This window comes from Malus sylvestris, chromosome 6 (genome assembly GCF_916048215.2).
Source record: "Malus sylvestris chromosome 6, drMalSylv7.2, whole genome shotgun sequence".
NCBI classification, from domain to species: domain Eukaryota; kingdom Viridiplantae; phylum Streptophyta; class Magnoliopsida; order Rosales; family Rosaceae; genus Malus; species Malus sylvestris.
The window spans coordinates 24,002,834-24,060,790 of NC_062265.1; the positions used below are offsets into that span (position 1 = coordinate 24,002,834).

The window sequence follows — 57,957 nt, forward strand, 5'->3', positions numbered from 1 at the left end:
GTAACATGTGTATGTATCCTAAGCCTGATTAGGTATGTAAATAAATTTATTTTGAAATTCGTAGTAACATCTTTGAATAATTTTTTTGTTAAATGCTAAGATCATAATTTTTGCACCACACCAACTTGTATGACAGTGTGTGAACATGCCCGTTGACTATACAAATTTAATAAGGGAGTCTTAACGAAACATTCTTGGTACTGTTCACTTTTAACGTTAAAGACATTTTTACTCTAAAAAATCACTTATTGTACTACTCACTTACAACACTTTTTTGTCCTTTTGGTTAAAACTCAAGGTTTTTAAGTCATTTTTATTAGTTTTCCTATTTAATAAACCACTTGTTGTGATATATACAGGACAGTAATCAGTAACATTTGTCTAGGGTTTTTAGAAACAATATTGGTTTAGATTTAGTTTTAAGTCATTTAATTTCTCCATGTTTTATTGATAGTTAGGAAGATGAGTTTCAAAAAGAGGACCTCACAATGAACTAGTAATAATGTGATTCAAATTCACGTTTGGCGAGAATCGAACTTATAATCTCTCACTTAAAGTGAAGAAAAATATTATTAAACCGTAGTAGCGAAAAAAATGAATTTTTTTTTTTGAGTTGAAACGATAGCAACTTTATTAGAATTAAGAAGATGTCATACAATCACCCAAGAGGGTACCCTGAATTAAATCCGGAGGGTCCTCGAACCAATGAAAATTAGAAGGAAAATTTAAGGCCAACTTGGCCATTCTATGGGCTGCACCATTGGCGGAACGACTAATATGTTAAATTTAGAAGACCCAAAACACCTCAGGTACTCCTGAACATCCTCCAACAATAAATCCGAAGAGGAGGACCCTCGTTTCAAACTCCCCACCCCCTGAACAACCTGCAAGGCGTCACACTCTAAAATAATGCACTGCACATTTCGTTGGAGAGCCCAGTGAAGACCTTCTCTAGCCGCCATTAATTCAACCGTATAGGGGTTATTGACATGGGTAATTCGACGAACGAACCTCCAGCATAGCTACCGACTTCGTCCCGAAATACCACACCAATTCCCCCCACCTCAGAAGCAGCACGAAAAGCACCATCCACGTTTACTTTAACCTAACCTGCAGGAGGAGGAAACCAACGGGACTGCAAAGGCATAACTTGATTATGAGATAAACGCTGAAACCCTGCCATCCCACAAAAGAGCATTCCTGGCACCAAGTAATTAGTTAATGTTTATTTAATTTTTTTTTTTTCAAACAATTGATTATGTGAGATTAGATGTTAGGTTAGCTACTGACGGAGTTTGAATCCACGTTATTTAATTTAATTCACCAATTATAATAACCAAAAATAATATCAAAAGAATCACCTGGTATTGTTCAAGATGTACTTTTGGATAGGGTTGGCCATAAAAAGAGGTGAACCGAGCAACGCATCTTCCAATGGCCATAACAAAGCGATGAAGGATCGGGATGAGAATGATAACCACGAGAAAGGGCTGAAGAATGCAAAGGATATCGACCTACGGAAGCAAAGCGAAAAGATAGTGAACGGGTATAAGTCACAGACCCGTGCCGAACTTGCCTTGGAAGCATATTGAAAGGTATTTGTAAGCCGCCATTTATTGATGACATTCTGAAAGCTAAGAAACCTACCAAGTTCACTCAACCAAAGTTCAAACTGTTTGAAGGAACGACTGACCCTGTCGAGCACATTTACCACTTCCAGCAACAAATGGTTTTCGAAGGGGATCTTGAAGCTGTCCTATGCTAAGTTGTTCGTCTCAAGCCTTTCGGGACCGGTCCTAATTTGGTTCATGCAGTTGAAACAGAAGTGCATCGGCAATTTCAAAGAACTTTACAAGGGTGTTAATATCTCAATATGGCGAAAGAAGGATGTCACAGTTTTGTTCAGCACAACACAGAATATGTAAACTTTTGCATGTGAAAGTTGGACCGTTGGGGCCAATTATTTATTTTAGGCTCAAATTTTAGTTGATCCAAGGCAAAGGAATAGAATAAGAGTTTGATTCGTGGAGTTAAAATAATAGTATGATACACGGAAGAAGAAGAGAAGACTGGCTTCAAAAATTGAATGGTAAGGGATTTGTATTTGCCTGCAACTGTTAGGTGTTTGATATATATAGTCCACATATCTTAAGCAAATAGGCATCTGTTTGGATCTTCAATTTGGCAAAATGTTCGATTTATTAGTATCACAGGGAAAATAGTGAGAAAATAATACATATTTTAGTCATTCAACGTGGAGTTTTGACTTAACACTAGTACAAATAACATTTTGCACGACGAAATGAATGCTAATAATCAATTTAAGTTCAAGCACTTTTATATAGAAGAGATTGAGGCTAGTTTGGTGTTGCCGTGCTTTTTTTTCAAAACTGTTTTTTCTGTGAGATAAACAACAGTTAAAAAATAGGTAAGTGTTTGATTAACTATACTGCTAAAAGTGCTTTTAGCAAGAAAAAAAATAGGGGTAGGACTGTCAATATGAAAGTTTCATTAATTGGTATTGTTTACTTTTGCCTCCATTAAAAAAAGAATGCTACTACATCCATCCCAATGTCTTATCTTCCCACCCCACTTTTTATTAAATTTTTAATGACTAATATATCCTCTCATAAAATGACATATAAGGACAGTAAAAAAGGAAGCGCCATTCCCTCGTCCCTAGCAATTTAGCACACTGCTCGCATCCCATTTTATCGTCTCCTCCGATTTTTTCCAAAACTCCAACCCCCAGAATAGACAACACGATTAAGCATGCTATTGTGATCATAACTGAGACGGACTGGATCTCGTGGACATGTGACACAAATGAGGGTCATGTTTCTGTTACTTTGTGTTGGTGAACGGTGAGGAGAGAGAGGAAGGGGATGAGGTATTTGGAGGGAAGACGACTATTGCGGATTGAGATGTCACTGCCGCTGCCATACCCGCTAGCCAGGCATAGGTAGAGTGTGCAAATTGCAATGGAAGTGCAGAGTATGTGTATGATTGTACCAAGTGACTGACGAGCTCGGCATTTTCCCTTCTATTTTGTTTCAAAATTGTTAAACAAAAGCCCCATGTTGATTAGAAGTATATTGTAATCTATCAAAGGATGTGATAATTGTAATCTTGTATTCGATACAGATGGGAACTCAGGATTTCAGTACGACTCTTGTAACTCAAACTAATTATTTATACCGATGAATGCAATAATGAAAGCCAACTCTTCCAGTGGCGGAGCCACATGGAGACCAAGATGGGCATGGGCTTATCCTGAAATATTAGTTTATATACCTTATTTGTTGGTTTTGTAACTAAAGAATCTACGGCTCGATGGTTGAAGGGGTTTTTGTGTTCCTGCACGTTGAAATTTGTTGGTGAACCTCCTTCAAGTTCTTTATCAGCAATTATTTTTTTGGTTAGTTGATACAGAACAAGGTTAATTTATGTTGAAGAAAAATCTCATAATAATAGTATTGAGCCATGATTTTAAATTTTTGTTAGAAATTAATTTTAACTTTATTGTTAATCTCGTAACAAGTTTTGTTTGTATGATATAATTATTTTAATACTAAATTTTTCATACATGTTAAAGATCTACCAGCCTTTTTGATTAAAATTTTTCATGCCAATACAAAAAAAGAACCTTTAATTTTCTCTCATTAGTTATATTGCTATATTTTTGTCTCATTTTGTTTATATGATTTAAAGGCCCCTCCTAGTCTGAATTTCTGGCTCCGCCACTGAACTCTTCCATCATATTTGAAAATATTATTTAAAGAATTGAAAATAGAATGCATAAAATGTTACAGGAGAAGGAAATCAAGCATTGATATGATAGGATATGGGCTTTAATTAAGCCACCAGTAATGATCGGAATAGGAGGCCAATGAGCAGAGTGTTGGGGGTAAGGGTGCCTTGGGAATAATAGTGGGCAGGAAAATAGTATGGGTTTCATTTTACTTTTTATGATGGTGGAAATATAAGGTAGGTGAGAAGGTAGGACATTGAAATGAGTATATAAACACTCTAAAAAACTTTTTTTTAGAAGTATGTGTAGAAGCTACTTCTATAAAAAAAATTAAAAAATTAAAAGTGATCAGAACCTAATCATTGCGATCCAAAGAAAGTAAAAAACACATAAAAAAAAGGTTGATAATTTATTAAACTGTAATCGCTGGACTTATTTGAATGCAACTACATCATAAAATTTGTTGATCCATTGAACTCACGATAATATTACGATGTCTGCAATATTAGTTAGGAATTCCAGCAATCCTGTGTATATATGGGACATCTAGTAAAGGTGTTCGATATTGCAGTATTTGCTTGAGCAGTGATCCACGCACCTTTCCATTTTCGTTTTGTCTGCTGGCCATGGAAAAACATAAACATATTCATCTATATGGTGGAGGTAAAGATATAAACATAAACATATTCATTTATAGCTCATCTGTCCGAGTTTCAGGAAATTTTAACCATTTGAGGTCTTCTTCGAGCACTGCTCGAGTATTCTCGATGAAAGTTTGAGCATTAATTATAATTATTGCTCAATAGGTTTCGAGAAGATTCGATCAATGCTTAGGAGGCATTTTTGTTTCAAAATTTAGAATCGTATAAAAACGAGCAAGGCATGCATGCAAAGAGGGTAGTCCGTACCAAAGTTGTATTTGGCACAGTGGTGAAGTGAGCAACCAAGTTTGCAGTAGTGAATAGTCTGATCCACAACAGTTGGAGCCTCAGCCGCTGCACACTTATTGTAACATCGTTCGATGCATTCTTTAGTTGGAGGCAAACCACAACCGCCAAGGCATATGTGGAGACATTTGCGGTCCTCGGAGATTGCATGTACGGTGATTGAGAGGAAGACCATCATCATAATCAACACAGAGCTTGTATGGACGACCCCATTCAACTTCATTTTGAAAATTTTGTAATTAGCAGTCGATATTTGACACTATATATTCTAATTTTGAAACAGTTTGTGTGCCAATCCAGGAGCCCAAGGACACTTTTATATGGGTTCATGGTCTTGATAATTTGTAACTTAATCCCATTGAAGTATGTAAATAAGGAAACTACATAAAAATTAAATATTAACAGACATAGTTTATTCATGTAACCTGTGTTGGAAATTTTGAGTAGAAATTTCATTGTCCCACATTGGTCATTCCCAAAATGTTTCCTCACTTTATAAGGCTTTGTCCCTTATAGATAGTGATTGGAGTGATGGACCATGGAGAACGAAATTAGGCTTTGGAGTGTACTAATTAATTGATAATTAATTAATAATTAAAGATATAATTAATTATCAAAAGATGGGCCTTGGGGGGCCTTTAGGCTCTTGGGCTTTGAAGTTAAGTTCTTTAATTATTTATTTTTAATTAATTTCGAATTTAATTAATTAATTAATTTTTTATCAACAAACTCATATTTTCAGATGAAGTCTGTTAAGATGAAAGAACGCAGAGCAAAGCACCCCTTTGTGAAAGATGACTTCCAACAGATGCACCCCATTCTCATACCTGTTGTGCTCAGGTATAAACCTATTATATATACATTCATCTGCATGACATTTAGCACACAGAGAATATCAAATTCTTTTTCTACAATCCTAAACCTTTTTACTAAGAGAACCACATAGAAATTCACCAGAAGTCAGTTTTTCGGTGCTGGAATTCTAACTTAGATCGTTGAATCCTGGTGAGGCAGACGTCCGTAGAACTACAAACATAGAGTAGGGATGAAATATCTATTTCAAGGATACTTCTTTAGGTCTTGGAAAGCTCTTTTGCATTCATCATCCCATTTGTCTCATTATGCCCCTCTTGATGACCTTGAAAAAGGGTTTGCATTGATCGGTGGACCGTGAGAAAAAAAGGTTGAGGACGATTGCTTATCCGGTCAAGCTTTAGATCTCCTTCAAGGTAGTTAGAGACTTCATCTCTAGGATTGCTCGGATTTGCTTGGGATGTGCTTCAATTCCTCGTTGGGTTACTAAGTCCCCTAGGAATCGGCCTGAAGATACTCTAAACGTGCACTTGGTGGGATTGAACTTCATCTTGTACTTTTTAAGGATGTCGAAAGTTTCCGCCAAGTTGCCGATGTGGTATGACCGCTGCTTGCCTTACACTATGATATCATCGACATAGACCTCTATGGTTACCCCAATTTGCTTCTTAAACATCATGTTTACTAACCTTTGGTAAGTGGCTTCCATGTTCTTGAGGCCAATGGGAATGACCTTGTAGCAGTAGGTGTCTCGCTCGATCACGAACGCGGTTTTCTCCTTGTCGAGCTCGTACATGGCTATTTGGTTGTAGCTGGAGTATGCGTCCAAGAAGCTGAGCAGCTAGTTCCCATAAGTTGAATCTACTAGTAAATCGATTCGGGGAAGCGGATAAGGATCTTTTGGGCATGCTTTGTTGAGGTCGATGTAGTCTACAAAAACCCTCCATTTGCCCTTCTTTTTCTTCACAACTAGCATGACGTTGGCAAGCCATGATGAATGTGCTACCTCTTTTATGAATTTGGCCTCCAATAACTTGTCAATTTCTGATTCGATGATTGCTACTCGCTCAGGTGTGAAATGTCTTCTCTTTTGGATCATTAGTTTGGCAGCGAGGTCGACGTGTAGCTTGTGGCAAGCTATCATGGGGTCGATGTCGGGCATGTCAGAAGGTGACCATACAAAGATGTCTTGGTTTTTCCTAAGGAAAGCTGTGAGTTTTTCCTTCTTGGCTGGGCTTAGACATGAGCCGATTCTAACCATATTTTCGACTGCTGGGGATCAAGAATGATGTCTTCAGCTTCCTCTTCGGGTTTCCATCTCGTCTGCTTGGGTGCCATATTCTTGATCTTCTTACTGTAATTGTTATTTGATAGCTTCTTCGTCCATTTGGACCTCGGTAACTTCTACAAGGATGAAGGTTCTCTTCGTTGATTCCTTCAATACTTGCATAGTGCATTATTAAGATGTGGCTTGGTCAGACTTGATCTCTCTAACTCCTCTTCCTGGGATGAGGAATTAGATCTTTTAATACTTGACAGAAGTGACAATATCCAGCTTGATCAACCAAGATCTCCCAAGAATCTCATTGTAAGGAGATGGGTTGCTTACGATTGTGAACGTTTGCTTTGAGACAACTGGTGGTGTTTTCATGTCAAGTGTGATGTGGCCGATGGCAATCGAGGTGTGCTCGTTGAACCCGGTGAGTACCTCTACCCGACTAATGATTGTGTGTTCCAAGCCCATTTTCTAAATGACTAAGAGTTGAAGTAGATTGATTGCACTTCCCTTGTCGACCATCTTTCTGTCGACTATAGCATAGGCTAGTTGGACAGATATTACTAGTGCATCGTCGTGTGGAAAATTAACGTATTCTACATCCTACTCGATAAAGCCAATGATGGGTCCGGGTTGAGTGTCGACTGCTTGAACCTGTGAGACTAGCAGAGCTTGCTGGATCTTCCTCTTTTTGGAGTTGTTGGTGGCCCCCAATTGCTCAGATTCGATGAAAATGTCGTTAATTCAAATCGTCTTGGTTGGCAGCTCTTCATTGTCATCTGCGTTCCTTCTAGGCTGCATAGCTAGCGTTTCTAAGTATTTGTCGACCTTGCCTTCTTTCACGAGCTTTTCTAGGTAGTTCTTCTAAGTGTAGCAGTCGTCGGTTCTGTGATCGAGACCTCGATGGAATGCGCAGTATTTGGTGTGATCCAACTTAGAAGTATATCATTTTGATTATTTCGGCAGCTTGAACCATGGCTCGCTCTTGATGTCTCGAAGGATTTGGTGGATTGGAATTGAGAACTTAGAGTAGTTCTTGGTTGTCGAGCCTTCTTTGGTTGTGGGTCGGTCCCTATGTTTGGCCGTTTGCCTATTTTTGCATAACTGCTTCCCATCCTCATTCTTTTGAGCCACTACCGACTTTCTTCGAGGTTGCTCAGGCACCTTGTATGCTCTTCGAGCCTCGTCCCAAAGTGCATGCTTCTCTGCCATAGCAAAATAGTCTGCCAGAGTTAGATCTTCTTTTATGATCAGTTCTCTGAATAGTGGGTGGTCTGCTGAGAGTCCCTTTTTGAAGGCTACACTTACTATCGAGTTGTTGTATCCGACAATCTTCGTTTTCTCTGCTTTGAACCTCTTCACGTAGTCGCGAAGCAACTCCTTTGGGTTTTTCTTCACTTTGAACAAGTGGTCAGACTTTTTCTTGATTGAGCGGTAGGATGAGTATTCTTAGGTGAAAACCAAGGAAATATCATCAAAACTTCAGATGGATCATGGTGGCAAGGTGTGAAACCAATCTTGTGCCTCGCTTTATAAAGTGGTGGCGAATATTTTACACATAAGGGCATCGTTGTTCCGATAAAGGACCATCGTGCTTCGGTAGTGCTTCAAGTGCCTCTCCGAATCTCCATCTCCTTTGAAAGATGTGAAATGTGGCATGCTAAACTTGCATGAAGGCTCTGCCTACTTGATCTCATCCGTGAAAGATGACCTGCTCATGTTGGTCATGTCCTATCGAAGTGCTTCATCAGCCACTTCGTTGCGTTGGAAATCACGCAATCGCTCGTTGATGAGCTTTTTTACCTCTTCTTGAATTTGCCTTTGTTAGGGGTAGTGGAGCTCTCGGCTGCCCCCAGTCTTGACCTACTGGTCTATGATGCTCTTCTACATGCTTAACTCGTCTATGCCGTGGCTGCAGTGCATGAGTTAAATTCCTAGTAGGCGAGGGATTTCTTCGCATATTGCTAGTTGAACTTGAGCCGGATTGAGTGACTACTTCTCTTCGTCCATCGTGCTTCCTACTTCGATATGATTTGGAGGATACTCCTTGCGGGCCTAGCCGCGAATGAACGTTTTTCCTAGAAGGCTACTTATGTTAATTATCGGAGTGTGACCCTAACTATGAGTGTATACTCGTCTGCAGGCCTAGTCAAGAGTACACACTCCTCCGTGCGCTAAGACAGGAGTATATGTTATCTTAGGGGCCCAATCGAGAATGTACACTGCCCGAACGCTCGGTTCATGGCTGGTCGAGTGCCTGCTTACCAGGACGCTGCTGGAGAGGTTCTTTGTCTGCCCTTGTCCTACTTCGGGACACCTAGTCTGGAGCATGTTAGATCTCGATGCGCTGCAAGAGTTGATTCACCAAAGTCGTTTATTGTACAAGGATGCTCATCAACTCTATGACTTGTCGGGACAAGTGTTGTTTGCCATTCGGATTGGAAGAGCTTGGAAGGAATGTGCCTCCTTAAGCAGTGAAAGAATAGTAGACTCCAGTGTGAGATTTGAGTTGGAAAATGTCAAATCCGCGGAGAAATGTGGTCAAAATGCCCCCGGTTTGATCGTAAGTCCTGAAAATTGAAGCCAGGATGGTTGACCTAATCTTGGGCCGACTTGGGCTGCTTAGGAAGCCACGGGAGTAGGCTGGGCTGCGGAAGTGGGTTGCTCGGTGTGTGGTGCACGCGGGTGCAAGGCTTGGGCTCGGCTTAGCACGTTGGGTATGGGTGGCACAGGCCGGCTCGACTAGGACTTAGGCCCTTAAAGGTTGAAGTGGCATGGCTTGGGCCGTGGCCTTGTAGCCACCGTGGTGCCCCGTGGGGGTGGTGCCGCTCTACTCACCATTACGTTGAGCCTTGCAAATTTCTTCCTCCTTGTTTTTGGACAAAATTGCAGCTACAAAACAAACAAAACCTTAAGTCAAGGCCAAGAGTTTCACGTGCCCACGATGAATGTGGGGGCTTTGGCCGAAGAACCTCCGATGCCAAAGTTAGAATTTTGAGGGAAAAATGTTTGGAGAATTTTAAGAATTTAGCAAGAGAATTGGAATTGAGTGTTGGAGAAAATGAGGGTGTTTATATAGGGGTGTGGCCGGTCCCTTTGGGAGGAGATGGACTGGCCACTTGGATGGTTTTTTGGGTAAGATTCATGATTTGTAGCTAATTAATTGAATAATAAATCAATTAATTAGCTAATTAATATAATTGTAAGGAATGATTTGGGAGTTACCTTGTGGAGAAGATTTGATGAGGATAGATGAAATAGGTTTTAAATAAATACCTATTTTGGGCATTTTTGACTTGATTGAGGAATGGTTGTCCACTGCTCAAGCGTAGGAGTTCCGGTGTTCCTCGAGGGTAATTTTATCATTTTTACCCTAAAATCTACTTGTCACTTCCATATCCTTCTTGATTATTTTTGGCTCCACAAATGCTAATAACAAATTTGAGTTCATGCACTTTTGTATGGAAAAGATTGATTACTATCAAACCTTAATGAGCTTATTTTTATAGTATCCTTCTTTGTAGTTTTAATTAATTTACGATCGGATATCTTTTGTATAAAAAATAAAAATAAAAAGTGGTTAGAACATCATGCTCATCAAAGCAACTCCACCCTTAGAGTCTACCCCAGGCAATCCACTATTCAATCCACCATGTGAACAGTAACTGGTCTAATGAACAGTAACTATCTTTTGCATCTCCACCCATGTACTTGAATAGCCTGGCAATAGACAATAGAATATTATTAATTTTTTGGAAGCAGAGAAACACATATTGGGCGCCGTAAAAAACTCACTGGTCCTCCACAGACCGCAACCACTCCGCCGCCTCCTCCGCCACTTCACCACCTCCCTCAATGCCGCCCCTCCAAACGGCGTCGTCCCGACAAAAGACGACTACTTCTCAGCCATCCATCACATCTCCAACATCGTCCGTCGCGACCACTACCTGGAGCGGACACTCAACAAGCTTCGAATCGCTGTTGACTCGGACCTCGTCTACCGCATCCTCCGCGCCTGCTCCGCCCACAGCATCGAGTCGCTCCGATTCTTCAACTAGGCCCAGACCCACCACCCCACCTACCACCCAACGACCCTAGAGCTCGAAGAACTTGCCAAGATCCTTGCTTGCGCCAAAAAGTACGAATCGATGTGGAAGCTTATCGAATCGATGCAGACCCACCACGGATTAACCCTCTCGGAAGAAACCCTCTGCTTCGTAATCGAAGAGTACAGCCGCCACGGCCTGGTGGATCAGGCAGTGGAGCTTTTCAATCGAGCGCCGAAGACCTTCCGGTGCTCCCAAAAAAAATTATAAAAAAAAAGGACAGACGCCAGGCATGGCGTCAGCCTGACGTCACACCCATTGGGCTGAAGGGCTGGCAATCCCTCACGGGCCTGGCCCTCGGACTCCCACCCTCACTCGTGCTGCCCAACATTGGAGCCGAACCCACCGGCCCTCGGGCGCTTTCCTCTCGCCTGTACCCCGAGCAAGGTCCAACGGTGGACTTGCTATCAAAGAAAGAAATGGAACGCTCATAAGAAAAGATCAATAATTGATTAAACTTTAATAGCTGGACTTATTATTTGAATGCAACTACGTCATAAAAATTGTTGATCCATTGAACCCACGTACATAGAGATATTATTACGACGTTTGCAATATTATCTAGGAATTCCAGCAATCCTGTGTATATATGGGACCTCTAGTAGAGTTTCGATATTGCAGTATTTGCTTGAGCAGTGATCCACGCACCTTCCCATTTTTGTTGTGTCTGCATGCCATGAATAAACATAAACATATTCATTTATATGGTGGAGGTAAAGATATAAAACAAAAAAGAAACAAGTGAGAGAATTTAAAGAAGAATTAATTATGAAAATAGCCAAAATTTTATTCCTGCATTGAAGATTTATAACTCATCTGTCCAAGTTTCAGAAAATTTTAACCATTTGAGAGGTCTTCGAGCACTGCTCGAGCATTCTCGATGGAAGTTTGAGCATTAATTATTGCTCAATAGGTCACGAAAGGATTCGATCAATGCTTAAGAGGGTATCACCTAAAATGGGGAGTTATAAATTTTTTAATCTGTAACTTCCATAAACAAAGTTAATATAGAAATACATTACAATAATATTAATATGTTGAGGTGTATAATGTCAAAGGACTTTGATAAAAACTGAAAACCAATAAAGCTTCGGTCAAAGAACATTGGTAGATATAAGGATCGCATTCAAAGTCTCTCTAATCTTTAAAATATGATGGGGAGGAAAATTCAAACAGAAATACGATAGTTGTAAGAGTTTTGGATGCAAAAAACGAGTTTGAGGCCAGGACTACTAGTCAACAAATAATATAAAGAGCTTGTACCGATATATTACGATGAATTGTGTAACCATTACCATGTTATGTTTAATGAGTAATGTAAGGGAGACAGCAATTACGTGTTAATTGTGTCATGACTCCCTAATATTGGCACAATGTGGTAAACAAAATATGCCTATTTTTAAGTCGTTTAAGTTGTTCGATCTTATCACTAATTATGGTATGGATGCATGGAGATGCCAAGAAAAAATCGAAAGACAAAATCTCTCGTACGGAATATTGATAACGTATTAAACCCTAATAACCAGATTTATTTGAATGCTATTACATCATAGATATTGATGCTGATCGCTATAGATACATAAATTATTATGAAAGGCTAGCTAGGATTTTTTTTGTTCCAGCAATCATGTAGACATGGGACGTCTAATTAAGATGTTTGATGTTGCAGTATTTGTTGGAGCAGCGACCCACGCAGTTTTCCAGTTTTGATTCGTCTGCCATGAAAAAACACAAGCATATTTATCTATATGATGGATGGATAAACAGAGAGCCAAAAGCACAAAAAATGGAAAATTTGAAAAGGAAACTGAATTCCGCATACTAGTTTCCTCCCTATGCACATTTCTATTTATTTATGATCTCTAAATTAAATAAATTAAAAGAGAATCAAGATACAAGAAACGGAAACAAACAAAAGTGTGCATAAGGAGAAAAAAAAAACATATGCGAAAATCATTTCCCATTTTAAAAAATAGCCAAATTGTAGTCGTGTGATGTATAGCTCATATTTTTGAACTTTCAGAATTTCAACCACTCCAAGGGGCTTTCAGCACTCTAAACAAGTATGCATGAGAAGAGATTGGTATATACCATTTTTGTATTTGGAACATCGGTGAAGTGAGCAACCCAGTTTGCAGTACTGAGTAACCTGATCCGCAAGACTTTGAGGCTGAGCATTATTTCCACACTTTTTTTGACATTCTTCGATACATTCTGCAGTTGGAGGCAAACCACAGCCGCCGTAGGATCGTTGGCGACATTTTTCATTTGCCATCGCACTCCCAGTGATTAGCAGAAAAATCATCACCATCATCACCGCAGAGCTTGTGCCGACGACACCAATATTCGACTTCATTTTTTTAAACTTTAACCTAATTACTATGGTAAAAAATAGTTTTTGAAATCCAGGATCCCTAGGATACCTTTATATAGGGTCCCATTGTTCTTGAGTCGTTGTAATTCTTATCCCATTCAATTATATAAGGAAACTTCATAAATTTAGAAATGGACAGATTTCAACTACATAAATTTAGAATGGACTGATTTCAATTTAGAAATGAGAGCGTGCAGTTGTGTTTTTTTTTCTTCTGCTTATTCACAACAAAGGTGTGCGACGAAACTTATTCCTGTTGCAAATAACAGAGCGCCAAAGTTTAGTGCGCATAAAATAATAAAATTTAATAGTTATTGCGAGGGCCGCACCACACGTCGTAAAAATGGTGTTGCATTTACCATATTTTCTTGTAGTGATGTAGACATGGGACGTCTAATTATTAGGATGTTTGATGTTGCAGTATTTGTTGGAGCAGCGACCCACCCAGCTTTCCATTTTTTATTCGTCCGCCATGAAAAAACACAAGCATATTTATCTATATGATGGATGGAAAAAAAGAGAGAGCCAAAAGCACAAAAAATGGAAATTTTGAAAAGGAAACTGAATTCCGCATACTAGTTTCCTCCTTATGCACATTTCTATCTATTTATGATCTATAAATTGAATAAATAAAAAAAGAATCAAGATACAAGAATCGGAAACAAACAAAAGCGTGCATAAAGAGAAAAACAAAAACGTATGCGAAAATAATTTCCTGCTTTTAAAAATAGCCAAATTGTAGTCGTGTGATGTATAGCTCATATTTGAACTTTGAGAATTTCAACCACTCCAAGGGGCTTCCAGCACTCTAAACAAGTATGCATGAGAAGAGATTGGTACATACCATTTTTGTATTTGGAACATCGGTGAAGTGAGCAACCTAGTTTGCAGTACTGAGTAACCTGATCCACAAGACTCTGAGGCTGAGCATTATTTCCACACTTTTTTGACATTCTTCGATACGTTCTGCAGTTGGAGGCAAACCACAGCCGCCGTAGCATCGTTGGCGACATTTTTCAGTTGCCATGGCACTCCCAGTGATTAACAGAAAAACCATCACCATCATCACCGCAGAGCTTGTGCCGACGACACCAATATTCGACTTCATTTTTTTTAACTTTAACCTAATTACTATGGTAAAAATGTTGGAATTTAGGGTTATTTTATTATTTTGAATTTGGGCTTAGCCCGTTAGTATTAGAGTTTCGTTTTCTTGTTTATTAGGATTATGTCAGTTCTCTATATATATGATGTTTTGTAGCTCGTAGAATACAAGTTGTTCACAATGTAGCCTCTTGGAGTTTTGTAGCCGTTTCGGCATTCTCGTTTGTTTAATAATATTCTTATTATTTGTTAGTCTTGTTCGTTGCACACTTTGATATTCAACTTGCTATCAGAGCCAATCCATGGCCGAATGTGTGCGGATGAGGACGTCGGGCCCCTAATGGGGCTGGATTGTAACATCCCACATTGCCCAGGGGAGTGGATCATGTAAGCCTTATATGTATATTATCATCTCTACCTAGCATGAGGCCTTTTGGGAGCTCACTGGTTTCGGGTTCCATTGGAACTTCGAAGTTAAGCGAGTTTGCAGCGAGAGCAATCCCAGGATGGATGACCCATTGGGAAATTCTCATGTGAGTTCCCAGAAACAAAATCACGGCGGAGTCGAGCCCGGGATGTGGTGGGGGCTCGAGGCGAGATGTGACAATTTGGTATCAGAGCAGGTTAAATCCTTCAGGAATTAATCTGTGTTTCATACTGTTTGTTTTCATCAGTTTGTCATAGTTAGGGTTTTGTTGCTTAAAAAAAAATTTAAAAAAAAAGATAGAATCAGTTTGCTGCATCTTATCATCGTCCTCTGCTACACTCGAAACCACCGCTATGAACCCATATCCGCAGCGTGCTTGTTCCATAAGAACAGCACCGCATCCCGCCGACCCAAATCTTTTGCACTTGCAACAACGATCGCCATTGGTTTTGACAAAGCTCAGACCCGAGAACCACAAACTCGGATCCAATTTGTCTCCTCCTTGGATCACATAGAGTCCAACATGCACTACCATCTCTGCTGCTACATCCACTGCTCCACAATCAACCTGCCCTTCCCGCACCAGACCTGATCCCACTACCACCATCTGCCTGCTACCTACCCGCACTAGTGAAATTGCTCGTGCTCCAGCCACTGCACTCATCTCAGCCAAGTTCGATGAATTGGACCACAATCGCACCACTTCGCCGCCCTGCACCTGAACCGAACCCACTTGCACCTGCACCTAGATCCCTTGTCATCGTCTTGCACCACTCTTAAGCACAAAAGAGACGAAAAAGAAAAAAAAAGAAAAAATAATAATTGGCTTGGTTTGAGGCCCACGGGTTGTAGGGCCTGTTAAGTTCTTACTGATTGTTTTTAAGAAAGGTTACACCATATGGAGTTTGTTGTTGCCCACCACAACAATCGTTCGAGTGCTTGAACTTGTGACCACCCGAATTTGCTTATTCGCCTGAATTGTTCGTTTGCTCGCCAGCTTGCCTTGTCGTGTCCGGCTAACGGAACTTGTCTTGTCGTGTCCGCCTAACGGAGCTTGTCTTGTCTGCCTAACAGAGCTTGCATCCGCATCTGCTTGTTGGCAAACTCATGACGTGTACCGCCATGAGTTTGACGCGGGGGGGGGGGGTGTTGGAATTTAGGGTTATTTTATTGTTTTGAATTTGGGCTTAGCCCGTTAGTATTAGGGTTTCGTTTTCTTACTTATTAGGGTTAGGTTAGTTCTCTATATATATGATGCTTTGTAACTCGTAGAATACAAGTTATTCACAATGTAGCCTCTTGAAGTTTTGTAGAGCATTCTCGTCCATAGGATACTTTTATATAGGGTCATTGTAATTCGTATCCCATTCAATTATATAAGGAAACTACATAAATTTAGAAATGGACAGATTTCAATTTCATTCATGTACCTGCATATCTGTTTGTTTGTTATTCGCCTGATTAGGTATAAATAACAAACTTTATAATGTCTTATTTTGTATTGAATTCTTTTTTTAGTGAATGTATTAAAATGTTCAAAATTTGCTGGTATTGCAAAAGTAGATCGAGAAAGGGGTAGAATTTTAACTAAACCACACAAGTTAAAGGAATGACCATAATAATTAGGTATTAAACTTAATTATAAATGTGAATCAAATTTGAAATCTCTCATTGGTTGTTTGTTGGAAAAGAAACTAATTTCCTAGAAATTTTAACAATTTTGTTCCCAATCAACAACAAAGAAAAACTTAGATGAAAGCAAAACAGTGTCTATAAATTTTTTCTATATTTCTCATCACGTAAAACATAACGATAACTAATGACTTCACTTCAACTTTAATCACAAATATGTCTAGTTTTCCTTTGAGCACGGTGTCACTCTAGTGAGAAATTTCCTTGTCTCGATGAAAAAATTTGTGGTATAGGCCGAGTATCATCGCATAATACAAAGATTTTCATAACAAATCACATTCCAGCCACTAACATATCTTAAGACAACATGAACCAATAAAACCACACTAACAAATCACATCCCACGTGGCAGAAACCAAGAGGTGCACCTTGTTTATCCAAACACCACATATCAAAAGCCACACAAAATACATCCCTCCTCCTCCCCCGACGTATATCATTCAAGTTTGAGTTCATCCCGTACAAAAAAGAGAAAACCATACTCTTAGCTCAAATAAAATACATATACAATCCGGCATTCGAAGCAACTAACTCCGTCTTTGATAAAATGGGATGTGCCTCCTCGAAACGAATAGAGGCAGCAGCCGTAGATTACAAGCCGGCACCAGCCAGCTACGCCGTCTTTGATATCAACTCCGTCCAAGAGCCCTGGCTCGTATTCGACAATACAACGTCGCAGGAGCAGGAGCAGGAGCAGGAGCAGCAGCAAAGCCACGAAAAGCCCGCGCACATGCCCGCCCAAATCCTCGATAAGCTCAACTCGTTCGAAAACGAAGCGGGGGTTGCCGCCCCTTACACATGGGACGAAGTCAGCAAGGCCTTAGAGGACTTGAAGCCCAATATCAAGCCCAAACCCAAGTCCGAGCCCGATACCCAGCCCGAACAGAGCCCATCACCAGCCCAGAACGAACCGGCTAGCAGGAAGCCGCGCAAGAGCGCGTCCTTCCACACGCTCGAAGAGCTCGACGCGAGACACACGGCGAAGCCGACTCCGTTGAAAAAGAGCGAGTCGATGCGGTCCGCGTGGAAGAAACCCGTCCCCGCTGAGCCGGCCCGGTTCGAGTCACGAGCTGACACGGCGGGGACTGAGTCGACGACGACGGTCATAAAGTCGGTGAGGGATAATATGTTTATAATGAGGGACAGGATGGAGAGAGAGAAAGAGGGAAAGTTGGCGGCTTACGATAGGATGATGAAGACCAGGCGGGACCCACTGAGCGAGTACCCGGAGAAGTGCCCGCCGGGCGGGGCGGAATCTGTGGTGGTGTACACGACGTCGTTGAGGGGCGTGCGGCGGACGTTCGAGGACTGCAGTAAGGTGAAGGGGATTATGGAGGGGCACAGGATCGTGTACGACGAGCGTGACGTGGCGCTGCACGGGGAGTTTCTGGGTGAGCTGAAGGGATTGCTGGGTGGGGGGAGTAGTGGCAGTGATGGTAATAACGTGAGCGTACCGAGGGTTTTTGTGAAGGGGAGGTATATTGGGGGAGTGGATGAGATGGTGGAGTTGAATGAGTCGGGCGTATTGGGCAGGATGGTGAAGCTGGCACGTGTGGAGAGGGGGGTGGGGTGGAAAGTGTGCGAGGGGTGTGGTGGGGCCAGGTTTGTGCCGTGTATGGAGTGCGGAGGGAGCTGTAAAGTGGTGGTTGGGGAAAAGAGGGAGAGGTGCCCCAAGTGTAACGAGAATGGACTAGTGCACTGCGTGGCTTGTTGGTCATCGTAGTCCAACTCTCAATGGGAATTTGCGGTGATTGATCCATATGCGATTTCGAGAATTTATGTGGTACTGCCGTAATGTTTGATTGGAAGATATAATTACAGGGATAATTTTGTTGCAGTACTCGTCCGTATGGGGATGTTTATTAGGGTTTTAATTATCTTTTTGCTTCTAATCATGTCTTTTAAGTTTTTAATGGTGTTGAGAAATGTACGGTTTGTCCCAAAATTTATTTGTAAACCATGGCAAAACAGAAAAGGGAAGTGATTTGTAGGTAGATAGATTGAAGAATGTATAGAAAGTTCCAAGTAGAAAAAAAAACTACAAAAATGTATAAAATAAGAGAGGGCCCAACCGGGTTCGAACCGGTGACCTCTTGATCTGCAGTCAAATGCTCTACCACTGAGCTATGGACCCGTATTGTGCTATCTGTTCCAAATATTTGTATTGTTGTCTCTCACGTCGACACATGAAGAGATAAGATAGTGACCAGTGCGACCATGAGCGCCAAAGAAATCTGTAACCTTGTTGCTCATGGGGCATATCTCACTAGCTTTCTTTAGTTTGTGGTTGTTGTTTCTGTCACATCCCGATCCAGGCTCTATCACATCCTGATCTCGACTCCACCGTAGCACAATATTGTTCGCTTTGGGCCCCGACCACGTTTTCACGGTTTTGTTTCTAGAAAATCACACGAGAACTTCACAGTGGATCACCCATCATAGGATTGCTCTCGCGCGAACTCGCTTAACCATCCTGGGATTGCTCTCGCGCGAACTCGCTTAACCATCCTGGGATTGCTCTCGCGCGAACTCGCTTAACTTCGGAGTTCCAATGGAACCCGAAACCAGTGAGCTCCCAAAAAGCATCATACTATATGAGGTTGGCATGTACATATAAAGCATATCACCCCCTCTCCATTGGTCGATATGGGATATTACAATCCACCCTCCTTAGGGGCTCGACGTCCTCTTCGGTACACTCGCACCACACAACAAAGTGGTTCTGATACCATTTTGTCACATCCCAACCGGGACTCCACCACATCCCAGGCTCGACTCCACCGTAGCACTATATTGTCCGCTTTGGGCCCCGACCACGCCCTCACGGTATTGTTTCTAGGAACTCACAAGAGAACTTCCCAGTGGGTCATCCATCCTGGGATTGCTCTCGCACGAACTCGCTTAACTTCGGAGTTCGGATAGAACCCGAAGCCAGTGAGCTCCCAAAAAGCCTCGTGCTATATGAGGTGGGCATGTACATATAAGGCACATCACCCCCTCTCTGTTAGTCGATGTGGGATGTTACAATTTCAATCTATCTGGTCTTTGTGGAAGTTGTTGGAGTCATCTTTCCATCGTTTTTGCAAATTTGGATGACTGAATCTCTATGTTTTCGCGATACTTTGCCAGTGGTAGCTCAAGTAAGGTTGTAGGGTTTCTCTGTTTCTTTGGGGGTTCCATATCATCTTTGTGCTTTCCATGTAATTGGACCTGTTCTTTGGTAATTATGGTTTGCTGGTAATAAATTCACCTTTTGGACAAAAAAAATTAAAAAGAAATACAGACTTCCAATTTGTAGCGATCTGCTCCAAATATCCATGACAAAAATCATAGTCTTGAACGTGAAGTAGTGGGTAAGAATTGAATATGTTAAAAATTACCAATAATAATTGATATGATTCGATGATAATTAACAAGTGACTAAGATAAAGTTTTCTTTAATGACCGACTCTTGTAATATAATGTTTAATAAAGCATTTTATTCAATAAAAAATAACCACCTCGATCTCGTGACAATCAAACATTCTGGAGGGTCAACTTCAGCCCACCCCTTTGGACTCTGGAATTTGGATTATCAACTATCAAGATTATTCAAGCCAATTCAATCGTTTCTGTCACGTTTTGGGGTCAATATTTATGCGTTTTCAGAGCAGAGAGTAGAGAGCCAGTCAATATTTCATGAATTAAGGGCCAAAAAATTCTTAACTAACCATTTTTTTATTTCAGTTGTTGTTACAGTAACGTTAACGTTACCGACTAAAAAAAAGTAAGGAAACGAATAGAGAAAGTGGAAAAAATGGGGAGAGAAAACCAGCCCTTTTGAGATGCAGATTGCCTAACTAGCAACCACCCGTTACGTTTTTCTTGTCAATCTTTTATTACAAGTAATCCATTAATGGGAGAACGACTTTTTCTAACTCAGTCACAAATGTTTTTTTTTTCAATCTTTTATTACAAGCAATCCATTAATGGGAGAACGACTTTTTTTGACTCAGTCACAAGATGAGCGACACACATATACTTTTTTATGCACAACCAGTAATAGGTCTTCTTCGTAAATGTGTTAGTACTTGGTCATATGAGAGAATTGTCAAACTAAATCATGATGATGAGAGGGATACAAACACTTGTTTATACACAACTGGTAATAGATAGTCGTCTTCATTGATTGTGTTGCATACTTAGGTCATACGAAAGAATCGTCGTGAAACCATAGATATATTTTCCGTTTACACAGGCCCGCGGTAAGTTCCACATAATCTAGCGTCCCTAATAACCATCATCAGTAGTCCCTGACGCGTCAATAATAGTGCCAGATAGTCGACTTCCAAGGCGCCGGTGAACGGAGGTCACAACTATAACGGTCTCTAACCATATATTTTGATCTTGTTCACAAAAAGAAGGCGGCTTAAGGATTAAACAATGCAGCAACACAAGTATTTTGATAATCCAAGTTCTTTGCATCCGCCATATATTATCGTAATCTTAGACACCTCATATTCCATAATAAATATTCGGTTCTCATCCTCTGTACTTATACATTACAAAAGACAAGAAGAACAAAAAAGCCAAAAGCATAACATTATATATAGGCTTTCTTGCAAACATAGGATTATACATGTTTACATATTATACACTACCTATATATATATATATATATATATATATATATATATATTCACCGTCTTCTGATTGATTCTTCTCATACTCTTCTCAGATTCTCGACGCACCATATAGATATATATATATATGTGTATATATATGTAATTGGTGCCAAGTAAGCCCTATGTTCTCTCTCTTCACTAATTAGTATCTTGTATGTTCTGTACGGCCTCTATTTTGTTGCTATTCAAGGGTTTTGGTCTGCAAATATATCTAACAGAGACAGTGCCTGCAAAATTGTACAAACATTCATTAATACATAGAACTCCCTGTATAATCCGACGACAGTGAATGTGCAGCATTCTACAGTCGGACGAAGTGTTACTAATCCAGACACGTGTACAAAAGTGCAAAACGTAAAATTTGTTGTCATGAATTAGTAACACCAGTGCTATGATCACACTAATGTGCCAAGAGCGTAGTGAGCTTTGGTCATGTGGGCATTACCTCAGGTACGCTAAGCTCAAGTCGGAATTTAGGGCCATCGTAGTGGTGAAGAATTGGCCTGAATGAGTCCTCTTCAAGTGGCTCACAGACTTTACGAGTAAAAACTCGAACCTGAGCCGGGAAACGTGACTCGCCGGGACACTTCTTGTCCTCCCAGGCCGATGGATCAAAGTTGGTACCTCCAAAACTTGCAGCCTAAGCATTCATTCACACACAAGAAAGGTTGTTAGGTTTTAGAAATATTAGGTAAACTACCAGTTGGTATTTTTTCCAAATAAACAATACCCCTAGAAGTTTGGCCAAAAGTTGAATAGAACAAGTAAATTCCACTCCTACTACTTCAAAAATAAAATATAATAATATAAAGTCTAATGGTCAGATCAAGATGGGGAGGAACACAAACCTCAAAAATTCCATGGAGTTGATGGGTAGAGTAGTTGTAGAGGAAAAGGGGCAACCCCGGAGTTATCGCCCTCACTGAATCACGATAACGTGGAGGCAAACCTGCAAAATCACAATATTTAATATCAATTAATCAAATTAACAACTCAATCCTACCAACAAAACTAAAAACAAATGCAGACGAAGATTTATCATGGTAAAAGATAATAATACCTATGCAGTTTAGTACGAGTTTAATTTTCATCGAGTCGTTCCTCTTCATTTTTAAGAATTTAACCCAGTCCACATACATAAGTGCTTAAAAAAAAACCCTTTCAAGCCCCAAAAAAACTTTATTTTTATTTTTATTTTTATCACTTAATTCTTCAAGTATTTCTCACTACTGAGATATGTTCCGACTAACTGATAATCTAAACCATCCTAATTTATAAAAAACATTCGACCTATGTGCAAAATATGGTCAGCTGTCCTGGCTAACCCTAGCTAACACCAATTTTTGGATACAAACCCTAACTAATAATAATTTAGAAAATAAAAAAATACTGGGAGAAATAATAAAAGAACACCAAATATTTGTTATGCTACAAAGAAAAATTAATTGGAAGAAAAAAATGATGGAAGGGCATACCGAAAAGCTGCCTCTTGAGATTCTCTTGCATGGTATCATTGTTGCAGACAAAGATATATCCACCAATGGTTTCATTTCTCGGCAGAGACTCGGCCGGCGGAAGCGTCTTAAACCTCTTATCCACGCTACTCTTTCCATCCTTGTTATTATCATCGCCGCCGCTGCCGGATTTCTTCTTGCCGGGATTGCTGTTATTGTTGTTCTTCTTCCCAATTTTCCCCCCATGCATCTGATCATCCTCGTGAGCCTTGTTCTTGTAAGGCTTCAAGTTCATAGCATTGTTGTTGTTGTTGTTGTTATTGTTGTGAATTGCAGGCTTGGAGTAAATCCCCTTGTTGAAACCGCCATTGAGACCAACGGTGGTATTCTGCGACACGGCGGCGCCGCCGAGTTTCCACCCGTCGTTAAAACCGTTGTTGAAGTCCGAAGCTTTTGGCTTGAAGCTGTTCCACCTGTTGTCGTTGAATCCACTGTTCAATTCGGAAGCTTTCGGCTTGAAGCTGTTCCAGCCGTCGTTGGAACTGCCGTTCGCGTCGGAAAACGCGGCTTTCGGCTTCAGATTATCGACCCACGAGTCGTTGAACCCGTTGAAATCGGACCCCTTCGGGGTCAAATTAACGATCGGACTCACTTCGCCACCGACCTTTATATCGAAATTCCTCCTCTCATCGGGCCTCTTGCTGTACGAATTGCTCCAAATCGAATCGTTGATGTTCAGATTTGCGAAATTGGAACCTTGAACTCGAAGCTGGTCGCTGAACTGCCAAAACGACTGGTTGTTGTTCTCCATTTTTGTATCAATATTCGATTGAAAAACTACAAATCGCGATCTGGGTTTTTGAGAGAACTGAAAAATATGATCTGGGCTTCTGAAAGATTTGTATTTTATGCAGAGTGCGTGGAGAATCAGAAGACTGAGTAGATAGAACAACAGAGAAAAAAACAGGGGAGGTGAGAAACTATGAGAGGAGAAGTGAGGAGTGGATGGTTAAATAAAGGGGATAACTCATTTACTATTTGGATCGTGAGAGGAGGAAATTTCTGGGAAAGGGACAAAAGGGGTTTGAAGATTGCTAAGATTGCGTGTTCATTTGTCAAAAGGAAGAAATATACAAAGATTTTTTTTTTTTTGTTAACTTTTTTGGAGGGAAATTGGAAGAAAATACTAAAAAAAAAAAAAATTCTTGAGATTATTAAGTTTGAGCTAAAAAGGAGGGATGGATGATGATGTGATGACAGCATAAACGCGTCGAGACGTGGGAGGTGAGGTGGCAGATGGAGAAGAGGAGAGAGAAAGTGAGGAGTGAGAGAGAAGAGGAGAGAGAGGGGTAGTTGTTTGAGAGTGGAGGGGGTCGGATTTGGTGGCGGTTTCTAGAAGGTGTAGGAGGTTCGGTGGAGGTTGGGGAGGGTTCACACTTATGAAGTTGTAATTTTTGCTTAGGAGCTAAGACTTGTCAAAAGGGAAAATAGACAAGTATGTATGTGACTTGGCCAAGAGGCTTACACGTCTAAGTCAAGTCTCTACACGTGAAGGGTTTCAATTTGAGCTAATGTATGGTGCATTGTCATCCCACACCATATTCTTACTATGTGTATTATATACTTATTTTGAATTTTTTATAGGAGTAAATTGTAGTAATGGTTTCTTAATTTTAATCAAATTAGAGCAATGGTCCCTTAACTAAAAATCCATTACCATTGGTTCCTCAACTTATTAAAATGTGTAGTTATAATCATTTTCATCAATTTCGTCAAAATTTTGTCAAACTAAGTTATGTTGGAATGACCATTTATACAATTAGGGTCCCTCAACTCATTAAATTGTGTAATTATGGTCATTTTCGTCAACTACGTCAAAATTTTTGTCAAAACAAGTTATGTTGGAATGACCATTGCTACAATTGGGTTAAAGGTAAGGGACCATTTCTCCAGTTGAATTAAAGTTGAGGGACTAATGGTAATAAATTTTTAGTTGAGAGACTATTACTCCAATTGAATTAAAGTTAAGGATCATAGATACAATTTACTCTTTTTTATAGTATAGAATTGTCGAAGTTTTTTAACGATTGGTTCTTTAGTCAAATGTATAAAAATAAAAAGTCCAACGGTTTAAAAGTTCTGAACATATCTACTTGGAAGAACCTTCCAATTTTTATACTTCCCTAATGAATATTTATAGTTCATTTACCATTCACCAAATTAAGAGCATCCACTTTACATATATTAGAGGTTTAGTGATTTCAACGTATTTTATTAAGAACAAATCCTACTACTTTTATGGTAAAACTGATTGCAAAAGAGAAAAACCGACCTATTAAAGTTACTTTTCGGGGAGATTCATTTGATATTAAAAAACTGCTCAGCAACAATCCAACAACTCAAGTATTCTTTGTTTTGAGAGGAAAAAAAAAAAAAAACTAATGAAAATAACTTGAAAACTTTGAGTTTTAACGATAAGAATAAAATAAAGAATAAAATAAATAGTACCATAATTAACTTTTTAGTGTAAAAATATGATTTTTCATTAAAATATACAGTATCAAAAACTTTTCGATAAATTTCTAACAAAAAAAATGAAATGGAAAGAGAGGAGAATCGAGATGAGACCGTGTGGGCCTGGAGTGTGGGTCTTGTGACCCAGATTAGGGTCATGATTCTGTCTAAAGCTAATTAGTGAAAAAGGCCACTACTCCACAATTACTAAGTCGGTCAGCCTTCTTTTAAAAAAGAAAATTAATTAATTTTAAATGAAAAAAAGAATTTTTTTTTTAAAAAAAAAAAAAAGGAGGATCGTAAATACGTGTCCAAATTGGCAAATAATTAAACTCAAATTAGGTGACATTAGTATAACAACATTCACCCAGAATATCTATAGTTTGATGGGCATACGAAGTCCGATGATCCTCGTCAGTCGTCACTTCACACGAGCCTTTGATTAGCAACCGAATATTCTTGCGTTATTTTTTTTTCTAACATTTCTTGCTAGATAAAATGTCTTAAACTTTAGTTTATACACACACAATATATTTTTTTATAAAAATTAATAGATAAAATTTTGTCGACCATGTAACATCTAACATCCTACTTTTTCAAGCTTCAAATTATTAATATCATGACATTTTTTTGTATAGAATGTCCGTTCTTTATTAATAAATGTACGCACAATTGATGTTGTATTAGTATTTCAATGTGCATGTATGCATAATAAGTTGATATGTTTTGTTGGCTACTAATGATGATATGGATACATTGTCGATGACACATTCAGAGTCCGTCCTTCTTTAAAAAACGACTTACTTTAATTTATAAAGCCCATAGATCATGGTTTTTCCTAAGTTATCTCTAATACAAACATAAATAAGATTTGGGATAAAAAGAATTAGGTTTCTTCTCCTTAATAGGTCTCTACTCACAAATTAGTCATAATTAGGATAGCAACTTACATAAAAGGAATTCGCTGCCACAATGAATGGCGTTCCGATCCAAGAAGGTATTGTCATGTGAATAAAAGTCACATATAACAATACATTATTGAACTAGGAACGTCACATAACAATAAATTTGTATTTCAATAAATCGTTTTCCGCATTTAGGGTTAAAATTTTGAGTTTGGAGATGGCCTTATGTTTTTTAACCTATAAATATGGAGACCTACGCAATGACCCACCAATAAGATTGCATATGGTGATGTGTCCTTTCTTTTTGGTTGAAGTTTTGATGATGATGGTAACAGATGTTTTTATCAACTAAACTAAGAAGTCGGTAGATAAAAACAAAGTAGTGAAATAGTAGCTGATCCAACCGCCAACAACATTCTGGCCCTTAATTTTGGTCCAAAATCTGCATATGTGGAAAAAACATGGGTCCAGTGATATTTTTATTTGGATATGCATTAGACCGGGCTCGGCTCAGTGAAGTCGACCTAGGGTCCGCTCGAAAAGAAAAAAAAGTAAAAAGTAAATTACACAAAAATACCTTAATTATAGATAGCACCACAATCTTATTAATCATGTTTTAAACATAACAATGTTATACCTCTTCTTATGAATTTATCGTAATGTCAAACATTTGTTAAATATTTTGTTAATTTGATTTTTAAATGATAGGCACGAGACCCACACTCCTCTCAACTGAATTAAAATTTGATTAAATATTAATAATTTAATAATTATTTTTCTTCTTTTTCTCCTGTAAAAGATAAATTTCTCATTGTGACGGAAACATAATGGTATACCATGTGTATTTATGTAAGTAGTAAGAAATTTTATTTTTTAAATTATTAATATTTTAATACATATATCTCACTATTTATATAGTAACACGTGGTGTAACGTGTGCCGATCACACTGAGATTTTGTCCACCGATTCCCCCGTGGCGGCAACAAAGAGTCCCAAAGCATCTTCATTTCCCTTCAATTCCCCTTGTCTTTTCCTCTCAAGGAAAATGAAGAAAAAACAAAGGATCGGGAAATGCCCAACCCGCCACTGCTTCTCCACACCTCTATCGACAGTACGCAATCAAACAACCCAACCCTTAATAGGGGGCGTTGTTTTGGTGGCTGAGTTCTTTTTGTTTGGACGGTGGGGAGGAAGACGATCTGGGCTCGCTCTAGCGGCGCGTGATGATCTGAGTGGCTGAGAATCCATGGCTGGGTTTGGAATCGATAAGAGAGCTGCGGCTAAGGTTTGGGTTACTAAAATGAAATGTAGATATGAAGGCATGGCTAGGGTCTGAGATGGGGTGAATGAGAGGAGATGATGGCTGGATGAAGGTTCGGGAGAGTTAAGGAGCGGTGTTTTCTATGGAGTGTTACGAGGAGGCTGTGGGAGAGAGTTCTAAGGCCATCTCCAACCGAAGGCTGGCCAGATGGCTCGTTTGAGCCCTCTGGTCCTCCAAGATTCCCCAAGATATTAATATTTTAATAAACAGTACAGGACCATATTTGCCTCCGTCTCCAACCGAGGGCCAGAGGGCCAAAGGGCTCGTTTTAGCCCTGTCACAAAAAACCTTCTCCAACCGAGGGCCAAAGGGCCATAGGGCCAAACATAATTTATTATTTAAATTTAAAAACTACAACAACTTAAATTTAAAAACAACAACTTATATTTAAACACTACAAATTAAATTTAAAAACAACATTAACTTAAATTTAAAAATTACAACGACTTAAATTTAATATCCATAATCAATATTATCTTCATCATCCGCCATTGTAGGAGTATAGTCAGAGATAAACAATTGCCGCCGAGCCATAATTTCTTTTTTTTTCCTATCAAAATATGCCTTACTCATTGGAGTGTAATTCAAAGTGTTCCTTTCCATATTCTTATCATCCATCTCTTCTTGTATTTGTTTGGCTCGCTCTTCATGTCTACACTTCCTTTCTTTCGCCTCACGGGCATTTTGCTCCGCCAGTAATCGAAATGAGGCCGCCACTTCATGTTGAGCGGCGTAATCAGCATTTGCCTTGCCCTTTTCCCTCAACCTTCGGGCCTTGTTTCGTCCCATAGGCCTAGGTAAAGAAATTTCGGACGGAGTCGGATTTTCTACCCTTGTTTGTTGAATGGTAGGAGATCCATCTTCATTCATATCTACATATGGGGATGCAGCTTCCAAAGGATCCACTCTATGTTGAGGTGGATCTTCAAATAACACCCACCCTTTACAAATTTCCCAACAACCGTGAAACTGAAAGGGTTTTGAGCTGCCCTCCATATACAATTCCTCCGCTTGGCGTACCTAGAAAATATAATTAAAAAATTTTTAGGAAATTAATTCACGAAATTAATGTAATATAATTAAACATTTAAAATAAACTGTAAAAACACTAACTTCGTCATAGTAATTGGCGCCGCTTTCATGTCTACTTGCTGCTGCTAATAGTGCTTGATGCCATTTATTCAAACTTGGATGAAGATGTTTCTTCCATCTTGAAGAACAACTTTCGTGGTTTGGGGTATTCGGTGGAATGGTGCCTTCGTAGAACTCTAAGTATTTTTTGGACACACGAGTCCAAACACCTTCACTTGTTTGAGAAATCCCCCTCACACTATCTTCTGAGATCCATCTATAAGCCTTGCAAAGAGCTTCATCTTCTTTTCGGGTCCAAGCCCTACCTTTCATTGCAGATGAGGCCATTTTTTTTTGAAAAAAAATGAAGGAAATATTGAAGGAAATATTGCAAATGAAATGAAGAAATATTATAGATGAAGGAAATATTGAAAAATTGAAACAAATATTATAGATGAAGGAAATATTGGAAAATATATTGAAGGAAATATTGAAAAATTGAAACAAATATTATAGATGAAGGAAATATTAGAAAATATATTGAAGGAAATATTGAAGGAAATATTGAGAAATATATTGAAGGAAATATTGAAAAATATTGAAGAAGGAAATATTGCAAATGAAGTGCAGAATTGAAAGAACGTCACCATATTTATAGAAGAAAAAAATGTTTAAAATAAATTTAAAAAAAAAAAAACCAACTGCTAGTTCAACGGCTAGCTGACTCAGCTAGCCGTTACATTCAAAAATATTTCAAACTATTAGTGTCGGTTATAGTAGAACTATTAAAAAAAAAAAAGCTCTTCAATGCTGTCGGTTAAAACCGACAGCAATAGGAAACATTAAAAAAAAAATAGCCAGCCCGGGGCTGGCTGGTTGGCCGAAAGCAGCCAGCCCTCTCCGATCCCGTGGGCCCTCCCAGATTCCAGAGCCCTCTGGCCTAGCCCTCGGTTGGAGACGGTTTTAGGGCTATTTTCGGCCCTCTGGCTCTCTGGACCCTTCGGTTGGAGATGGCCTAAGGTGAGGTGAGCTGGGGTTGCCGAGGAATGAAGGAGAAGAAGAATAATTTAATTTCTTGTTCATGTGGCACAAAAATGTGGGTCTCTGACAAGTTATCACTTTACATCTAAATTAACAGAAAATTTAACAGATGTGTATCATTTTACAAACTCATATGATGAGGTAAGATATTACGTTTAAAATATGAGGTATGACATTACAATGTTTAAAATATAAGGTATGAGATTATGGTGCGATATATAATTGAGTTAGTTTTGTGTAATTTATTCCCCAAAATAAAAAGAAGGAATTAAGCCCAAAAAAAAAACATATGGCTTCGCCCGGGTTCGAACCGGAGACCTTCAGTGTGTTAGACTGACGTGATAACCAGCTACACCACGAAACCGTTGGTACCAAGTTGCCTAATACTCGTATATAACTGACATTGTTAGCAGAGAGGTCACTCCATCCGCCTGAGACAGTTTGCGCTTGTTGGTATTGTCCATGATAAATTGAGTAATTCATCCTTTTGTTTTAAAATAATGGACGACTGGTGGCGAACTACGGGTTATCTACCCTTTCATAGAATATTATGTGACAAATGCAAAGAAATAAGAAAGTAAAATATCAATGTCACATTTCATATACATGTAGAATTTGTGTCTACGTGCAATCTCACCTGGGATCATTTTATAAGATCAATATATAATTAGTTATGACGCTTGCTGTAACAATACTTTTCTTCTAATTAAAACCTTTAGTGACATATTTACTTATTAGGAATAAGAAAATATGAATATCATTTGTAATTTTCTGACAAATCTATCATTTACTAACACACAAGAAATGAACAAATTAGTACATCTCATGTTGAAAATGTGTTCTATTCCACGTTGACAAAGTATCATTACCAAGGGGATATGTGGGAAACAAATTTCAAACAAGCATAGAAATACTAGGATGCTTGCAACCAAGAAGGAGAAGAACACATGTTTGACCTTGCCACACCAACGTGGTGTCAAGGGCTCTCTGATGTCTGAGTGTGACTTAGAGCTCAAGTTTCTTGGAACATTTACCTGTTATGATTGACTGCCAAATTCTTATATAGTGACAAGTCTAAACTTGAAAATGATTCAATATGACACGCTTGTCGTCCTATAATTGGCTAAATTAGGACCCGTTATCCCGTCCATTAAGTCATTTAGCCAATTGACGGTAGCAATCTTGAAACAAGCGTCATTAAGGGGTCTCATTTACTGAAGCCTCTTAATCACATTGGGATGTCATGGCCTATGATTGGCCACGATTACAAAAATTGTTCTCGTGTTACTGGTCATGCGAGATCATTCCTTATCCAGCTCTGATGGGCTTAATCCCCACGCCTTGCTACTTAGTAGGTTTTGAAGAAGATTTTGGGCTTTGGCAAACATTGAGCGGAAACAAATGACAAATGGACAATGTGCACAGCAATCAGCTAGCAGGCAACAAAACATCGTAATAAACTACCGCGGGAACAGGTAAGCATTGAAGAGCAAGGCATCCAAAACCGCAACAACAATTCTTCGTTTTCTTAGGTATTTGCATTGAATAAGTTGAACCCCAAGTGGTTGTTTGTGGTAGCTAAGCTGCTGCGAAGAAACAAAAATGAAACCAAAACCGAAAGCAATCCAAGGACTTCTAAAACTTTGTTCACTAAACCAATTCGATCGGTGGCGGATTTTCCAACCATATTATTTAAAGCCAAAACAAAACAAAACAAAACCCTCTCTTTGTTACCTCCTTCAAGTCTCTCTCTCTCCTCTTCCTCTCTCTCTCTCTCTCTGAGTTACCTTTTATCTATTAAACCCTCTTCTTGTTTTGGATAAATAGTTAGAGAGAGGAGAGAGGAGAGAGAGAGAGAAGAAATCATGGCTGGTATTGCTGGTCCTTGTTATTCTGGTGTGCTGTTTAGATCAAGAGAAGCTGGGAGCATTGATGGAGCGTCCATGGCACAGTTTGATGGGCTTAGGCAAGTGGAGACCATGCATATGCCTGTAAATGGTAACATGTCAAATGGCTTGAGTTTTACCTCAGGTAAATGAGCTCTCTTTCTTCTGTTATTGTCAATTTTCCATTTTTTCCCCTTCTGTTCTTATGATGCAACTGCATTATTGTTAATATAAGTGATGGAGATTAGAAATGATATTAAACGAAGTTAGGTTCCACTATAAAATCAATTAGCGGGTAAGTAGGGACGACTATTTTCAAGGGAAGGGCCAAGTATTTTCCTTCCAAATGAAGAAATAAGTCTAGAGCTGACTATATGTGTCTGTGACACCTTTCCTAGAGGTAGTGAGGCTTGAGATGCAACCATGGTTGGATAAATATGCTAAATTGGTCCATCTTTCTGGTAATTGTTCTGTTGCTACTACTATAAATATTTTCTTGAGAGATGTCAGTCTGGTCAATCTGAAGTTCTGAACTGTTGATCAAATACGTTTTTGTTCGAGATTGAGGCCTATACTCCAATCTGACTACATAACACGCGAGATATATTGCAAAAGAATTTACTTATCAAGTCATTCAATTAATTCGAATTCTCATCTTTGCATTGTGTGGCATTTGTATCGGTTTGATACTTTGGTCGAGTAATCGGAGAAGTGATTTTTCTCAATTGGGTGTCCAGTTCTAATCTAGTTCTTCATTCTCAGCACCAAAATGCAGGACAATCAAGGCCATGGCATCTTCAACTGTTTCTGCTCCCAAAAGAGAAACAGATCCCAAGAAACGAACTGTAATAACAGGGATGGGTCTTGTCTCAGTTTTCGGAAGTGACATTGACACATTCTACAACAGACTCCTCGAGGGAGAGAGTGGGATTACTCTAATAGACAGATTTGATGCTTCAACCTTCTCAGTTCGGTTTGCTGGACAGATACGTGATTTCTCCTCTAAAGGCTACATTGATGGGAAGAATGATCGCCGTCTTGATGATTGCTGGAGATATGGTATTGTTGCTGGCAAAAAGGCCCTTGAAGATGCCAATCTTGGACCTGAAGTTCTCCCAACTGTCAGTCACATTCTACTTGCTCCAAAATGCATTTCAGGGTTTCTCCCTTATGTCATCGAGCGCTTATATAATTCATTTTTTCATGTTTAACAGATGGACAGAACCAGGATTGGAGTGATCGTGGGAACTGGAATGGGAGGCTTAACAGCTTTCAGCGCCGGAGTTGAATCTCTTATTCAAAAGGGATTCAAAAAGATTAGCCCATTTTTCATTCCTTACTCCATCACCAACATGGGATCAGCATTGTTAGCAATCGACACAGGCTTAATGGGACCCAATTACTCCATCTCCACTGCTTGTGCCACAGCGAACTACTGCTTTTACGCGGCTGCAAATCACATTAGAAGAGGTGAAGCAGATATCATGGTAGTTGGTGGGACTGAGGCTGCAGTCATGCCTACTGGTGTTGGTGGGTTTATTGCTTGCCGGGCTTTGTCTCAGAGAAACGATGAACCTCACAGAGCTTCCAGACCATGGGACAAAAATCGTGATGGTTTCGTTATGGGAGAAGGCGCTGGTGTACTGGTAATTGAAAAAATCATATGTCATTCTTCTGTGTGGCTTAACATATGACTACATTGTGTATTTGATGCATATATCCTGGATCTTACCGAATATTTTTTTGTTTCGTTGTGTAAAGGTCATGGAGAGCTTGGAGAGTGCATTGAAAAGAGGAGCACCGATAATTGCAGAGTACTTGGGAGGTGCTGTGACGTGCGATGCTCATCACATGACTGATCCTAGGTCAGATGGTCTTGGTGTATCGTCTTGCATAACCAAGAGTTTAGAAGATGCTGGAGTTTCCCCTGAAGAGGTAAGAGCATTTGTTGTTTTCCGAAACTAAGGAAATTTTTATTTGCCAATTGATTTATCTACGGCCAATCGAGATTCTTATTTTTTGTTGACAAATTTATGATTCACAGGTGAACTATGTGAATGCTCATGCAACATCTACACTAGCAGGGGATTTGGCTGAGTTTAATGCTATCAAAAAGGTCTTCAAGAACACGTCCGAGATGAAGATCAACGGCACCAAGGCAAGAAACCTGAATCCCATAAACATATTTACTCTCAAACAAATGATTTAGTAACTCAGTGTGCATACTATTTCGCATTTAAAATCCGGCAAGACGGATTATTTTCATATTACACTCATCACATGAAAACAGCTCATTCTAATTATCCTTTTCTTTTATCGTGTTTCAGTCGATGATTGGACACGGTCTTGGAGCTGCCGGTGGATTGGAAGCCATTGCAACCATTAAAGCAATCAACACTGGCTGGCTCCATCCTACAATTAATCAAGATGTATTACTTTTTCCCCTCTACATTCACTTTCCCCTGCTTTTGCTTCAACTTTTTCATGTCAAATTATGCTCTTTTAATTCAATACTTGCTAATACTTGTGGTTCGTAGGACTTGGAGCCTGCTGTTACAATTGACACTGTCCCGAATGTGAAGAAGCAACATGAGGTTAACGTTGGTAAGTGCTTTTACACACTCTCATAAAAAGGCCAAAATATAGTATCTGAGTTCCTTGTATTACAAGATCCTTAGCTTCGTTTGGCTAATCAAAAGATTTCCCACTTGCAGCTATTTCAAACTCATTCGGCTTTGGCGGACACAACTCTGTGGTTGTCTTTGCCCCTTTCAGTCCCTAAATGACATTCAAGCCATGCAGAAAAGAAGTATCTTCCCTCACTATTATTTTGCTATTTAGAACCATTGATTCGGTGATGTTTCCATTTCTCTGAAGCATACAAGATGAGTATCAGAATCAAGTGCACTGTGAGGAGTCCTCAAGCTCACATAGCCCTTTTTCAACGTGTGCAAACAGTCGAATTTAGTGTGAGAATCAAGTGCACTGTCACGCGCATGAGATGGATGGATTTAGGGTTTCTACATTTTTTTTCCATCACATAGCCCGTCTTCACGCTCATGAGATGGATTTAGGGTTTCTACATTTTTTTTTCCATTGAATAAAACATGAAATCAACTTTTTCTTTTTTTTGTTCTTGTCCCACAGTGTCCTGTTTTCTGATTTTCTGTTTGTAATTTAAGTGAATTTTGTATGGAAGAGTTCAAAACATTGACCCAATAAGGGCTTGAATAAAATTCCTTTCACCTTGTTCTTTGTCCAAGTTAATTGCCATCGTTTAACCAATTTGAATATAACTAATATGTATTAGGAACTAACATTCTGCTAAGCTCCACAAATTAAATATGACCATTATATAAACGATCTTAGCAACAATTAGGGAACTAAACCAATGGAAGATATTGTAGCTTTTCCTCTAAGAAATTGTTTTCTGGACAATTTTCTGTGAGAAATTAAGAATAAGACCGATAATCCTTCATCAAAGTATGTGGCAGATTTAAGATTAATCTCCAACAATGAGGATTAAATAATTGTTCAGGTTTTAATGAAAAGTCACCTGGAAGTGCTGTGTAGTCAGCCGGAGTAACCATCTTCTTATTTGCCCCAGGCACCAGAGTCGTAGTAGCAGCAGATACTTGAGTAGGCTGCAGAGGAGGAGGGAGCAATGAGCTGCGGCTGATGAGGAGCTCCATTTATCGTAACAAAAAGAACATTGGTAGTATGTTAGAGAACTGCCCAAAAGCTTAACCTCTATTAGGAAATGAGTCAACAGTTATTAAATTAACACTCTCCCTCGCATGGAGCCCCCGTGATCTACATGGAGAGACAATCGGACAAATGCATGGCAAGTTGGAACAACTGCAGCAGCCTAAGGTAAGTGGTTGAAAATATGTGGGGGATAGGATTCGGGGTTCCTCTTTGAACCAGAGCTCTGATACCAAGTTAGAAAATCACCGTCTCAAAAGTTTAAGATATTAGAGAATGAGCTAACAATATATATCAAGCTAGCGTAATAGCTAGTGGTCGAAGGATCAAGGGTTGTCAATTGTTCTTTATAACTATCAGTTGTTGTATACCCCAGAAAGAAATTAAATCTCAAGTCCTGCTATCATCGCCTTAGAAGTGGTGTAATGCTGAAGGGACTCTGGAATGGATGTCCGATGGGAGCACAATACGAGGTCGTTACCGTATCACAGAAGGAAATTAAATCTCAAGTCCAGCTATCATATCAGTACCGCACTGTAGTGATGTCATGTGTTATGCCCTAATTCCAATATGATGCTATGACGTGACATGCAAGGGAATAAGAGAGGAGGATCCGTGCATCAATCACAACAAACTGATCGTGATTTGACTGACCTAAGCTTTCGGCTTTGAGTGCTGAGAAGAACTAGGGTTTTGGCAATTATTCAACATCCTCTGGCTAGCACAAAACCTAGAAGATCTTGCAGCAGGTTTACCAAATGGACCTAAATGCATAGTGATTAGTGAGTGTAAGAAAGCCATCTCAAGAAGGCATATATTTTATTCAACTAAAGCTGTCATCTACATTCAACCAAAATACATTCAATTTTGTAAGGATTTAAAATAAGATGAATCTAGTTAAAAACCTTGACTGTAAATGATAGCTTTAGTTGAATAAACTCAAGAGCAATTAGCAAGAATAATTACTTTTTGATATTTGGTTACAGAAATGACTATTTTTTAATAACGATGATATATTGATTTATATTGAGGACACAACGATGATATAACAAGCACACAACAATGACATAACACCTGGTCATTTCTATAACCAAATGTAAAAAGATAATCATTCATGCTAATTTAAATAAGTACCAATTGAAAATTTGCTAAACGATCTGCTACACTATAACAATTTCGTAGCACATAAGCAAAGCTTATATATATTCTGAGTAAACTGTTGATTTCTCCCTTAAACCTTCACATAACTTTCAATTTCCCCGTAAACATTTCAATTAGAAAAGTAAGGACTCAAACTAATATTTTTGGCCGATTTTTCCCCAGCTGTTAGTTTTTCATTCATTCCATCCAAATTTATGTTAAATGGAAGCATATGTAAAACATGTGAGAGTAGTTCGGTCACTTCGTTCTTTAAAATAATTGAAAACCTTAGATTTCTAAAATGTCGACCTATGCAAATCTTTGTGATTCCATAGCTTTTGTGTCTGAAGCGACGTTTCTGTTCTCAAAGGAGAATCACATGGTGTGCACGTGATAAGAGTTAACGTTAATTTGGATGGAATCTATAGAAGACTAACAGTAGGAGGGGAATCGGTCAAAATAATAGTCCAAGTCCTTAATTTTCCAATTAAAAAATTTAAAAGGAAAATCAAAGCTAGATGAAAGTTCAGAAGAGAATCGGCAGTCTACGCATATATTCTCCACACTTGCAGATAAGGCTTTGATGTCAATTAGATTTTTCTTTTAAGTCTTACATTTTATTTTTACATTATTTTAGATTCTTCCGACAAGATTTAAAGGTGTTGATGCACAAAATCAGCGAGGACTTTGGTACAACAGAAAGTGTCAGGTTTTGTGACCTTCGCTTGGTTGCTTGGTTGCTTCAGTCACTAGTGAGGATAAGTACGTAAATGAATAGAGACAGAGAAGCAAACACAGGATGTACGTGGTTCACCCAGATTGGCTACGTCCACGGAGTAGAGGAGTTCTTATTAGTAGTGAAGGGCTTACACAAGTACAAAGGATCAAGCTCTCAATTTAGTGAGTTCTTGTGAATGATTTAACACAAAATGGCATTCGGCAATATTGTGGGGGAATGACCCCTATTTATAGAAAAACTTGTAGCTTTGTCACATTGACATGTGTCATGTTGTGATTGGTTCTTGATGTCGACACGTGCTGCGCTCTGATTGGCTTTTAATCTTGACACGTGTCGAGTAGTGATTGGCCTCCTGGTCGGAGGGGAACTCTTCTGGGTCCTTGACAGTATAGCGTTGGCCGGTGCTCGGTAGTTTCGGGATTGGTCAAGTATGGTACAAACAGTGCTCCCCTAAGTTCCCGAGTGAGGGAAACTCCTCGGTTGGGGACTTGCAAGATCCAATCCCTTGAGTAATCACGAAACTTCTAAGTACCGAAGTGTGGTCTGATCTTCATCTGCCCTTCTCTGGAAGTACCTTTCCTCCATCCGGGAATGGTGTACTTAGCTGATGTTGACGCACAAGGTAATGTATCAATTTCACTTGAAGCTTACTTGTAGTTTCGGGCTTGGTCAAGTGCGATACAAACCCTATAGTAGGAGTCCCCCAAGTCGCCGAGCTAGGAGATCTGCCGAAAGAGGTGACAGACAAGGTAAGCAGTCAAACTTCCAAGTAAGCAACCCAGGATCAGAGGTTTGACTTCGGCTTCCGGTAGATTGTTCTCCTTCTCCTTGTCTCTCATTCAACTGCCAGGATAAGGAGAAGCAAATGGATAAGAGATGATATGAGATACTTTTGCTTTTGAAGAAGTAACTTTCCACAGGCTTATTCTTGAACTGTGCTGGATGGTTTTCTGGTGCCCTTCAGAGTATAAGGCCGACTCAAAAATTTGAGGGTCAAAACAAGTCCATCAAATCTAGAGTACGTTCGACCTTGATGATATGGGATACTTTTGCTGTTGACGGAATAATGAATGTGGTATGGAAAGGTGTCGTGCTGTAGTGATCTGTTTCAGCCCACCGTTGAACCTTCTGCTTCAATCTTTTGCATGGCAGAAGTGGTGTGCAACCTTTGCATTTAAATGGTCCTTCAGAACATTCCTTCATAGTGACTCATTCACGCTTGGCAGCTTCAGTGTAAAGAGCCAATATCTGATCAACTGTCATGAGGTATTTGCCGGTGGAATTCGTGACCTTGATAGCAGTTGAGGATGAGTACTCGAGAGCAATGCTAAGTAAGCGACCAGGCAAAGGCTCCAGGCAGTCAGTTCCAAATTGGAGGTTTGATTTCAGGTTCCGACTGACTGCTCTCTTTCTCCTTGTCCTGCAGGTGTGGACAAGGACAAAGACAAAGACAGGGAGAAAGCATGATATGGGATACTCTTGCTTTCGACCCTGATGATATGAGATACTCTTGTTCTTGGTGTGGCTTATTTGCTGAGGTATTATCGGGGGGAAATAAAGCTGAGTATTTCGAGAGGTTATGTTGAGGGTGCCTTTTCGAATGCGAGAAAGGGTTGAGCATTTTTGCAGGTTTGCCTGTCCGTTGAGGAGGGAGGTCAATGTATATAGGGATTTCCCAATAACAAGTAGTAATGCTATTCCTTTACCCTTCTTGGTCACAGCAATGTAGTGGGAGCTGCCAGCTTCACGTGTTTTAATTTTGTCAGAGCACTTTGAAAAAGTGGTATGTGGTATCTGGAAAGCTGATGTTACGTGTGAAGATTACAGACAAGCTTTATCTAAGGAAATCTGGCTCTCGAAGTTCTGAGAGTTGTGCCTCTTCGGTTTTCGAACAAGCAATCCCGTCGAGGATCTGACTCTCGAGATTCGGAAAGCGGTGCTACTCCGGTTTTTTAGAAAGTAATTATGTTGGGAGTCTTTTCTCGAATGTGAGTAAAGGTTGGACGTTCTTGCCAACCTGTCTTGCCGCAAAACCCGGAGGTCGACACACATAGGGACTTTCCAGTTGTCAAGCAGTGGTGCTGTTCCTTTACCCTTATGGGTAATAGTAGGGTAGCTGGAACTTCGAAATTCTCGTGCCTAAACTTTGTCAGAGATCTTTGACAAAGTTATATGTGGTACCCGAGGAGTTGATGGTGCATATGGAGAGCGGTGATTGAACAGTAAGATTCACGTGCTTTCTACTTCACCAGAAATCTTCGACAGATTGCCCGTAATTTCCGCAAAGCTGAGTGTGCATGTGACAGGTGCTGACGAGGCTGAAAAAGCAGGTGCTTCTTCGATTTCTGAGATCGGCCCTCGTGGTCTCTGAGCAGCCCAGCTTTTGAGAAAGCAAACGCCTCTTCGATTTCTGAGATCGGCCCTCGTGGTCTCTGAGCAGCCCAGCTTTTGAGAAAGCAAACGCCTCTTCGATTTCTGAGATCGGCCCTCGTGGTCTCTGAGCAGCCCAGCTTTTGAGAAAGCAAACGCCTCTTCGATTTCTGAAGCTCCGTCGAGTGCAGATTTTTATAGAGGCTGGCATTAAGTTCCACAGCACACTTGAATCTCTACCAGTAGAAGCTCATTTCTTGCACTTCTAAGATCTTGATTTGTCTGACCTCTTCCTTCTTCAACACATTTGAAAATGTCTGGACCCTCCGACCGTCGTTTTGACTTGAACCTTGGAGAAGAGACAGCCACGCCTTCTCCAGACAACATATGGCGCCCATCCTTCATATCCCCTACTGGTCCTCTTACCGTTGGGGATTCTGTGATGAAGAATGATATGACCGCTGCAGTGGTGGCCAGGAACCTTCTCACTCCCAAAGATAATAGACTACTTTCCAAACGGTCTGATGAGTTGGCTGTTAAGGACTCTCTGGCTCTTAGTGTTCAGTGTGCAGGTTCTGTGTCTAATATGGCCCAACGCCTATTTGCTAGAACCCGCCAAGTTGAATCATTGGCTGCTGAAGTGATGAGTCTCAAACAGGAGATTAGAGGGCTCAAGCATGAGAATAAGCAGTTGCACCGGCTCGCCCATGACTATGCTACAAACATGAAGAGGAAGCTTGACCAGATGAAGGAATCTGATGGTAAGGTTTTACTTGATCATCAGCGGTTTGTGGGTTTGTTCCAAAGGCATTTATTGCCTTCGTCCTCTGGGGCTGTACCTGGTAATGAAGCTTCAAATGATGAACCTCCAATGCCTCCTCCTTCTGGGGTTTTGTCAAGTACTGAGGCTCCGGATAACCACCCTCCGGTGCTTTCTCTTTCTGGGGCTCTACCGACTGCTGAGACTTCCCCTAAGCAACCTTTGTGAATGCTCCCTTTTGTTTGTTTATTTTGACTCATGTATATGTACATATTTGTGGCTTATCGAAAATATTAATAAATAAGCTTTGCTTCATTTCAACATATTGTGTTAAATACACCAAAGCCTTCTTCATAAAGTTCTTTGAATTTTTGCTTTTGTTGAAACCTGTATTGTTGAAGCTTTGTGAGTGAAGCATGTAGTTTGAGGTAGTGTTCCCTTAATTTCCCGAGTGAGGAAAACTTCTCGGTTGGAGACTTGAAAAATCCAAGTCACTGAGTAGTCACGAACTTTTGAGTACCAAGGCGTAGTAGCATATGGTGGGAGTCCCCCAAGTCTCTAGTCGAGGGAGTTGACGAATGAGGTGTCTTGCTAATAGTCCATGTCGTAAGTACCAAAACTTCATTCTTTTGTTTTCTAAGTGGTAGCCCCGGACTTTTTCTTCATAGATTTTGTTTATGAAGGTTGCTAGGCCCGAATAAGTGGAATTGCAGAAGGTGTAACCGTTGGTGCATTAACATCATAATGGAAGCATCACAATGATGGAAGCATCACAATGATGAAAGCATCATAATGATGAAAACACCATAATGATGAAACATCATAATGATGTTTCTTTGGTGGAATTGTTTTTCCTTTCCCCTAACAACCGGAATTGTTTTTCAACATAACACCATCATCTGTAGGTCGAATCACAAAGTTGTCTTCATGAAAGTTGTTCGTTAATTCCTTAACTACAACATATCCAAATTGGAGAGCCATCGGAGCAGTACAACTCCAGAAATCCAGGTATGATGAGTGACTGTTTATCATTTGTCTGTCAACCCGTCAGATTTGTTGTGAGCTTTGAAACTCTATTTTCTCTTGCTCATATCAGCATGCTTTCTTCATTGAAGTTGTTCCTCAGCTTGTGAACTACAACATATCCAAATTTGAGATCCCTCGGAGCTGTATAACTCAAGAAACTCAGGTATGATGAATGACTGGTTATTATTTTTCTGTCAACCCGTCAGATTTGTTGTGAGCTTCGAAACTCCATTTTATCTTGTTCAGATCGGTATGCTTTCTTCATTGAAGTTGTTCCTCAGCTTGTGAACTACAACATATCCAAATTTGAGATCCCTCGGAGCTGTATAACTCAAGAAATTCAGGTATGATGAATGACTGGTTATTATTTGTCTGTCAACCCGTCAGATTTGTTGTGAGCTTCGAAACTCCATTTTCTATTGTTCAGATCAGCATGCTTTCTTCATTGAAGTTGTTCCTCATCGTCTCTTTCATAACATATCAAAAATTCAGAATGAACTAATGGTTAAATATTTCCAGATCTTCGAAACATCACAGCAGCTTCGAAATCTGCAAGAATCCGACTGTCATGCTTGGAGCTTCAACACTTTAATTTCCGTGGCTCAAACAGAAATGGTTCCTTCTTGAAAGTTGTTCATCTGCTCAAGAACTAGAGGGTGTCCAAAATTCAGCTCCATTGGAGAGAAGCAGCAGCTGCAAAAATTTGATAGAGAAAAGGAGGCGAAGCTTTGTTGGATTTCTAGGCTGGGGAAGATTCCAGTTTTTGTAGCAACTTCAGTACTGGTGAATTGCTTGTATTTTTGTCCATAACGAAATTTTGGACTTTGAATTATTATTTGATCTATCATAATATGTTTGGGAACATATATAAGTGAATAAATAAGAAGGAAGATTTTGGGCCCTTGTGGGTGTAAAACAAAAAATGTTTAGGTTTTGTGAACAAAATTTGTTTATTTGGAGCAAGGTTTTGTGTTGAAGCTTTGTAGGTGAAGCTTTGGTGTTGAAGCTTTCTAGGTGAAGCTTTGATGGTGAAGCTTTGTAGATGAAGCTTTGTAGATGAAGCTTTCTAGGTGAAGCTTTGATGGTGAAGCTTTGATGGTGAAAGTATGTAGATGAAGCTTTCTAGGTGAAGCTTTTTTAGGTGAAGCTTTGTAGGTGAAGCTTTTCGGGTGAAGCTTTTGGGCCCTTGTGAAGCTTTGGAGGTGAAGCTTTTCGGGTGAAGCTTTTTTGGGTGAAGCTTTGTGGGTGAAGCTTTTTAGGGGAAGCTTTGTGGGTGAAGCTTTGGAGGTGAAGCTTTTCGGGTGAAGCTTTTTTTGGGTGAAGCTTTGTGGGTGAAGCTTTTTAGGGGAAGCTTTGTGGGTGAAGCTTTGGAGGTGAAGCTTTTCGGGTGAAGCTTTTTGGATGAAGCTTTTTTTTTTTTTTTTTTTTTTTTTTTTTTTTTTGGCGCTTGACACGGTCTTCATTTGCTTGTTTTGTAGTGACTGTGGAAGACGGATTGCTTTCTGATTGAGAAGGGTTCCGGCATCGCTTTGCACCATCTTCATGTGGGTAATATAGGAACTTCCTTATGTTTTGATCATGCATGTAGTGATAGAATTTGTTTCTTCTTATTGTAGATGTCAGAGCCTGGAAGTTCTAGTGATGAGGGCTCTTCTAGCTTTAGCTCTAAGTCTGAGTCTGCAATGTCGGAGTCTTCAGGGTCTTTGTTAGAGTCCGGTACTAGAGAAACATTGGATGATCTTCCCAACCGTCAAACTTTAGCTATTGCTAGTTCTTCCTCCATGGCGTTGGGTGAGGGGGTTGTTTTTGATGCCATACCCATAGTTCGCTCTGAGTTCACAGCAGACCATCTAAAGAATAACTTGTTAGATAATGAGAAGCAGGTTGAGGCGCTAAGGCAGTCATGTAATATCCCTCGTAGTGTAGGGATACGTTTGGTACATGATGAAGAATGGCCTTCTGAGCCTCCCCAGGGTCATGTTATGTTCTACACCCAGATATTACTGAATTTAGGGGTGAAACTACCTTTACATCCGTGGTTGCAAAAGATGTTATCTTTGATCGGATATGCACCTGGGCAACTCAATCCTGGTTTCTGGGATACTTTGATTGGATTTTATATCATTTGGATGGAGTGTGGGTTGTGTGAGCCTTCCTTCCATCAGTGGCGTTACTGTTACAAGATGCGCCCAGCAAAATCATGCACTGGTTATGCCGAGTGTGCATGTCGGAGTGAGAGAGAGCGTATTGTGTATGGTAAGAAAAAGGCATACTACACATGGAAAAACCGTTGGTGCTTTCTGTATAATGATTGGGAGTATGATAAGGGTGTCACGCCTGAGCGACGTGTGCTTACTCACTTCCAGACTGTAGGTTGTAACGTATCAACCGTTCGTACTATTTGCTATTTGTTGTGGTTTTTTCTTGCTTCTAACACTTTGCTTCATGTAGTGACGCGGGGCACCATCCAACTGTTTGGGCAGGAGCTATCTGACATAGAGAAGGTGTTGAGGGTGCCCAAAGAGGATAGACACTTAAGCAAGCTACGACCCTTATTTCGTCGGTACGGTTTTCAACCCTTAGTTTCCGAGAGCCAGGGACGATCGAGTAAGTTGTATCCTTCATGTAAACTTAGCTCAATTCCTTACTTTATTTGGAAAGTTGTATTTCTTATTTTGATTTTCCTTATGCAGTGGAGAAGGTAAGCAAGAAAACAGGGACTAGCACCCATAAAAGGAAAGCACCAGTGTTAGTTCCTTCGGAAGACATCCTACCGCATAAGAAAATTCATAAGTTCCGAGGGGAACCATCCGTTAGACCTAAGTCCCAAGATGGGGTCCTTAAGGGGCCTGCCTTTAGGAAGACTGGAGTCGAGACCGTTGATAATGCTACTGCCGTAGTTGCAGGAGAAGGGAGCCGACTGTTGCCTCATCCTCTTACTATGGAGCACACTGTCCAGGAAAGTGATCCTGGTTCCCGCCATGAGGGGAAAGGCAAGGAAAGAGCTGGCAGTGTCCCGTGGAAGGACTTGAGGGTTGCCACGCGGCCAAAGGATTTTGGGGATATCAACAATTGCTTGGCAGGGCGTCGATTCGCCTTCGATGAGCTCGGAGAGCCCTTAGCTAAGGATGAATCGGATTGCGACCGGATGTTGAAGCTGTCTTCATATGTGAGTGTTACTTTGTCATTTCCTTACTTTTTCCTCTTTATTATCATTATTTAGGTAGTGATGATCGTCTTGCCATGCAGGTCATGGCCGAGTATCACGACAGACTGCAAGAGGTTGAGCGGTACAAGGCAAAACTGAAGGAGAATAAGCAGCTTGTGGACGAGGCCCGAAGGAATAAGGGACTTTTGACTCAGGCTCTCCAACTGAAGGATGAAACCATGGAGAGCTTGAAAAGGCGAAATGGTGAGAACCTAAGGCTTAAGAAATTGTTTGAGGCAACTAAAAAACAGTTGGAGGTGGCTACCTTGGAAGTATCCAAGGTTAGGGGAGAATTGGATGGTGCCTTAGTTGAGATTTCTGAACTGGAGAAGAGCATTCCAACTGAAAGGGAGGCTGCTGTGCAAGAGTACTTAAGTTCTTCGACCTTTCATCTTGCTATTAAACCCTACTGTGCTCAAGAAGCTCGCTTTGAAAAAAGGAAATGGATGGCCGTCCTTGATCGTTATGATGATGGGAGCATTCTTCGAAAATACCACGAAGATATAGATGAGCATCATCGAAAGGGCGAGACATTTGTCCTTGCTGTTGATCCTAGCAGCGAAGATGAGTCTGATAATGAAGGTAGTGCTGATGCACAGACTCAGCATGGTGAAGAGGATCTTGGGGATGCAGAGGATGATGGTAGGACGCGGAATGATACTGCCAGGGGTTCGGCTTCAGATGAGAATGAATAGCAGTGTCTTTACTATCTGCATGTATTCTGGATGTAGTAGTCTGATGTGTGTATAACATGTGCCCATGTTATAAGCTTGAGAGTTTTGGATTTTAGGTGTTTATGAGTGTTTGCACTATTATTAATGCATGTTTGGCTATGTATGAATAGATCTATTGTTTGGATATAAGCCATTGTTTGGTTGTTCCTTTCTTTGTATAGTCTTGTCGACACATACTTAGATTTTGTTTCGTGTTGGATATATCTGCTTTGAGGTTCAACACTTGAGTGTTCCCTTGCTAGGAATGTAAAAGAGTGAGGGCTGAGTTGGCTAAATTACCTCTTTATTGAATTCATTGCCAAATGGCCTTCATTACATAGGATGCCGAACGGCTATAGCTCAACACTTGTACATCGTGAGTCTATTTGTAGTAGTACTTCAAGTGATCAGCGTTCCATGGATGGCCAAGGGTCTTGCCATCGGAGCTTCTAAGTGTGTAAGAGCCAGGGCGACTGATGCCAATGACTTCATACGGTCCATCCCAGTTTGGACTAAGTGTGCCTTCACTCGGGACTCTGTCGCAGAGTAATCTTTTCTTTAAGACCCAGTCTCCTATTTTGAAAGAACGAAGCTTGACCCTAGAGTCATAATAGTTGGAGATGCGCTGCTTGTAGGCGACATTCCTCAAGTGAGCTTGGTTTCTGTGTTCCTCGACTAAATCCAAGTTGAGGGTGAGTTGTTTGTCATTTTCACTTTGAATGTAGTTCTGGACTCGGAATGTTGCTTGCTCGAGCTCAACAGGGACAACCGCCTCTGTGCCAAAGGCAAGTGAGAATGGAGTTTCTCCTGTTGAAGTCCGATATGAAGTGCGATATGACCAAAGAACTTGGGGTACAAATTCTGGCCAACAGCCTTTAGCTTTGTCCAAGCTGGTTTTCAAAGTGCGCTTGATTATTTTGTTGATGGCTTCAACTTGTCCATTAGACTGGGGATGAGCTGGAGAGGCAAAGCATAAGTTGATGTTGAACTTAGAGCAGAACAACCTGAACTTCTTGTTGTCAAACTGTCGCCCATTGTCAGTGACTATCGCATTGGGAATGCCGAATCTACAAAGGATGTTCTTCCACACAAAGTCTTCTATCTTTGCCTCAGTAATGGTTGCCAAGGGTTCTACTTCGGCCCACTTTGTGAAGTAGTCCACTGCAACGACTGCGTAACAGACTTTGCCCTTCCCTGCCGGCATTGGGCCGATCAAATCAAGTCCCCACTGGGCGAAGGGCCAAGGGCTGATCATAGGAGTAAGAGGCTCTGGAGGGGAATGAGGAATAGTTGCATATCGTTGACATTTGTCACATGAGCGGGATACTTTGATGGCATCCTGGTGGAGTGTTGGCCAGTAATATCCTTGGCGAAAAGTCTTGTGTGCTAGGGACCGAGATCCAGCATGATCTCCACAGACTCCCTCATGTATTTCCCGAAGGACGATTTCCGCCTCGGCAGGCGTAAGACACCTTAAGTATGGCAGGCTAAAACCTCGCTTATAGAGTTGATCATTGATGATCAGGTAGCGGGTAGACTTGTATCGAATTTGCTTAGCCTGGACTTTATCATTTGGGAGGGTGCCATGAGCAAGGAAATTATAGATCGGGGTGATCCAACTATCCCCCTGTTGTAAGTTGCATACTTCTGCGGCCATGGTGCTTGGTGTTGCCAACAGTTCGACATGAATTTTTCTTCCAATCTTGTCTTCCACAGCTGAGGCGAGGCGAGCCAGGGCGTCTGCATGACTGTTTGCCGCTCGAGGAACTTGGGTGATCTGGTAGTGGAAGTGCTTGAGCAAAAGTTGTGTTTGCGCAAGATATGCTGCCATGGAGCTGTCCTTAGCATCAAAGTTGTTGGTAACCTGGTTGACCACTAATTGGGAGTCACTGAAAATATCAATTTGTTTAACCCCGAGGTGTTTGGCCAAACGTAATCCTGCCAGAAGGGCTTCATACTCGGCCTCATTGTTTGATACCTTGAATTTGAAACGAAGAGCATACTCCATTACTACCTTGTCGGGCGTAGTCAAGACTAGTCCCGCTCCACAGCCCTGTTGGTTGGATGAGCCATCAACATACAGACTCCAAGCTGAGGTCGTTGATTCTACCTTCTGAGCTTCCGGGGGTAATGAAGCCACTGCTTCAGGTGTAGAAGCAATGTCAACCGGATATGTGAAGTCGGCAATGAAATCTGCTACTGCTTGACCTTTTTCGGCTGGTTTTGGTTGGTAGGAGATGTCAAACTCACCCAATGTTATCGCCCATTTGATCATTCGCCCAGACGTGTCAGGACTCTGGAGTATCTGTCGAAGAGGGTGATTGGTAAGCACGATGATGGCGTGTGCTTGGAAATAAGGGCGAAGTTTCCGAGCAGACATGACCAATGCTAGAGCTAATTTCTCAATGTTGGAGTATCGTGTCTCCGCATCTTGTAGGGCTTTGCTAGCGTAGTAGACAGGTCGCTCAATATTCCCATCCTTTCGAATGAGAACGGAACTTACGGCTGAAGCTGATACTGATAGGTAGATAATGAGAATGTCTCCTACCTCGGGCTTGGAGAGTAGAGGGGCTTTACTCATGTACTCCTTGAGGTTTTTGAATGCCTCGGCACATTCATCAGTCCATGTAATGTACTTCCTACTTCCCTTAAGTGCTTTAAAAAAGGGAGCACATTTGTCTGTGGCCTTAGAAATGAACCTGGTTAAGGCTGCCACCTTGCCAGTAAGGCTCTGGATGTCCTTTGAAGTTACCGGTTCCTTCATGTCGAGGATTGCTTTGATCTTCTCGGGATTAGCTTCAATGCCTCGTTGGCTAATCATGAAACCTAAGAATTTGCCAGAGCCTACGCCGAAGGCACATTTGTTGGGGTTTAACCTCATTCGATACCTCTTCAAAATAGTGAAAGTTTCAGATAGGTTGGTGATGTGTTGGTCAGCATGTTTGCTCTTGACTAACATATCATCAACGTAAACTTCCATGCTCTTCCCAATCTGCTCGGCGAACATTGAGTTGACTAGTCTCTGATAAGTCGCTCCTGCATTCTTTAGGCCGAAAGGCATGACTTTATAGCAGTATAGTCCTCTGTCGGTAGTGAAGGCTGTGTGTTCTTGATCCGAAGGGTTCATGAGGATTTGGTTGTATCCTGAGTAAGCATCCATGAAGCTCAGGAGTTCACACCCGGCCGTAGAGTCTATAAGTCTGTCAATAAGAGGAAGAGGGAAGCTATCTTTCGGACACCCTTTGTTTAGGTCGGTGTAGTCAACACACATTCTCCACAAGACCTTTTGAAGCAAAAGACTTTCTTTGGTCGGATTTTTCTTAACAAGGACCACATTTGCTACCCATGTCGGGTAATTGACTTCGCGGACAAAGCCTATGCCTTTGAGTTTTTCAACTTCTGCTTTCATTGCCTCGTATCGTTCAGCGTCATAAGATCTTCGCTTCTGTCTCACCGGCTTGATCTTGGGGTCAATACTCAAACGATGACAGATGACATCGGGAGAGATGCCTGGCATGTCCTCGTATGACCAGGCGAAGACTTCAGTGTTCTCTTTCAAAAAAGATATCAATGCTAACCGAAGGGGTGGTGACAATGTGGTGCCAATCTTCACCATGCGATCTGGATAATCTCTTGAGATAGGTACCTTCTCCAACTCTTCAGCAGGTTGGGCTTGCTGGGTGAAAGAGTCATCTCGAGGATCATCGGGTTGATTGTTGCTATCAGGAAGATCCAAGTTCGCTTCATCTAAGCTGGTCTTTGTGACTTGGTCATGTACAGACAGGGTTTCCTTGGGTCCGGGCAAGTGTTGTTGCTTAACTGAAGTGTTGTAACATGATCGTGCACTAAGCTGATCTCCTCTGATGTAGCCGTTGCCATGGGGGGTTGGAAATTTCATCAACAGCATATGCGTGGATACCATAGCCTTGAGGTCATTGATGCCTGTGCGCCCAAAGATGACATTGTATGCCGTTGGGCAGTCAACCACTAGGAAGTTAGTGGTAATGGTAGCCGTGTAAGGGCCTGTACCAATAGTAAAGGGTAAATGTATGCTCCCTAAGGGTTGCACGATATCACCGGAGAAGCTTATCAGAGGAGAAATCGAGCGATCGAGCAAGTGTTCAGCTACACTGAGCGCCCTGAAAGCTTCGGCAAACATGATATTGACCGAAGCCCCTGTGTCTACGAGGATTCGTCGAACATCAAAGTTGGCTATGTGAGCCTCCACCATCAATGGGTCGTTATGAGGGTAGATGATGCCTCTTTCTTCCTCAGGGTAGAAGCATATCGGATCCCAGTTAGGTTTTTGATACTTCCCTCCCCTGATGTCTTCCACGTGAAACACTTGGTGACCAGGCCTCAGACTTCGTTCACTGTTTTTCATGGCCCTATTGGAAGATTCAGATATGGGTGTGCCGCCGCTTATGGAATATATGACATTCACCTGGCGTTGGTTACGGTTATCCCTTTGAGGGTGAAGAAGGAATTGATCAATTTTTCCTTCTCGTGCCAAAGCTTCAATACGATCACGGAGGATGATACATTTCTCGCTATCATGGCCGTTATGCTCATGGTAGCAACAAAACGTGCCCGCGTTATTCGGGGGCGTGTAATCTGGGTGCCTCGGCTTTGGTTTTGGTATCAGGTGAGCTATGCTGGGGTAAATGGCCGCGCATGTGGCATTCAAGGGCGTGTATGTCTCATACCTTGGGGTAGGGGGTATCTTGACGCGGGTTTGACCCACTGCATTGACTGCCTGGGGGCGAGCGTTATTGTGGCGATACCCTTGGTTATCGGGATAGTGTCCCTTACTCTTTTTACTGAAAGGAGAGTGGTGAGGATGGAAATCCTTCCTCTTGCCTTGAAATTGATATGTCTGTTGATTCGGTGAAGCATTATGCAAGGCATGGGGAGGTGCCACTGCTGTTTGGGAAGTCGAGGTCTTCTCATTTAGGTGAGTCTGGCTTCCACCTCCCACTTGTTGATAAAGGATGGTTGTAGGGGGTTTCTCCTGATATGTCTTTGCCTCGGCGGAGGCATGGTTATAAGCCTGCGCCATCACCTCAGAGTAAGTCTTCCAAGTATTGGCATTGATCATGTATTTAAAGAAACAATCACGTAGGCCTGCCGTGAAGGCTTTGAGGGCAGTCTTGTCATCTGCTTCGGCACACCGGGAGTATTCATGGCTGAAGCGGCCAGCATACATACGTAATGACTCGTCTGGCTTCTGGCGGATAGTGTACAAGTCATCTGCAGAGTGCAAGCGATCGGTTTGGAAAATGTGTTGGGAAACAAATAGTTTCCTCAATTCCTCAAATGAGTCTACCGTCTCAGGTGTAAGACGACAATACCAATTTAGAGCTCCACCAGAGAGGGTGGAGGGGAAGAGAAGACATCGCTCTTCGTCGGTGTGCATCCGGTATGCCATGGTGGACTCAAAGAGGTTAAGGTGCTCAATCGGGTCCTCTTTTCCAGTATAAAGTTGCAAGCCAAGCTTTTGCTTTGTCTTTGCTTGAAGGGGGGTGTTGAGGATCCTCCTTGTAAGAGGGCCAGGCCTGGGTTGGTTCCAGTCAGGTATTTCAGCCTGACGTTCAGCCTTCAACTTGTTTACTTCCTCAAGAAGTTGTAGGACAAGGGGGTCCTGAGCGGAGTTATGTGTCACTGGAGCTTTCTTTCGTAAATCTCCATCTCCTCTTGGAATTAGGAAGGTTTGATCAAGGGCATGTGATTTTTCCCTGGACTCGCTGTACTGGCTTCCAGGGTATGTCTGTCGGAACACCTCTGAGTCCCCTGTACCCTCATGTCTCTCTGGGACTTGTTGCCCCTTCCCCAAATTGGTGGCCGGCTTGGGCCGTGGCAGGGGACCGAGTCTCTCAGAAATCCTTGGGTCATTAATCTTTGAGCTTATATGGATGGAATTCTCTCGACGTTGCTTCAGGAAATCCCGACAATCGCGAAAGACGGCTTTCGATCCTTCTGCCCCTTCAGTAAAGAGGTGTCTCCCTCCACTTCTCATGGTTCGGGTTGAAGCAACTGGGTTAAGAGAAGCCTCATGTTGATTATCAAGTCGAGGGGTAATCTGTTCCCTATCAGGGATATCTATGTCGAATGCATGTGACCCTCCATGTTGGAGGGCACCCAGTTGATGGTTGACTTCCACGGGGGCAACAAGCTCGCGTGTCTGAGCTTGCCTAGCTTCGTGGAGTGTCTCGAAGAGCTTCTCATATTGCTCCTGGAGGACCTCATTCTTCATTGCTATCTTGTTGTTCTGAGCTTCCAACTCATCGACTTTAGCTTGAAGAAGAACTCGTTTTCCTTCCTTCTTTCGTTGTTTCGCACTATGTGCAAGGGGGGTGTCATTCTGTGTGCTGTGGCTTCCTTCGCTTCCCATGTTGGAGAGGGATGCCTGGTCAAAAGAAAGTGTACGAATGATAGAAACCAGCTTGACACAGCTGAAGAGAGTAGGAATAAGTGTCGCTTCCCACAGACGGCGCCAAATGTTGATGCACAAAATCAGCGAGGACTTTGGTACAACAGAAAGTGTCAGGTTTTGTGACCTTCGCTTGGTTGCTTGGTTGCTTCAGTCACTAGTGAGGATAAGTACGTAAATGAATAGAGACAGAGAAGCAAACACAGGATGTACGTGGTTCACCCAGATTGGCTACGTCCACGGAGTAGAGGAGTTCTTATTAGTAGTGAAGGGCTTACACAAGTACAAAGGATCAAGCTCTCAATTTAGTGAGTTCTTGTGAATGATTTAACACAAAATGGCATTCGGCAATATTGTGGGGGAATGACCCCTATTTATAGAAAAACTTGTAGCTTTGTCACATTGACATGTGTCATGTTGTGATTGGTTCTTGATGTCGACACGTGCTGCGCTCTGATTGGCTTTTAATCTTGACACGTGTCGAGTAGTGATTGGCCTCCTGGTCGGAGGGGAACTCTTCTGGGTCCTTGACAGTATAGCGTTGGCCGGTGCTCGGTAGTTTCGGGATTGGTCAAGTATGGTACAAACAAAAGGAGTTTTTCAAATTGCAGTCCTATGACATAAAGGTTCATTGAAACGGTCTACTGCCATTTTTTTCTTTCTAAAATTAGCTATGTGGATTTAAACCTCAAGACTATAGCAATCAGCAATCCTATATCTTTTTCTATCATTTGTATACAAGTACAAGCTTGAAGGTGATATGGGGATTAATATAAGAGACACAAAAACCACTATATCAATTCACAACAACCGCCTCTCAAAGATCCGAATTTGACTGCTACAAAAGTTCTCTTTGATAGAACGGGAAAACGAACAAAACCACAAAAATTCTTCTCACCAAATGAAAAGAGGGAAGGCGCGACACAACCGGGGGATCAAGATGTTTAGAAGATATAAGAAACATGGAAGGAAAGAGAGGGAAGAGATCAAGAGTCAGCGGGGAAGAATTTTATGAATAATGTAATCGTAGAAAATCATTTCCTTTTATTTTAGCAAGGATATATGAATTCATTCTAATTTATATTCATTTTTACAAAGATAAATGCTAAGAAGACTGTTTTAAAAGTGGAACTTTCTATTACTTTATGTTTTTGCCACAATGTTTTATAATGTTAATACGAACTTGACGTTAAATTGTAAGGTGACACAAAGTCCATGAAAAGTCTCACTTTAAGAGAATCTCCTTAGCATTTATCTTCTACAAAACCGTAGCTCTCGTGTATAGCCATCATTAATCAATTGATTAATTATGTGTTGCTGCCTTTTACTTTTCTATACAGATGGAATGTCACTCTCTAACTAATAGTTTAATTATAATTAAGCAGAAAAAGAAAGTTCAAATTAGAAACAGAAAAAGATAGATACATTCCAAGATACATGAATTATTTGGGTCTTTTAAATTTTGTGTGATTCCAACCACTAGCTGCTGCAACTTGCTAGAGACTAAGCCCTTGTCAATCATTCACTCGAAATAAAAATTCTAATCAGGTGAGAAGTTGCTTCTGAGTCTCAATGTGTGGATCGTATTTGCACCCCAATTATAATCTAATTAACCATGGCTTTAGGGCGACATTAAAGTTATAACTAGTAAACCCACTTGCTTGGTGCTGATTACTGTTCTCTGATGGCTGATGAATCAGTGAATAATCCAAGACAATTAGGAGAGTTGGTAAACCCTAACTATATTTAGCTAGGGTTTGTTAGTTATTATTAGGCGGAGAATATTTAATCTTTTTTTCCTGGTTTTGAAAGTTCACACTCTTAAGTCCTTTGATGCTGAAGCATCATAAGCTTTAGTGTAATAGATAATAGAATCCTTTGTTTAATAACCAATTAATAAACAATAAGAATATGCCTTTACAAGATCCTCATTTTTCTTCAATGAATCTATGCAATCGTATATCTCATTTGACTTTCATGACTCTTTTGGAAGTACTTTTAAAATGATTAAAAACGTTTTTGGTAAAATTGATGAAATTAATTTCAGATTCCAAAAGTACTTTAAGTGTCTGAAGAAATACATCAAAATACTTGTTACTTTATTCATCTCTAGGGTTACAATATATAGGCCAATTCCTTATTCTACAAGGAAAGTAATTACAAAAGATAAGGAAACTAAATCCTAAAGATTACAACTCCTAAACTTACTTAAAATAGGACTCCAAGAATATTTACAATTAAGACTCAAATCAACCTTCCCTCTCAAGTTGGTGCATAGATATCTTACATGCCCAACTTGATAATTGAGTCTTGGAAAACCTTGCTAGATACTGCATGAGTAAGAACATTAGCCAACTGCTCTTCTAAATTCACAAACAATATAGACACAATCTTCCTTTCAAAAATTTCCTTGACAAAGTGTCGATCAACTTCCATATGCTTTGATAGATCATGTTGTACCAGATTATCCCTATCTCCCTTATAGATTTATTGTCACAATATAACTCCATAGCCTCTTATGGTTCAAAACTAAGACATCTCAAAAGTTTACGTAACTAAAGAAGTTCACATATTCCATGTGTCATATCTCTATACTATCATATATCTCATCTGACTTTCATTACTCGTTTGGAGTGTTTTTAAATTGACTAAAAACTTTTTATGAAATTGATTTTAGATTCCAAAAACACTTTTAAGTGCATGCTTCTTGCAGGAAACACTTTCCAATATCCACTTTGTTTTACTAAGAATTGGTTTTAAAAACATTTTCAATCATTTTAAAAGTACTACCAAACGAGTCATTGATCTTCTTTATGTGTGTGTGTGTGTGTGTGTGTATTTGCATATTTTTGTTAGGCTTTTTAGCCAAAATGGTTCCTGAGATTTGCATAACACATCACTTTGGTCCCTGAGATTGTCCACCATCAATGTCCTTCCGTGCAAAATTATGTTAAATAAGGATCAAAATGACAAATATACCCTAAATTAATAAGCAATGGGCCAAAATGATTTGACAAAAATTAAGGGTATTTTGATCATTTTATTCTTATTTAATGGAGATTTTTCAAGGAATAACCAAAATGATTGATGGTGGACAAACTTAGAGATCAGTTCTATTGATTTCAAATCTCAGGGACCAAAATAAGGAGTTACGCAAATATCAAAGACCTTTTTGAATAAAAAGCCTTTTGTTTAAGATGTCTCCTCTTTCCATACACCAAATGTGAAGTATACCTGAACCAGTTAGTATTACTGTCAAATGTGTAAGTATTATATGTAAGATGGTATATATATGCGATTTGGACGAGCAGGAAACCACAAAACATTAGATTGAAGGATTTGAAATGACGTACATACACAAAAGAGGTTTGTAAATGACTAGTTGAAAAGAGCAGTCATTTCAAATATCTCTCTCTGATATTTTGCATTACTTATATAACTACTTTAACCTAAATCTCTTGATACTTGAACATCCTCCGTCTAGAGGACCCAAGAGCTTAGAAATGGCAAAGAGAAGCAGAAAAGACTACTTCTCTATATTTAAACCACTTAGTACTACGATGTTATAATATTTCTCTTAATGTATAAGTAAGAGGATTTCGAAATGGCAAAGAGAACCCAAGAGCTTAGAAATGGCAAAGAGAAGCAGAAAAGACTACTTCTCTATATTTAAACCACTTAGTACTACGATGTTATAATATTTCTCTTAACGTATAAGTAAGAGGATTTAGGTTCGTTTCTCGTCAAATACGAATTTGAACCATATTATTGTTCATTCTCTCATCCCTTACACTATGTTTGGATGAAAAAATTTAAGATTACTAAGGAATTTTAAAATGACGGAATTTTATTTTTTAGAATTTGTGAATTTTCTTGTTTGATTAACCTAAAAGAACAATGGAATTGAGAATGGAATTTGTGAATTTAAACTCTCAATCATAGAAATTGGGAAATAACACCTATTTACATGGAATTTAAATTTGGGAATTGGAGGCCCCAAATTCCAAATTTTTTTTTTCACACGGAAATTCTAAATTTCTATGTTTATAAATCCAAACAATGAAATTGGTGCATGTCAATTTATAAATTCTGAATTTTATCCAAATTCCAAGTTTATTTCCTTCATCCAAACATAGTGGTGTAGATAATAACGTCTATTAAAAAAACTATATTTAAAACATAATTGAAATAAAGAGGCATGTTGATTTAGACCTAGTTGACTCACCATATTTTAGGAAAAATCTAGATTAATTGTTTTAGTAATTAATGTCTATTGAATTTATTATTGTATGATTGATTTTTTTTTTTTACGAATTTGCTATAGATAAATAAGGAAAATTATTTTAAAAATCTTGATTAAATGCATTATTTGATCCACCTTTTGGATTTTGAAAACTTGCATTGCCGCCATAAGAACAATTTGTTAGCCATAAAGCCTATTGCTGAGGTAGAATAAAATGTTTGTTTTAAAATTAAAAAACAACTTAATACTACAGTCTACGGATATTTCTCTTTACTTGTAAGTGTATGGTTTTAGATTCAATTCTCGTCAAAGACGAATTCCAACTAAATTAGTATGACAAACTCATTGTGAGCCTTAGCCTACTCTCCCAACCCAACCCATAGTATAAATAATATTATTGTTTTTAGTACAATAATATATTTTACCCTAAGGGGAGGGAGAGTTCAGCTAAGCCACACAATGAGCAACCTAATTTGGTATCGAATTCGCCATCTACGAGATTCAAATCTAAGACATCTCACTTATAAATGAAGAGAAATATTACTAGATCGTAGTACTGAGTGACCATAATATAAATAGTATTGATTGTATTAAAAAAAAAAAACTCGAATACCATCAAAACATGGACACTTAGGCTGCATAAAAAACAATAAAAAATGGACACTTAGGCATTATCAATTGAAACCTTATCAATAGGTAAATATTCCTATCCACATCATCTCTGCAATAGATACCAAAATTTATAGGGGTGTGCTATCCACACACTCTATTTTACTTCTCACACACCCCTTGATAATTTCTGTCCGTTGATTTTTTTCAATTCATCTGATCCGACGGTCGAAAATTAAAAAGGTGTGTGAGAAGTAAAATGGGATGTGTGAATATCACACCCCAATCTATATATCCACATTATACAATTTTTAACCAATAAACTTTATTTATACATTTAGTATCAAACTCATCAAGATTATCTACACATTCGGTATCAAACACATCCACATTACAACTATATAAGACTCAAATATAATAAATTTTACATAAAAATTAATTTGTTTCACATAAATAATATTAAATTAGAAAACTGATGGTTGACAAGAAAATAAATTGTAGAGGGGTAAAATAGGCATGAAATGAAATGATAAATGGGAACGCTATTAATTAACCTCATCATCTCACTCTGGTAAGTTTTTAACATAAAAATGAGTAATGCTAGGTAAATTAAATTTACAACTATGTAATATGTCATTAATAGAAAATAAGCATGTTAATCATCACTTAAATGATAATTACATAAAAATTAATTTATTTCACATAAATAATATTAAATTAGAAAACTGATGGTTGACAAAAAAATAAATTGTAGAGGGGTAAAATAGGCATGAAATGAAATGATAAATGGGAACGCTATTAATTAACCTCATCAGCTCACTTTGGTAAGTTTTTAGCATAAAAATGAGTAATGCTAGGTAAATTAAATTTAAAACTATATGTAATGTGTCATTAATAAAAAATAAGCATGTTAATCATCACTTAAGAAATAATTGTCATGTTAATTACACGATATCTTTCAGTTATTCACTCAATTACACCATGTATAGCCGACCACTCTCCACCAATAGGGCCGACCACCCTTCTATAAATACCCATCTTATCCCACTAAAATGCTAAGTCATTTGCTACTTACAAACTTCTAAACACATTCTTTTTAGAATTCTAAGCCAAATCCCCCATTCATCGTGCGCATATGAGGTTTTTTATCGTAATTTTAAGTGTTATTATGTTGCAGGTACATTTTCTTTAAAGAAAAAGATGGCAGAAATTTGCTTCTAATATAATTTGGTTGACATCTACTTTTCAACAAAATAAATCCTCATAAATTCACATAATTGGCCACTTCTCTATGGGACCTTTGTTGATTTTGTTTTTACTCAAACGCGCGTGATATTAATTAAAATAGTAATAATCAAATGGGCAAGACCAGATGACCCTACGAACCTCAATGTTAATGGCAGAGGAATTTTATTTGATGATTTTTGTATTTTTATTAAAAATAGAACGACCCAGAAAATGTGCACATTAGTCATTTCCCACAATCTGAAAATGCTGCCAAAAACCAATTTTCAAAACCAAACATAAACAAGACCATTTTTTTAAATATTTTATTCTGTAAACAAGGAAATGATATAAACGTCGAATCTAGCTAGAGCTTGTAACTAATTAAGTAGGACATTAAAGTGACTGATTATATTGAAAGTAAGTCAAAGTAGGTGAATGAT

The 57,957-nt window shown here is 39.9% G+C and overlaps 6 protein-coding genes and 2 non-coding genes across 9 annotated transcripts; 4 read left to right on the top strand and 4 right to left on the bottom strand.

The window, feature by feature from the left end:
* The first annotated feature begins 16,823 nt into the window (after window positions 1–16,823).
* On the top strand, window positions 16,824–18,465 carry LOC126625058 (uncharacterized protein At3g28850). Its single transcript, XM_050294130.1, has one exon. The coding sequence runs from the start codon at window positions 17,038–17,040 to the stop codon at window positions 18,211–18,213; it is 1,176 nt and encodes a 391-aa protein (XP_050150087.1). The 5' UTR covers window positions 16,824–17,037; the 3' UTR covers window positions 18,214–18,465.
* An 87-nt stretch (window positions 18,466–18,552) lies between these two features.
* TRNAC-GCA (transfer RNA cysteine (anticodon GCA)) lies at window positions 18,553–18,624 on the bottom strand. Its single transcript has one exon. It is a non-coding gene; the product is annotated as a tRNA-Cys (tRNA).
* A 2,305-nt stretch (window positions 18,625–20,929) lies between these two features.
* Window positions 20,930–23,662, bottom strand: LOC126625059 (DCD domain-containing protein NRP-B-like). The gene is made up of 4 exons (XM_050294131.1): window positions 22,630–23,662; window positions 22,003–22,103; window positions 21,600–21,794; window positions 20,930–21,381 (listed from the first exon to the last, which is right to left on the bottom strand). The coding sequence occupies exons 1-4, from the start codon at window positions 23,417–23,419 to the stop codon at window positions 21,340–21,342; spliced, it is 1,128 nt and encodes a 375-aa protein (XP_050150088.1). The 5' UTR covers window positions 23,420–23,662; the 3' UTR covers window positions 20,930–21,339.
* Window positions 23,663–27,666: 4,004 nt separating this feature from the next.
* On the bottom strand, window positions 27,667–28,819 carry LOC126625061 (uncharacterized). The gene is made up of 2 exons (XM_050294133.1): window positions 28,463–28,819; window positions 27,667–28,369 (listed from the first exon to the last, which is right to left on the bottom strand). The coding sequence occupies exons 1-2, from the start codon at window positions 28,766–28,768 to the stop codon at window positions 27,803–27,805; spliced, it is 873 nt and encodes a 290-aa protein (XP_050150090.1). The 5' UTR covers window positions 28,769–28,819; the 3' UTR covers window positions 27,667–27,802.
* A 932-nt stretch (window positions 28,820–29,751) lies between these two features.
* On the bottom strand, window positions 29,752–29,825 carry TRNAV-AAC (transfer RNA valine (anticodon AAC)). The gene has a single exon. It is a non-coding gene; the product is annotated as a tRNA-Val (tRNA).
* A 1,243-nt stretch (window positions 29,826–31,068) lies between these two features.
* On the top strand, window positions 31,069–34,596 carry LOC126624998 (3-oxoacyl-[acyl-carrier-protein] synthase I, chloroplastic-like). The gene is made up of 8 exons (XM_050294068.1): window positions 31,069–31,492; window positions 32,110–32,468; window positions 32,562–32,993; window positions 33,109–33,282; window positions 33,392–33,505; window positions 33,675–33,776; window positions 33,885–33,951; window positions 34,062–34,596. Exons 1-8 carry the CDS (start codon window positions 31,327–31,329, stop codon window positions 34,127–34,129), a joined length of 1,482 nt encoding a protein of 493 aa, XP_050150025.1. The 5' UTR covers window positions 31,069–31,326; the 3' UTR covers window positions 34,130–34,596.
* A 3,286-nt stretch (window positions 34,597–37,882) lies between these two features.
* LOC126625286 (uncharacterized) lies at window positions 37,883–42,764 on the top strand. Of its 2 annotated transcripts, XR_007624371.1 has the most exons (3): window positions 37,883–41,431; window positions 41,607–41,870; window positions 42,566–42,764. XR_007624371.1 is itself a non-coding variant. In XM_050294376.1 (2 exons), the coding sequence occupies exon 1, from the start codon at window positions 39,615–39,617 to the stop codon at window positions 40,287–40,289; it is 675 nt and encodes a 224-aa protein (XP_050150333.1). In that variant the 5' UTR covers window positions 37,883–39,614; the 3' UTR covers window positions 40,290–41,431; window positions 41,607–41,988. The 2 variants fall into 2 exon arrangements, 1 of the variants encoding a protein (XP_050150333.1); XM_050294376.1 differs by lacking the exon at window positions 42,566–42,764 and having other exon boundaries at window positions 41,607–41,988.
* A 19-nt stretch (window positions 42,765–42,783) lies between these two features.
* Window positions 42,784–45,228, top strand: LOC126625284 (uncharacterized). Its single transcript, XM_050294375.1, has 3 exons — window positions 42,784–43,694; window positions 43,781–44,256; window positions 44,337–45,228. Exons 1-3 carry the CDS (start codon window positions 42,869–42,871, stop codon window positions 44,988–44,990), a joined length of 1,956 nt encoding a protein of 651 aa, XP_050150332.1. The 5' UTR covers window positions 42,784–42,868; the 3' UTR covers window positions 44,991–45,228.
* The last annotated feature ends 12,729 nt before the right edge of the window (window positions 45,229–57,957 follow it).

Excerpts from the sequence above, each read along its gene's own strand:
- LOC126625284 (XM_050294375.1), top strand. The coding sequence starts at position 42,869 with ATGGCGTTGGGTGAGGGGGTTGTTTTTGATGCCATACCCATAGTTCGC. Across the intron at positions 43,695-43,780 it reads CGAGAGCCAGGGACGATCGA|TGGAGAAGGTAAGCAAGAAA; the intron begins GTAAGTTGTATC and ends TTCCTTATGCAG. Across the intron at positions 44,257-44,336 it reads TGTTGAAGCTGTCTTCATAT|GTCATGGCCGAGTATCACGA; the intron begins GTGAGTGTTACT and ends CTTGCCATGCAG.
- LOC126625286 (XM_050294376.1), top strand. The coding sequence starts at position 39,615 with ATGTCTGGACCCTCCGACCGTCGTTTTGACTTGAACCTTGGAGAAGAG.
- LOC126625061 (XM_050294133.1), bottom strand. The coding sequence starts at position 28,768 with ATGGCCTCATCTGCAATGAAAGGTAGGGCTTGGACCCGAAAAGAAGAT. Across the intron at positions 28,370-28,462 it reads GCGCCAATTACTATGACGAA|GTACGCCAAGCGGAGGAATT; the intron begins GTTAGTGTTTTT and ends TATATTTTCTAG.
- LOC126625059 (XM_050294131.1), bottom strand. The coding sequence starts at position 23,419 with ATGGAGAACAACAACCAGTCGTTTTGGCAGTTCAGCGACCAGCTTCGA. Across the intron at positions 22,104-22,629 it reads TCTCAAGAGGCAGCTTTTCG|GTTTGCCTCCACGTTATCGT; the intron begins GTATGCCCTTCC and ends GTGATTTTGCAG. Across the intron at positions 21,382-21,599 it reads TTGAGCTTAGCGTACCTGAG|GCACTGTCTCTGTTAGATAT; the intron begins GTAATGCCCACA and ends ACAATTTTGCAG.
- LOC126625058 (XM_050294130.1), top strand. The coding sequence starts at position 17,038 with ATGGGATGTGCCTCCTCGAAACGAATAGAGGCAGCAGCCGTAGATTAC.
- LOC126624998 (XM_050294068.1), top strand. The coding sequence starts at position 31,327 with ATGGCTGGTATTGCTGGTCCTTGTTATTCTGGTGTGCTGTTTAGATCA. Across the intron at positions 33,506-33,674 it reads TGAAGATCAACGGCACCAAG|TCGATGATTGGACACGGTCT; the intron begins GCAAGAAACCTG and ends ATCGTGTTTCAG. Across the intron at positions 33,952-34,061 it reads GCAACATGAGGTTAACGTTG|CTATTTCAAACTCATTCGGC; the intron begins GTAAGTGCTTTT and ends TCCCACTTGCAG.